Source organism: Ptychodera flava, chromosome 17 (genome assembly GCF_041260155.1).
Source record: "Ptychodera flava strain L36383 chromosome 17, AS_Pfla_20210202, whole genome shotgun sequence".
NCBI lineage: Eukaryota > Metazoa > Hemichordata > Enteropneusta > Ptychoderidae > Ptychodera > Ptychodera flava.
Window position 1 is genome coordinate 38,399,200 of NC_091944.1, and position 72,089 is coordinate 38,471,288.

At 36.0% G+C, this 72,089-nt stretch overlaps 2 protein-coding genes and 1 long non-coding RNA gene across 5 annotated transcripts in view; 1 reads left to right on the forward strand and 2 right to left on the reverse strand.

Moving 5' to 3' along the window:
• Positions 1–10,448: 10,448 nt before the first annotated feature.
• Positions 10,449–45,834, reverse strand: LOC139116283 (probable lysosomal cobalamin transporter). Of its 2 annotated transcripts, XM_070678891.1 has the most exons (16): positions 45,687–45,834; positions 39,238–39,316; positions 37,830–37,927; positions 37,393–37,456; positions 36,225–36,319; positions 33,144–33,211; positions 32,634–32,722; positions 29,359–29,432; positions 26,562–26,687; positions 25,842–26,062; positions 25,335–25,437; positions 24,907–25,011; positions 22,331–22,474; positions 20,824–20,881; positions 12,737–12,840; positions 10,449–11,465 (listed from the first exon to the last, which is right to left on the reverse strand). In XM_070678891.1, exons 1-16 carry the CDS (start codon positions 45,747–45,749, stop codon positions 11,349–11,351), a joined length of 1,608 nt encoding a protein of 535 aa, XP_070534992.1. In that variant the 5' UTR covers positions 45,750–45,834; the 3' UTR covers positions 10,449–11,348. The 2 variants fall into 2 exon arrangements, with proteins under 2 accessions (XP_070534992.1, XP_070534993.1); XM_070678892.1 differs by lacking the exon at positions 39,238–39,316 and having other exon boundaries at positions 45,687–45,819.
• Positions 45,835–48,770: 2,936 nt separating this feature from the next.
• LOC139116284 (uncharacterized) lies at positions 48,771–56,196 on the forward strand. The gene is made up of 2 exons (XR_011548272.1): positions 48,771–48,886; positions 51,247–56,196. It is a non-coding gene; the product is annotated as an uncharacterized lncRNA (long non-coding RNA).
• A 5,204-nt stretch (positions 56,197–61,400) lies between these two features.
• The window catches only part of LOC139116285 (DENN domain-containing protein 3-like), a 66,321-nt gene continuing 55,632 nt past the window's right edge, over positions 61,401–72,089 (reverse strand). For both annotated transcript variants that reach the window (XM_070678894.1, XM_070678893.1), the window contains exons 23-26: positions 65,974–66,110; positions 64,814–64,935; positions 64,336–64,458; positions 61,401–63,974 (exon numbers count right to left, since the gene is read on the reverse strand). In XM_070678894.1, coding sequence (XP_070534995.1) covers positions 63,759–63,974; positions 64,336–64,458; positions 64,814–64,935; positions 65,974–66,110 — 598 coding nt within the window. In that variant the 3' untranslated portion in view covers positions 61,401–63,758. The remainder of the gene's footprint in view (positions 63,975–64,335; positions 64,459–64,813; positions 64,936–65,973; positions 66,111–72,089) is intronic.

Below are 72,089 nucleotides of genomic sequence, written 5' to 3' on the forward strand. Positions count from 1 at the left end.
GCCTCCATGGTGTCAGGTCATTTTGCCTCGATGATGTCAATGAGAACGATGAATTTTAAACGAGAATTCCGAACATTCATTACATATTAAAGCGCGAGATATACCAAGACGATAAAAATTTATCTACATACCCATCATCTGCTGTGAATAACTTGCCGCATGTTTGTGTGTAAATTGTAGGTAACCTTATTTTCAAAATGAATTTATCACATTACAACACCAGTGGGGCATCAATCATCTCACTGCAGAATATTTTCAACAATAGGCCGGGAATGACATCCATGGTGAATGTCAAAGGTCACTGTATCAATGACTCGGATAGCATCTGTCTTTCCTGTAACATGTATTGTCAGTGATATAAATGTTTAAGCAACCTTGAATTTCTGCTCAAATGATCACATTCAAACTAGTACTTGGGTTGTATTTGGAAAACGAGAAACATGACCAACGATTCATTCAGTAACTATTATTGTTGTTTTAAGTCTTAGGAGTGGTCTTGTATTCCCCGTGATCTCAGTTTTATGTCGACTTGACAGTTTCGCAAGAAGAAATTAATTCACACCGAGACGCATGAAATGTGTACATTTAATAACCGCACACCTTATGCCAGGTCCACCTGGGATGACGTACATTGCTACGATTTACAGAGAAACTTTTTAATACCAATACACATTTGGATCCTTAAAACGTGTGCTCTATGTCACACTTATATGACCAAGTTTCTCAAGATATAAAAAAGACATTCCGGGTATTCTTTCAAAGAGCAAGGAAGTCATTGAAGGACAGGCAAGTTGGTATTTTGCCATTACAGTGTCCAAATGCCATCACAGTGTCCAAATGCCATTACAGTGTCCAAATGCCATGCATGCGTTAAATAGATGAACTCATCAGAAACTCTTGTTGCATATCATGTTGACAAGTGCTTGCCTTTGCTTTCCTTAATTCAAGGTCATAGCATTACTAATAGTAACGATCAACGTCCCAAAGATATGTCTAACGGTAGATCGTATCACTAACACACATGGAGAAACACGATTGGTATTTGTAGAGCGTTGACGGGATATGAGTGCAAAGAGGAACTAATGTATGTAGTAATCTTTACATTGGCTTGAGAATATGGAAATTAAACATTTCGGCGAGCGTTTCTACATTTTATTACAAAACCTGTGTCCATGAATACCAAATGAAATGTACACTTGACGGTGTCATACAAATAGTAAAACTTTATTAATATCAGGCCCGTAAAACAAACAGTTTCTGCTTTTGACATTTCTGGCAGGTCCATGTGTCTAAGTGGAAATCGAAGTTGCAGGATTCGGAACTTCTTTCAATCATGTTTTACAAATATGAAAACACATAATGTTGTTGCGATACAATGTCTTCCTTTGCATTGTTACTGAGACTAGTACTCTACTGTGAGGCGAAAACTCGACCTGTTGGCTTTGACGATAAATGTGTGACAAATGCTATCAAGTGTTGTCAGTATGGCGCTCAAAGGGAGGTTAAATGAATTTGACTGATAGAAAGATCTCGTATGATTCTATAATTGTATAAGAGAAGACAAGTACTCTTTGCAAAACACCTTTAATCAAACATTTCACATAATTTAATGGACGGAACTACACAATAGAAGTCTAACGAGTGAACGAAAGTCGTGGATACTTGTCACAACAGTGTAATTGTCCTCCAGTTGATGAGCTATGAATACAGTTTTGCCCTTCTATACGACGACAGGAATTCCGTTTTTTACTTGATGTATGAAGGAGATGTCCATGAAAAACTGCTTAGAGTTTCTTTGATCGTATTTCACTTATCCAAAACATATAATATTAATAAATTGGGAATAATGAATTTTAATCAACATTGCCCTTGTGCGAAGATAAAAGACTCGGGAAAAGACGCATTCGTTTTGGTTGATCGCTTCGATCAGAAATTTGCCCGGGCACAGTTTTCTATATCACATTACATTACAATGTCAACGATTGATTACATTTCATATAGTAACAAAATACAACCTTTTCAACACAAAATTGCTCAATGTAGATTCAAGGCAATAGACGAAATCTCATCACAGACATTCGAATTGATGAATACCATACGCAACACATGTCACATGTCATCACAAAAATCGCGACGTGTTGTTCAAACTTGCAATAATATTGGAGAAATTCAATAACAGCCCAAAGAATGGAGCTTGCAAGCTATAAATTAGATAGAACTATTAACTATGGATTCCAACCCTACAATGTACTTTATGTTAAAAATATTCAACGAAGGAGGTGATTCAAAACATTGTTTGCCTGTATACAATACGCTTTGGTAAACCTATATTTAACTCTTTTATCATCCACTAAATGTAATTTGGAGGGTAGTAAAGAACACACGTCACGTTTTGATAAAGATGTTGTATCGTGCTGAGTTTTCTGCCATAAAATGTATGTAGCAAATTTTCTCCCCCATTAATGCGTTACTTACATCTGCCGGAAGAAAATACAGATTCGAACAATTTGTCAGTTCTACAAAACTTAAAGATGTCAGTGGGAATATTGGCAATTTTGATACAACACATGACACAACGTCATCACAAACAATCACGACGTCTACTATACACATACTGGTGTTGTTCAAACTTGCAATAATATTGGAGAAATTTCAATAACAGCCCAAAGAATGGAGCTTGCAAGCTATAAATTAGATATTATTAACAATATATTCTAAACCTAGAACGTACTCAACAAAGGAAGTGATTTAAAAACGTTGTTTGCATGTATATCAAAACTAACGACAAGGCTTCACCTTTGCTCTATATGCTCTTTGTAATTAAGTTAAAGGAACGATGTTTTAAACTCAGATATTAGCAGTAGAAACACGCACGTTCTGTATTCATCAGGTGACAAATAATACTGGTTAGCGCACTACAGGTGTCTAATCGATTCTGTCAACGTTCAAAATCGATACTCTATTAGTGTGATGAGCAGAAATATAACGCATGTCAGCGTAGAATAATATGTCAGTTCCAAATCATACAACGCAACGAAATGACGAAGTGCATCTTGTTTAGAAGATGACAGTTTTACTTATTTATCATTTGTTTCATCGTTTGTTACGAATTAAGTATGAGCAGCAGTTTTCATGTCAATCGCGTAACGATGACACGTTGTCAACGAGAATCCAACAAGAACTATCATGCTGTGACAATGATAATCCAGCCAGGCTGCTCTAATTTCATCAGACAGTAATCGAAGTCTGGCAAACTATATTTGTTCTAGTTCAGAGTGATATTTACTTAAAATCGTGACTATAAAAGAAAACGACAAAAGATTGTAATAAAAAAAACAACAACACAAAAAAATAGACAATTATATCACCACACCTTAATGGCTACTAAGGTCACTGTTTTATCTTGTCAAAGCAGTAATTGCAGTGACGATACACGTACCACACTTTCACAACTTACATTAACATGGTGGTAGACCATGCATGTACATGTAAAATGTCTCTCATTCTGTTGACTCTACCATTTCCTGTTAAGTTGGATACAGTCGTCGGAACTGAGCTCAAAGGTCGTATGGGACCCATACGACCAATGTAAACACTGAATCCAAGGTACGATGGTGACTGATGAAAGTTAAAACATGTCTGTCATAATCTACATCGTATAATTTAAATGTTGCAGCTATGATGATGAGGTGCATCTAGATATCGTGCACGAAATACATTATTTGTAAACAAGAAACTCGCACAGGGGCAGTATCGACGACTGATTCTCTTAAAACGCTTGCAAATGCAAGCTTTCAAGTACAGTGAGATGAACAAGTAGAACAAACAATATAATTTAGACGATACGTCCAGACTGGTGTCTTGGAAAAACGTAAAAGGGAATAGCAAAGGACGTAACACGACAATGATAATAAATAAACACTGAAAACCATTATCTATAAAACCATAATTGGCATTTCAGACAAATGAAGAACCTTTGCAATCGTCCAAAAATTAGAATAGTAAAATAATAGATCTGTGGATAAATCTATCAAGCAATGAGCAAACATGTCGGACAAACATCGCTAAGAGTCAGAAATGATAAAACTTTAATATCTAAAAGAATATTTGTGTCGAGTACAGGAAACGAATAGTTCTGTTGAATCTAACTGGCCTGTGTCTACAGAGTGAAAACGTGAGTTCAAACTTAACGACACCAATATACACTTAATAAAATTATATTAGCAGTCTATAATTCTACATGCCATCGTAAGATGATGCCAAGAACGTAGTTTCAATAATGATTGATAGGCGTCGTTAACGTGTTCGTTGAACAAGACCAAGTCTAACCAATCTAACCTTTGACTTTTTCTCTCGTTGATGACACATATTTCAAGAGTTGATGCCAATTGTCAATTTTAAACCATAAACCTCCTCGACAATTTTAAACCATAAACCTCCTTGAAAACAAACCATCTCGCCATACGACAGGTATCTATACATTAAACCTCTGTTACTGACTGTTATACTCAAATAATGGACGGCGATGACAGGATCGTGACCAGTGTGTTGGTTTATTAACTGTCATCGCTGGTTCCACCAGAACAGTATGCTGATACGATGATTATAACGGAAAATGTTATTTTTAAAGTCTGAGACAAGATGTCAAAGATGGAACAGGCAACATTATAATTGAAAATGTAAACCATTACGTTTATACAAGCCTAAGTTTGTATTTTAGATCTACAATTGAAATAGATGAACTGAGTGGAGATGAACTGAGTTTAAATACCCCCGGAACTACCACAATCATAGAAGAATACCAAGTAACTGTATCAAATGAACACATTGATCAATTAATCGATCAGTAAGTCAGTAATTAAATTGAATTCACAATGCGATGTTTGATTTCTTAGAAATGAACACCTACACTCTACAATAAAAAAGTTGAAGTATTATACCCTTCAAGGAAGCAGCACTTAAGTCGTATCTTCCTATCAATAGTGTTGAGTTAAATAACCTTACATTAAATTGTAAGTTTCCCTAAAGATTCGTAAACGTTAAATACTAGTAATACTGTCGTGTAGGCACAATCCTGTGGCCCGAATGAGATGCATTTAACTTTAAGGTAGAATGCGCCTCGGGGACAGACATTTGGACTCTCTAACTTTTACAAATCTTTTCTGATCTATCATTTGTTGGGTTCATTTTAAAACTTTTGGCGTAAGAAAACTTTTCACCGTCTTAGTTGTTCGAAAATCGGAAATTTGATTTTTTTTTTCTTTATAAAGTTAACACAGCGATGGTGGCCATTTTAAATTTCAAATATCTGTAAATATTGAGTTGTTTGTTTCGATAGTATCAAAATTTTCCCTGTGACACCCGATTTTTATTTTTTATTTTGAAAGAGGATGGTAGAAATATTCCTTGAGAAAAGTTAGGACAAAAGTTTATCTTTCACTTTCGAGGAGCTCACAGAACTACCTTGAATAACCTATTTACAGAACAGGTTACACATTTACACTGCTTTATCAAATCAAAATTTTCTGTGCGAAGCTTTAAACTATGGAAGCATCGCAGCCACCATCTTTCGCTAAAGCTTTTGAAGACTAAAATAGACAGAGAGTGTGACAGACAGACAAACTTGACGAGAGAGTGTCCCAGAGAATATGAACGCTTCAAAGTCGGCGAAAACAAGGGATGTAAATTGTCGAGAGAATGTCATTTGAACTACCATTTTTGCCTCCGTTGATGTACATAAGCAATGCCGCCGACTTTACGTGTAATAATCTATCCCTTGAGACCATCATTGTTGATAACAGATGTTAACTCTTCACGGGTGGGCGAAGTGGCGAGCTTAGTTCAATGACATTTTGAATGACCTCGTTGGATTTTCTTGCTTCTTTCAACTTATTTCCAGTGAAGATAACAGTCACATTATATATTCTACCTCTTCATTTTTGACATTAAGTATATATAAATAAACTACAGTCCTACATAAACTATAGAAACAAGTTTTTATAAGAAGTCAAAGATGGTTTGCCTTGAAATGCCAAAAAAAAAAAAAATTAAAAATTCGCACATTAATGTCACTTGAAATTTTGAAAATCAGTTATCCCGGTACAAAATGTAACCTTTGATGCAACTTTTATTCCAAAGTTAATTGCCTTACCTATGCCCGACAATTTTTTTTTCGTTTCGCTGTAATTTAATCGTTATTTCATGTTTAGTGGTGCAACGTTGACTCAAACCTTAACTTCGCAGTCGGTAATAATTTTGGGTATATATGTATACCGGTACTGTTATCACAATTTGTCTGTCTTAGGTTAGACTAGGTCTCTTTACGGTATCTGAGTTCGGAATTGGTCTCCTTACGGTATTCGAGTTCAGAATTGGTCTGTTTACGGTTTCTGATGAGTTCAGAATGGTCTACCAAGTTTTAGGTTTACCATTCTTCAATTTTAATGCAATAGAAAGTATTCTCAGTTGATCTATTAATAAACGATGTCACTTTACGTTACTTTTTAAAAAGTTATTCCGATTAAAAGCATACGATATAAATGTACCTATCTTTTAACATTCTCACAGTGTTTATACTACACATCAGAACGATTAAGTCACTGATGAGTTAGCCTAATAGGATAGAAACACCGATCCGTTACTTTTGAATTATAGTTTTCATGTGATACGCAAACAACCAATATTGGTTTACAAAATTACAATTTCTAAGACTAAGTGTTACTATAACAATACAAGTATTGTATGCAATCAAAATCACGCTACTATGTACCTTGATGCAAACATTATGACAATGGTGATCACTATCATCATTTTCATTATCATAATCACGATATTTAGACCTTGGCCCAATCATTACAGCCATCACTGGCTAGTTTTAAATATTCCACGTCTAGAGTAAGAAAAGTGATGACAGATTATACAGCCTATCACTGCCGCTAGCATATCCCTGAAAAGCAAGTCCGTAAATCGTGGTTGAAGTAGGTCTTTTGAAGTATGGTATAGATATGGGGTATTTTGATTCCATTATTTGGGTCAAAATGTTCAAAACTGATTTAAATTCCCTCGAAATTTTCTTTCCTTTAACTACTAGTGTGCTCCTGGAACTTTTAATGTTCTATGCGCGTCGTTATCTCTTTACGTTACACACTTGTTTTAATGACTGATTTGTAATATTGCAACAATAAGCTATATGGCAACTAACACTTTTGAGAAATTTGAAAAATACGAATATCTTAAATTTTATTAGTTCCAATCGTGTTAAGTGTTAACGGAACTTTCTACATCTAAAGATTCCAAAAGAGTCTCCTTCATGTTTTAAACAGAATGGAACACAGAAATTAATAAATCTCACTTGACACAAATCAGACTTGTTTAATACTTAGGCCTACATATATTATGGCACTCCGTCTTTGATTTTCATTCGAGGTGAGTATTTTTTAGTCGTGGGGATGAGGGCTTAAGGAAAGGAGAGATAATGAAAGGACCGAAGCGGTTAAGATTTGAACTGTTGAGAAGTTTCGGCGTCCAAACAAAAATCAGTGTACGAAATTCGAAAGCAAAGAGCATGCGCGAACGGAAAAAAGCATGCATGGTATGCATAGAGTGAGGAGTGGAGCCATCACCTATGTCACCTATCACGTGAGAACTAGTTTGTCACAGCAAACGTTGAGGGCGATCCGCAGAAAATTCTGGGATCTCACAGCACCGTGCACCATGCCTGCCGCCAACATCCTTACAGTTAACGTAAGATAGTTGAAAGCTAAATGAATAGTTTTATTCAAATTATCAACCATGGCTACTGTCTAGCATTTATATTGTATATTAGGATAAAAATTCTGCATTTCAACAAACGCGTTCCTTTATCCATATACCCCAATACTAATCCACATGCAGGCCCTCTAATGCTTTATCCACAGACCCCCTAATGCTTTATCCTTTCAGTTTTCGTGAAAGACTCAGAAATTAGAAATGACGCAGACTTTTGAAGTAAAAATTGACATTCTACATCAAAAATTGCATCTTCTTAATTTCTTAAGTTTCGTAGTTTCCTGTTTGTTGGCTTGTTATAAGCTAATAGGCCAAACCCGGAATTCGAATCGACCACGGTAGAAACAAAGCCATGTGCGCAAACGCGCTTGACCTACGTGTATTTCCATACGCGTTAGTACACATGTGGGTTTGTTTGTACCGGCATCACGTGATTATTTGGGCACTGAGTCTGTAGAACGCATCGCGTCCTTTTTATTCCGGAGTAGAACCATTACGTGAATGTCATAGCATATATCATCACGATGTGAAGGTAAACCAGAGTTCATGTTGGAACAATACTTACATCCCATGCTAACCTTCAGAAACACACACACATTTGTCTTCAGTCCATGTAGGCTCACACAGTACGAAGACAATATATTTTCTAACTCCGTGGAAAATCTGAACACGTTGCGATTTGAAAGGAATGGCAACAAACACGTGACAGCCGATAACACCACAGTTATACACACAGTTAAATGCTGAATGTGATGAATGAACGTAGGACTTCTCTTGTTTGCAAAACTTTATGGTGACAGGATGAACATCATTCAAACACTGAACTTTGGCAGCAGTTGCACTGTCGCCTCTAATAAACTATTCCAGCCATCTGGCAATGTGTATGCTGAATGCAATTGTCATACAGTGAAAGAGGGAAAGTGTATGTAGGGCCGTTTAGATACAATCAACGATTAAATAACAAATCGTGCACTTTACGTCTTCACTGTGATATTAATGCCATCGACAAGGATTTGTCTGTAATGTTTAGTGTTTATCTCACAGCGATGTAAAACATGACTCAACGGCTGTTTTGGAGATAAATTTTGAAACCATTATCGAGATCTACATGCCAAGTTGAACTGGCCACAGCTGTATGTCTCGTATGGTTGTCTATGATTGGCCCATTTCTTTACGTTTCGTTGTCAGGTCATTCAATGAATTTGTTCAACAGGTGCATGAAATATACAACCAATGACATTTCATTTTCCGACAAACGTTGGGTCAGCCGAGTGTAGAGGTCTCGCAAAGTTATGCACTTGTCGCTCTGTATTTCTTTACCAGACCAATCTGAGAAGTCCCGTGACAGATGCGTATCCGAGCTTCGGGTTAATACTGGCGGATGAGTGGCGCCAACGCCTACCCCAATTGAAAAGCCGTAAAAGAAAACTTTTGTATGTAAACACTAACTTCGTTGCTTCTTGAATGAAAAACTTTTTATATGTGGTGAGCCGCATAATATCTGTCAATCTGATCTGAGAAAGACTGATGTGTATTTGATTCAGGTATTGGCTTACTATTCTTGCATTTGATTCCTCAACTCTACAAAAAATCAAACTGACACCAACCACTTCATTTTGTTGAAAATGAAATTACGATGCGTGCACGAGGTTTGTATACAAATCTGTATTAACTGAGTGCCATTTCCTATGCTGGTTTTCTAATCTAGTCTACCTGATTTTGTCACATGCAAATTTCTATGCCAATAATTTAAAGATAATAAATTGTTGAATGTTTTCATCGCGAACATATATTGTTGGTATCGAGCCAGCCCCAGGATATTGGCTACACACGGGCTGGGACTGGGTTACGTTATCTGTTTGCTATTAATGTCAAAGAATTCGAACCATATATTTCTGCTTTTCAAAGTTACAAATCTGAGTCTCCTACTTGGTTCAGTGTTTATGAGCATTGCAGCAAATATTTTAGGTGTCACCATGGTGTCATTTACAGATCATTTGCTTTCTAAGCACTACATACAAGATACAGCAGCCAATAACATATGCATTCTTGGCTACAAAGGGCACTTCTGTGTGGGGCGGCATCAGAACGGTCTCTGTGCATGTTAAACATGCATTAATAACTAAAATAACCACAGACTAGCTTGTTATCGAGTGCTCATCCTAAACATTATCTACGACTTACAGGGCAGACATATATACCCATCAGTGAATGAACTTTTGTGTCAAACTATAATCAAAACACAGGGAAATTATTCTTTCCACGTCTCACACAGGGACATGCATCTAATATTCTGACTCCCATGATAAAATTGGCACTTGATTGTTATCCAAGTTGTAACGATGAAGACAACTGAGTGAAGCAATACCTAAGGACCCACAAATGATACATATGGCATAGCAAATAAAATAACCTTGACCAAAAATTACAATTTTTTTTACAAGGACAGTATTACCAGTTTTGTTATAATATGTAAAAAATCTGACAGAATTCATGGGTACTGGTCAAATATCAAGGTATGAAATCACTGATGATGGTGGCCAAATACCAAGGTATGAAATCACTGATGATGGTGGCCAAATATCAGGGTATGAATTCACTGATGATGGAGACCTACATTAGTGAGTTGCACTTGTTTTAAGTGGGGATGATATTCACTGATATGATAGATTCCAAGGTAATTCGAGAATAGATACTTTATTTAAATACTTACATAAACTTTTAAGTCTTGCTGTGCAATAAAATTTGTAAATATACAGCAACATCAAGCAATCCAGTTAATTTCCGATGAATAAACATGAAGGATAAAATCTTTCATTAATGTCACGAATCTGTCACTAATGAATATTCTTATAACCAGAATTCTAGAACAGACAAAATCACAACATCAACTAAGCAAATAAGTTTCTGATAATTTATGAAGTTTTCAAAGCAGTAAAACTACAGGGCAAAATAATTAAGTGAACAAGAAACTCACTGCTTGAAACAGAATATATATGATTTGTATATCCGTGAACAAGTCTGAAATCTCAAGCACAGCATCTCAACTACACATACACATCATGTGTAGCTCTGTTGTGTGGTTAGTTTACTTTGGATTACTCATCAATGATGATACATAATAGCAATTTTTACAAAGATACACAAATACCAAGACATCACTAAATCATTGCAATAGCTCAGATAAAATTACCAAGTATTGAACACTTCACCATCAGTGAAATCAGACAATCGACGCATGGAAAGACACTAAATTGTTTACAATGTATACAGTAAGAAAATTAATACTACACCGAAAAAGACAGACTCAGATAATTAGAGTATTTTCGGCTGACATTATCAAAGTGGTCATTTAATGCTTATATATATTTAAATTAGAAAAGATTTTAGTTGGTTAATTTGAACAGTGAAGTTAGGATATTAATTTTGGAAAATAGTGACAAATTGTACACATGTTCATCATTTAAGTGTGATTCAAGCTACTCTAATATCCCTCCAATGACATTAAAATCAACTGTCCTTTCAAATGGCAATACAATTCCATCTTGTCTGTCTTCCTCTTCTTCTCAATGTCAGTTTATTTACACAGGCAGTAATTCATCATCGCTGTCATCACTATCATCATCTTTGTCAACCTCTCCATCAATTGCTGATCTTCTTTTCTTGCAAAGCGCCACCAGAAGTCCTAACAGGAATATCTGTAACGGAACAACAAAGCAAGTCCAGTATTGTACATCAGCAAGCTATTGCTATCACTGCTCTACATACCAGCTGGTGATGTGCTCAAGTCAAGTATTGTACATCAGCAAGCTATTGCTATCACTGCTCTACATACCAGCTGGTGATGTGCTCAAGTCAAGTATTGTACATCAGCAAGCTATTGCTATCACTGCTCTACATACATGTACCAGCTGGTGATGTGCTTGCAATCTATAATGCAGTAAAAAGATTGCCACCATTATGTGTTCTGAAGTTTTCACACCTACATGGACCAGTGTGGATCTAAATGTTCAGTAGCTTATGCAACTCTCTGTTCTCATATCCTCCATTTGAAATGCAACTGTGATGGAGACATTCAATGAGGAGTTCAAACTTTGATCATCATTATCGTTCCCATGTGTTAATTGTTCTGTGTGCATTGTGTGTGTCATGTGACATGTAAAGATATCTTTCCAAATAATTGAAACATGTGTGTATATGTAATTATTGGAAATATGCATGTCTCTGGAAAGGCTCAGAAGTTTCATATTACAAAGACTACAACTCTAACTTTACAGCCTGATGTAAGAAAGTAAAATATTGGCATAACAACAGATATATATGTGAGAAATACCAATAAATATGATTGACTGATTTCTATATACAGTGTTGCCAAAGCTGACATGCATGCATACACTTGCCCATTATAGACCTTGCTACTGTGTTGCCAAAGCTGACTTACATGCATACACTTGCCGATTATAGACCTTGCTACTGTGTTGCCAAAGCTGACATGCATACATACACTTGCCCATTATAGACCTTGCTACTGTGTTGTCAAAGCTGACATGCATAAATACACTTGCCCATTATAGACCTTGCTACTGTGTTGCCAAAGCTGACATGCATGCATACACTTGCCCATTATAGACCTTGCTACTGTGTTGCAAGAGCTGACATGCATGCATACACTTGCCCATTATAGACCTTGCGACAGTGTTGCCAAAGCTGACATGCATGCATACACTTGCCCATTATAGACCTTGCAACTGTGTTGCCAAAGCTGACATGCATGTATACACTTGCCCATTATAGACCTTGCTACTGTGTTGCCAAAGCTGACATGCATGCATACACTTGCCCATTATAGACCTTGCTACTGTGTTGCCAAACCTGACAGACAAAGATGTCACTGTTTACTATTGCCACTACCCTGATCAACAACGATATCACTAAGTACTGTATGTTAACACTTCAGATTTGTACTTACCCCCATGAAGGCCCAGTTTGCCCAGTAGTAACAAGCTCCAAAGACCCACATCTGATAGAAATACTTTGTCAATAGTGTTGACATCTGAGTCATCACACATTCATCTGACGTAAAAAATATGGAAAATGAGTTGGTTTCTACAATGCTCTTCCTGGTAGGGTATCATCCATGTTACAATCAAGTGTTAAAATCCAACACAAAGCTTTTTTACAACCTCTTGTATTCGTGCATGAGGTATTAACACCTTAAAAGTATATATGGAAGTTTGTAACACACATTGTGATAAACCAAGTGTACTGTAACAAACTGTCCTATCATTTAGTCTTTCCTACTTGATCATGAAATGTTTAAATACATTTCAATTATTTTCAGTAAACAGAAGGGAACTGAGTCATAATATATACAGTGGTGGATATCAGGTTTTGGTTACATGTCACTACAATGGGGAAAAAGCCATAACTTGCAATGGTGTTTGCTATAAAATTATAAAATACTGCAATTATACGGTGTCGCTCAAATTTGATCAGAATTGGTATATACCAGTATGGTTACCAAAGATCAACAATAAATATTGTTTCTATCTGTTCAGTGCAGGAAAATTCTACGCTGATGTTATGACAATAATTTCTGCACAGTACAACCAGAAAAAAACAACAAGAAATATTTCAACCAGAAAAAAAGAATGACAAAAGTAAATAAGGTCTGAAACTTTAGGTACTGGATGTCAACTTTAGCAACATGCACACTACAGCTAGCCCTTTTTAGTTTGAGCATAGACAGTCTTCCCCCCTCTACTGTCTATGGTTTGAGCAGGTCTGTTAATATGTAACAGTTCATAAACAATGAGAGGAAATGACTCAAGCCTGTTTCAGTCACTGGCATGCCATCACTCCTGCACATTTGCAGGATTTCCCTTTTTCTTACCTCATTTGCACATTTTTGACACTGACGTGTTCATTTGAACAAATTCACATCTCAACCCCTGCATCTACCTGTACACCAAATACTGAGATGGTAGCTTTGGCGGTATGTGAGCCTTTGTGTGTAACAGACATACATGCGCACATACATACCCACATACATACAGACATACATACAGACGCCACCGACTCACTATATAAGCTCTTTTTGGTGTTTATATACATACCAAATATGAGCTAGAAAATCAGCCAGAGAAGGCTTGACAAAAAGAAGAGGTGGGAAAGAAATAATGTACAATGAATCAGGTAAAAAAAAATAATGCTATCTCATCAATTTCCTACATTCCCCCCCCCCCGCCCCCCCATATCAAATTTTCCAGATAATACGGGTCAGTCACAATCAGGGTGCGCTAGATGATTTTCATTTGTTATGGACATATATCTGCTATTCAGACTGATATTATATTGCTTATTTGTTTCTAATAAATAGTAATAGTTGTAACTAACTTGGTCACATAAAGAAATATTGCATATATTGTGCAGGTTTGGTTGTACATCCACAAAATGCCTTTAAAAACTGTAAAAAGTAGCGTTATGCTGTTTCACTTCAAAATGTACTTAATTTCAAAATGTTTTTGGAACACAGTGTTAAAATTGTGGAATTTTTAGCTTACATATGTTATTGCAGAATACCTAACCTTTCTTTCACAAGTTATTTCATGTGATTATGTGCAATGGAACAGAAACTGTGGTATTTTTACTAAAACTGTAACATCGTTATGTTTTTTGTGTTTTATGACCATAAGTACATACACCTTTAGTTTATATGTAGAAAAATGGATAAAATATGGTAATATTGAATTTAATTCCAACCTCAACATCCATGGCAAGCATTTTATACACAAAAATTTAAATAAAATTGCATATTTTATTGTTTTGTGAATAAATGAATATGGAGATCGTTGTGGTCGGAATTTCTTGTAGCGTCCGTGACACACTCATATCTTATGGACAACAGGAGTTACAAAAGATCTGATGTCACAGGCCTAAGTGTCAATAGGTGCCTACCTTAAATAAACAAATTGTATAATTACTGTCCCTTGCGTTCACTATTAATATTCCTAAAATATGGAAATGTAGCATCCGTGACGGTGTAGCGTCCGTGACGGTGTTTACTACATACTCATAATTAATAACTATTTAAAACATTTTAAAGCAGTTAATCCACTGAAACATATAAATACTAGTGTGTATTGTGTGTACATACATGGAATTGGGTTACAAAATGTCTTCAAGGCATAAAATTGTAAATTTGCACAAAATTGATTTTTTAAACAGTAATAAAACACTCAAAAAGTTATGTTGAGCCTCAACTGTAACACTTAGATTGGTGTTTTTTAAGAATGCAGTAATTATATTGAATATGTTATTAGAATTCTAGTGAAAAGAACAATGAATTCTGTCCTGTATATGCATTTATTATTGTGTATTCCATTTCAATTCATTATGTCACGGATGCTACAATAAAATGCAAACATTGTTTTTCAGATTATAAGCCAATCTAAATGTGAAATAATCACCACATTTTATTGATTTGTTATCACATTTTGAATTTTAAAAAATCAAGGAGGTAAGAAATGACATTTGTGTTAACTCGTCTCCACCACTTAACTTTCACATATTTAGAAGGCAGGACGTCCTATTATAAGTGGCTGTTCCGGCCCAACAAATAATATCTCTGAATCTCTAGACTATTTCATCAAACCAATCGTCGAAAGACAATCAACATACGTCAAGGACACAAAAGACTTCATTAACAAACTAGAATCAATAAAAATACCGGAAAATTCTATTCTGGTAACATTGGACGTGGCGAATACTATAAACAAATCCATGGCTGCAGCATGGGGTCGCCTTCGTCTCCTCAGATCGCTGACATCACATTCCATGAAACGGAGAAAACCATTCTAAATCTCCACTCCGATCAAATATTCCTATGGAAACGTTTCAGAGACGACATCTTTATGATTTACACGGGAACAGAAAGTGAACTTCAAACCTTTGTCGGGGAGTGCAACATGCTGCACCCTACGTTCAAATTCACATTTGAATATTCTATCGACAAAGTCTCATACCTTGACTTAACGGTCTTTAAAGGTCAGAGATACAATCGAGAAAGAAGGCTCGACTTCAAAACCAACACAAAACCAACCGACACGTTCCAATACTTATTGAGAAATTCGTGTCACCCGAGCGGCACTTTCAAAGGCTTCATTAAAGGTGAACTTCTCCGATAATGCTCGAACATGCAACAAAGACATGGACTTCATCGAAAAAGTCAACTTTTCACTTGCAACTTCAACAACGAGATTATTGAAAAAAGATATATCTCGTATAAAGAAAGATGTTAATCTCACCAACCGTCAACGATACCTCACCGAATGGCGATAAAGATAAGGGGAATGACATAAGAACAAAACTGGTTTACACAACGACCTTCAGTCCATTCATCAAAACCAGTCAAATCAAACAATGTCTAACAAAAAATTGGAAAATAATAGAAGCCGATCAAACACTGGCCAAAGTTTTTCCAGAAAAACCTATCATAGCATACAAAAGGAATAAAAACATAAAAGACATCCTCGTTCAGGCACAAATCAAGCACGAGGATAAAAATAAACACGAACGGTCTGACCAACAAACCACTCAAAGTTCAGACCACAACATAACCATACTAGCATCTCTATTTGATGAACAATTGCTACTATCAAATTAACATGTGGGATAACAAAACAATTTGAGCGACTGATGAAGGAACCGCACTATGGTTCTGAAACACCGTTAAGATGAATCACTCCAACACATAACCGGTACTTTCCCGGGGACCCAGATCACATGACCAGAGTCAAAGCACTATCAATTCACCGATGTCTCGCCATGTTTCTCCATATCATTAAACCACATTGATCGATTCAATATACCGCATCACTATCAAAGGTAGAAAACGATGTGTAAAGTTGCTCTCATTTTCTTATATATACAATATTACACACTTGGAGATTTTCTTGAGAGTGGAAAGGACATGTAGCTGTGTAGCGTCCATGACAGCACTCACATAATTGAATACTATGAACACTTCTGTTGAAATTTAAACCTTTAGTGTCTTGTTTTATCTTGGTTTTACACTTTAAGGCACAAAAGCACTGTTAACTTCTGTGTTTTTGACATATTGATAGTTTATTACTGGTATAGACATTTTTCACATACTCCAACTGATTTTTGCAGTAGTTGCTATAGCTTTCTTGTTCAATTTAAAGAAATTGTCAATGTTTTGACACAATTTTCACAATTTAATGTTTGATAGAGAAAGGTTTTGGAGAAAAGAGAAAGAAAAAACCAGATTGTTAATTGCTTTTTATATTTCAAATTGACCTAACCTTCAAGTTTGATTTGGTAGCATCCGTGACAAAATTACATGTCATACTAAACAGAAAATATTTTAGAAAGAAGTTCATTTTGATTACACTGAATGGCATTAATATTGTTGCTATAGCATGGTCAATTCATGACAATAAAGCTTTTAAGTACAGCATACCAGCGGAAGGACATAGAGAAGTTGAAAGTCCTATTAAAAAATATGATCAATATTGTTGTATTTCTCACTAAACTTGAGGTTGTGTTTATTCATGGAAAAATTAAGTAAATCATACCAAGTATGGCTTATTTTAATGCCAATATGCATCTTTTATATTGTAATAACATGAGAAAGCATTAACAAATCATTGTTTAAAATTTATTATGACATTTGTGTTTCATGTACAACATTTCTGTAGCGTCCGTGACACTGCGTCGACCATATAAAACAATGTGCACTGTGGTAATACTAATGACGTTTACTTCACCAAATTTTAGGAAGATATGCTCCATACCATAACCTTTCAACATATTATTTAATTGGACAGTTATCATGAACTTGAAATTTTGACCTAAGTGACACACTCTAGCGCACCCTGATTGTGACTGACCCGAATAGGAAATGTCATGTAGGTTAGCTATTTACAACCTTAAGGATTTTTTAAATGCTATCTGTGCTGTCATTTGAATGTAAACAGCAATTAAGTTAGTTACAGATAGTGAAATGCCTTCCACTGGGGGGGGGGGGGGGGGGGGGGGGTGATTATGACATCTGGAATTATCCTGGATCCAAATTTCTTATCAGTTCTTGTGTGTCTTACATGGAAAAGTTACAAAAATTGGTCCGCAATGAAAAAATTAACCACCGACTCATCATATAAGCTCTTTTTGGTATTTATATACAAAACCAAATATGAGCTAAAAATACTGTAACATTCCTCCTTAAAGGGAAACCTAAGTCCAGCAACATTGACCGTTTATCCCTTCCAAAATCACCCTTGAATAAAATGCAGCTCAAATTTGCAACATAATTGCACGCGCTGACGACTACGGCGCGACGAAAAGAGAAGTTGAAGTAGACCACATTTATGAAAATGAGCTCGGAATCCCATGGGCGCGAAAGGGCTCATGGGAGGAGCGTACATGACGTCATTAGTGATACACGAACATGTGTGACCGCTTTACCAAAGCATTGGACTCTATGACTGCAGCAGTGCAGTTCTGCACGTTACGACTCTTTAATGCTCAGTAGCATAAAAAATGATGAACTGTTGTTCAGTTTAGTGCAAAAATCACTCAAGGAAGAACAAACGGAGTCAGCTTTTATCGTCGTCCAACGGAACAGCTTTTTCGAAAACAGAAAGTTGGGTTAAAATCTGTAAAAGATACAAAGTAATGTTCTACTTCTTTCATGATGATTGTTTTATAAGGGATTTCGGGATTCTGATACCGATACAAGACAATACTACACAATGCGGTTCGTATCTTGACATGCTGAATCAGCCTACTATCGCCGGTTTTAACAAGACAAATGTTAATATTGGCGATTTCGGGACTCTAAAATCCGAAGACGAAACTACACAAAGCATCTCTCGTCTCGACAGCCCGGATCTGCGAAATCGCCCTTATATACCCGATAAATATAGGCAATTTCGTGACTATACCTGGTAATATTGATATTACAAGATACTGGAATGACTTCTTGCCTATTCTCGACCGCGGAGAGACGTCAGTAGGTGAAACGCATACGAGCGAGGTGAATGAGAGATCAGACGATACAGAAGAGCGAATGATACATAAATTGTGTGGAAAAAAGCAGAACTAAAAGTTATGTCATTTATATGTATATTGAAACTTTGAATATTTCTTTGGTGGTTGAAAAAATCAAACTTCCAACGGCGCGTCTCTCGTCTCAACAGCCCGGATCTGCGAAATCGCCCTTATATACGCGATAAATATAGGCAATTTCTATACCTGGTAATATTGATATCACAGATATTGGAATGACTTCTTGCTTATTCTCGACCGCGGAGAGACGTCAGTAGGTGAAACGCATACGAGCGAGGTGAATGAGAGATCAGACGATACAGAAGAGCGAATGATACATAATATAAATTGTGTGGAAAAAAGCAGAACTAAAAATTATGTCATTTATGTATATTGAAACTTTGAATATTTCTTTGGTGGTTGAAAAATTCGAACTTCCAACGGCGCTGTGACGCAAAAATGACGTAAGAATCCGCAAGTACCCAGATGGCCCGCGGTCGAGAATGATGTGTCTCGATCGGCACGCCGGGTCTGAGAAATCGCCGATATTATATTTACCCAATAAATATCAATTGCGCCGAGAATCCTAGGCTAATATCGATACCAGACGATACTAGATTTACGTGCACTGTGTGGTGTCGGCACGCCGAGTCTGCGAAATCAAGGATATTTATCCGATAAATATCGGCGACTTAGGACATTAACTCTGATACTAGATGATACTTTGTCAAATTGTGGGTAAATATCCGATGTCGGAGATTCCACCACGTGCCTAACAGATCTGACCACCTGACCACCTCTGTCCGACTCTTAGTTCATAGCATCCGTGGCCGGTAGTCAAGAATACTGTATGTTTTACATTATTACATTTATTCATGCACGAAATACATTTTTTACATGTAAAGCATTTTTTTCATTAAATTTCCACACGAACTTTCATACACTACAATCGGAACTTCGTCGAGAGGGCCGATCGGATATCACCGTGAGTTGGGGAGCGCCTTGCACGAATTACATTCATATTCTTTACATGTAATACATTTTTACTTGGCGATCGGGATTTGAACAGAGGACATATCGGACATCATCGAGAGTTTTGGCTGGTCTTGTATGAAATACATTCTTTACAACAATATAGACAATACTAATTCTTTAAATAGCGGGCAAATATCCATTATATTGGAGATTTCATCACTTTGTAGATCTGAGTAAGCCCGACTTCCTAAGTACGACCAACTTCGAAAAATAGATGACACTATACATTTGTCAAATTGCGAATAAATATTTTCCGATATATATCGAAGATTTCGCAACCTTAAAGATCTGGCCATGCTCGACTTACGTATCATTCACAAACCAAAAATTAATTTTAAGCGACTGATAAAGAAAACTCTGTTTTAGAAACGTAGCGCTGAAGGATCGCAGAGTCACTCAGTGTCTCCAATCCAGTTCGGGGTCTGTACAAGCACAGTGACTCCCTCCGCGGAATTATGAACGATGTGTGGAAATGCTTCCTCATTATTACATATCTTGGTTCAAATTAGTATGGTTTGATTTCAGTCGGGGAAAAGTAATACTCGATGTCAGAAATATCGCTGTCCGAACTCTACAGAGTCGTCTTACGAACGCGCTGAACTGTTCACGGTACTCCTCCAGCTGCAAGCTACAATCGTCTGTATCGCCGATGACGTCATGCACGCTTCTCCCATGAGCCCTTTCGCGCCCATGGGATTCTGAGCTCATTTTCATAAATGTCGTCTACTTCAACTTCTCTTTTCGTTGCGCCGTAGTCGTCAGCGCGTCCAATTATGTTGCAAATTTGAGCTGCATTTTATTCAAGGGTGATTTTGGAAGGGATAAACGGTCAATGTCGCTGGACTTAGGTTTCCCTTTAATGACATATTAAATGTCAGAATATTCCATGAAGATTGCTGAAATGATATCTGCATACAACAATTACATGCACATTCTGTACTGATTACTCACCTCTTGGAGCTCCAGTGTTACACTGTTCAACTGTGACTGTATCATTGTGAGATAGATCCTGCACACAGATGAACAAATCAATGATATCAACGATGTGATGTCATGGAACACACAAAACAAAAGTAGAAATGAGAACTTTGTCAGAAATTCTTCTAAGCAATCTGAGATGACATTCTGTACTAAAGCAAAACATCACCACTGAAAAATACATGTACTTCATTGCTACAAATGATACTAAAATGCCAGGACTGACACTAAAAATCAAGTCATGTTTTTCTGAGGATGCCTATGCAAGATTTGTGTATGCTGACCCATCCAAATCAAAAGTATCATCATCCATACAGAAAGATATAGGATAATTTAGGAATCATGGAAATATTACTTGTGATGAAAGTCACAGACTGACTAACTGAAAACATTTTCAACTCAATGCTTCTTGACATTAATTCTACATTAAAGTATTTTTTTGCAAATTTTGCTGATGTGGGGTGATCAGCTCATGTTTACCTACAAATGCTGGCACAAAATTTGAATAAGGCTGACATATCAGCATAAAGTTTGAATAAGATAGACATAACACTAGTAGAATAAACTACAATGCATGTCATATTCAATGTGGTCGAGGATTTAGTTGCACTGATTTAACTGATTTGACAAAAATCATTAAATTTCAAATCAAGCAAAAATGCACACAGTCATCCAACTGAGGATTGTATCTAGTTGACACAAAAATGAATTGTTTGTATGAAAACAAAATCAGCTATGCTTAGAATGACAGTCTACAACCTGCACTAAGCAGATCAAGATGGGGATAGCACCATGTACTACAATGTTGAACATGCAACATCTGACCACAAGTCTTGACTTCTATAGGCACTTCTTATCTCATATCTGATAGATAAGTATAGATGGTAAAAATGAACTTTTATCACCCAAACCGAACTGGCTTTACTTCTTACTAACAAAAAATGTCTATTTACATAAATTCATTGAATGCAATGTTTCAATTTAATAGATTTTTTTTTCTTCAACTGGCAGTAATAAATTTGATCTGCTACATGGAGCGGGTTGCCCAATCTGCAGCTGTGTGTATCAGGACCATGTAACGGGTCTGTTGCAATACACAAAATATTCAATCAACCTTTGTGCATATTCAAAATTTTAAAATGGTAGCTGCACTTAAACTGGTGACAGCAGTTGAAGCAGCTTCATATAAAAGAAGGAATGAAGCTAAAGTTTGTTTAGCAAAGTCTTGTAATGATTGGCAAGCAACAAAACTGGTGAACATGTATCAAATGCTGAATTTGCTTCACATTTGCTGGGCATTCACCACCAATTTCTGGGAAGTGGCGATGTTTATCAACAAGAAAATCGTGCAGCTGCAAATTGGACAACCCTTCCCTTTCATGGTGTTGTATTATGTCACAACATTTCCTTGAAGTTGTAAAATTTCTTAAATCATACAGAGTTACTTACCCATGAAGGTCAAACACAAAGAGATACTTACGATGTATTTCTGTGATCCAAACGTCACATACTGTGGTACTGTATTATAAAACATGACATTTAGAGCCAAGATAATTAACATCATGATTTCACACATGAACAGAAGTCCTTGTGTCTTTGTCTTATGGGGTCGGATCTTAAACATCTGAAACAAAAAGAGCATATCAAGTATGACATATGCAAGAACAGTTGTGAACATGTGTAATATTCTTTTATTTTATGATCTTTACAGAGAAGAAAAATACCGCCAATGATAGAGTGTTGCTCGCATTTGATCGGAATTGGTACATACTAGATCAAAGATGAATGTTGTTTCTATCTGTTCAGTGCAGAAAAATTCTACGTTGATGTTATGACAATGATTTCTACACAGTGCAACCAGAAAAACAAGAATGACAAAAGCAAAGAAGGTCTGCAACTTCGGCACTGGGGTCAACTTTATAAACATGCATATCAACTTCTATAGCAATGGGACTAGCAGATCCTGCATACATTAGCATGTCCATAAAAAATACCGCCAATGATAAAGTGTTGCTCACATTTGATTGGAATACTAGTATGGGTATCAAAGATCAAAGATGAATGTTGTTTCTATCTGTTCAATGCAGCAAAATTCTACATTGACTTTACGCACACACACACATACATAAATACAAACATACATACAGACGCCACCGACTTCAGCTTATATGATAACCTCACATTGGTATAACCAAATGTGAGCTAAAAACTATTTGTATTAGTATTTCTCAAACGATTTATGTATCTAACAGTGAATATGTTTATTAAGTACCGTACTCGTCCGAGTATAAGCCCCCGGTTCGGCAACACTAAACAGCGGTAAAACTAGGGGAGGGGCTTACACTCGAGCAACCCCATGTTATCTGTCATGGACGCTTAATTTATGCTAATTTTATGACGATTTTTTTCAACACCACTCGATCTTTCTATCGCTTTCAAAATCGACTTACACATCCAAAGAAATTGATTGTACAATCTCTGAATACAGAAGTGACATTTTGGTGAAATTTCAGCGTCGAAAAAAACCCAAACTTGAAACAAAGACGTCATGTATGCTGCTGATCAACAGTAATGTGAACAGGCATGCTTGCCTACACGGAAAGGCAACTCAATATTCCAGTATCACACTGTCTACATCTTGTGAAAACAACAACATAGCAGTGAAAATGGTAATAGTCACCAGGAAAGTCTTCACAAATGAAAGAATAATTGCTTCAAACAAAGAAACTGCATGTTTCAAGCATGAAAACATCGTGGCCTTGAATGAAAATTAACAATGGCGGACGTGAGTGAGACTATTCTATTTAGGCAACGGGGGTGAGTAGGGTCAAAGAATCAAGATAGTACTGGGAAAAACGTGTCATTTTCCTTACGATGTTGTCAAGGGAACTCAAGTTTCCCATTGTTTTAACATCTTTTAATGGTGTCTTTATTATCTAAAATTAATTTTACCAAGTTAAATGACCAAATATACTCTCCTAACCTTTCTGTATTTGAGTTACACTAGGGTAGGGGCTTATACACGAATGTAATGCATTTCTAAAATCCTCTAAAATCAGTAGGGGGGGCTTATACATGAGCAGGGGCTTATACTCGGATGAGTACGGTACTGTTATATAATTTGATTACATCAGTCTTACCCTGTCTTTCAAGGGGAAACAAATGATTTTATATTATAGAAATCCGAGTGTGACTAGATCTGTTTAACACACCTTGAAAAGTAGTTCATACATTTAGATATAATATTTAGTGATATACAGATTTTGGCTGAAGTAAAGGTATTAGTGAACTTGAATAGCATGACAGAGGACCAACTGAATTTAATCTAAGGTTTTAATTAATATTGACCTTATAAAAATACTGTTGGTGTATCTTTCATGAAGAGTTTTCAACTCCAGTTATCTGAACAGAATCCTCATTGCATGTGCTAGTATGCACACTTTTTACTGTGTAGCAAGTCTGCATTGAGTGAATTCAAACTATTGTTTCACATTTCAAAAGAACACATTCTGTTGGATTGTCTCTGCAGAGAGAGTAGAAGTGAGACTCCATTGTGTATGGTCCATGGGATCTGATACCTTTCAATGACGACCCTGGCATGTAAAGGCATTGTAGGTATTCAATGACAACAAGGTTGTAAATTTACATGATCAGGACACAGATACAATCATCAGTTGGTGGAACAACAATGAGGTTAATTATCTAACTCATCAAAAAATGATCACTAACTCTCAAGGATCTTAAAAATGAATATTTGTAAGACAATGATTGACACTTCTGTAAAAATAATGAATTTTGAGTCTTTTAGAATTATAAATCTGCTGGCAATCTGTACACACAGCAGATGAAAACAATAGTGTAATATTGTAATGATTCACCTTTACACTCAAGGTTACAAGTCTGATTTTAACTACATGTACATAATTCTGATTTGTGGATTTTCAAAAACTCTGCACAACTTTCCTTTGGCTCTAGTCTTTGAAATTGATGTCAAGATAAACCTAACAGTAATTTGAGTCTTTATATGAGTAGAGTCAAAACCTTATAACAACTTACCCTCAGGCAAAAGAACCAGATACCAATCTTCCTGATACCTGCCATAGTGGCTACCACAAAATACACAATGATCAAACACATCAACACATAATCCAAGGGGAATATCTGTAGACAATGGATTAGAAAATCTGGTGTAAGATTATACATGTATGTAGTGATGTTTATGTAACAAGGAAAGATCTTGAGCAACAGAACTGTATGATACTTATTTCATGTATGACTTATATGCATGGCTGTTGTACAATGGATTAAATAATTGGGTTTGAACAATACATGATAAAACTCTGCATATGTATGTAATTCTGCAAATAAAAGTCTTACCTCCAATCCATGCTTGGCATACCTGTGCTATGAGTTGATATTTCAAATGGATTGAGTATCTTGTCATTATACTGAAACTTTTAATGTTAGAGATAGTGTGTACTTACTGCCTGGCAATACACCAATGTGATATCTAATGGGTTAGGTAGAGTTTTCTGTGGTAAGATGTAACCTGTCTTGGGTCCTAAGGAATGTAGAAGTTTGTCAATGCTGTGGAGGGAAGCAACATTAATAACAACATTAAATAACAATGCGTTTTCAGAGTATACCATATGAAGTTGTAGTGTTTTCATTGGCAAGTGGTCAAAGAAATTGAATATTATGTATTGCAAACAGCTTTGTTAATATGAAACAGCTACATGCTATTAGAGTCAAATCAACAATGGACTAGTAGGTCTGTAGGATTCAGGAGAAAACAACACAGAATAGAATAATTATAATACAACAACGGATGTGTTTTCACCTCGAATCAGTCAGTTTGCTTTTTGAAATAAAAAATTCAAAAATCTACTTAATTCTCTGATTGAAAAGAACTTCCATTTTACTGTGTTCCTAGAGAAGCATATTCTTTCTTTTCTTTTCATAAACTACCAGAGTAACAGACTGTTACATACCTTGTAAGTAATAAAGAGAGTAGAATGAGCAGGGCCAGCAATGACAGAATGATTCCAGTTAAGATTTCAAATGGACGCCAAAGAATCGAACATTTAGTACACCAGCTTTTGTCAGCTTTCTCGAGATGACGTTCTCTTCTTTTGATCAATTTTTCTTTGTCTTGAAGATCATTCAGTTTTGTTCTGTCCTTTCGTGACATACTGCGCCGTGTATGCTTGTACTGTCATCAAGAGAAAACAGAAATTGTTACAAACTTGCATGAATAAAATGTAACTAGAAAGGATAAATATTGTTACTGGTGTGTCTATTTCACAAACATTAACCCTCTCCTGTATATTTTGGACTCATTGTTGCTTGATGTGTAATGTTGACAGTTTGCTATACAGCTGTGTGGTTTGTGTACCACATCTCTACATCACTGATGTAACAGACAATGTTACTTTGTATGATGTGAATCATAAAATGCAGCAAATTAACGTAAGATGCTTTTACTATAATATCTTCTGTTAATATGACTCCTCAAGTGTTTTCCAAGAGTTTTATGATATTCTAGTAATTTGCCTACAAGAGAATTCTTGACAAATTTCAAAAGACATATTCAGACAAATAGTAGGTCAAGTTATTTTAGCACTGAGAACACCCCAGAAAGCAAACAAAATTTGTTAGAGTGTGAAATTTCATGTAGAAGTACACTATTAAAATTACAGATAAATTCTTACCTTGTGACGGATAGCTGCAATTTCACTCTGAATGTCATCATAGTCACCTTGAACTTCAACAATTTCATCTTTAGCACTCTTTGTTCCAAAGATCATGTCTATTGGGAGAGCGTTCATTCCATATGCCTTCAAAGTATGAACACAGAGAACAATGTCAATATGCATGAAGAAATACATATATTTAGGTAGGGTACAAAGAAGCACTACAGGGTTGGTTCTAAATACCTATCTTACACAATTTACTCGCTTTAATGCAACAAAAGATTTCTGATCTATCAGACTGAGTAAGCTTTGCAGACAAATATGCATTCCTAAATAAATTAGGTTGCCCTATTTTCCACAAATCTTGCACAGCATATGATAGATCACAATCTTAAACTGCATAATCATGTACTGTCTTAAACCACATGTGTTGAAATACATAGCTCCTGTACTACTTATAGACAACAAAATTCTGATCAACAAATCGTTGATGACACAGTCCCTGCTTGTCCATTTTGTTATAATCTTTGGTATCTAGGTAGCTGTGGTCTAGGTAGCTGTGGAATGACATTGATGCAACGGGTGCATCAGGCCTGTGACTTGCATAATAAAGTAATCTGAGGAACGTTCAATAAAATTGACCCATCTCTGCTAGTAATGACCATTGAAGGAACTTTTAATTACATCACTCATAACAATGCCCTCAGTACCTCTAATGGTTTGGTGGAATTTTAGAAATGGTATGGGATCGGGTATGTTGTTGTAATCAGCCATTTCGGATCATATGATGAAACAAATTAATGGGCACAAGAATGCAGCCATATCACGTTTAAACAAAATAAGTCCATCGAAGGACAGTGACCTATGTTTATGTTTCAAAGACATAAAAAAATCACACCAAAATTGAAATCAAATGGCTGTCTATTGACCATATGGATCATAGCACAAAATTAGTAGACATGCATATATGTGCCATAGTGCTTTATCTTTGTACCAAGTCTCAACAACATTGGATAAGGAATATTTGCATATGATTAAGCCTCAAAGACATGAAGAAATCCAAAAATGACCATCTGGCAGCGATATTGGGGAAAAATGACAATCTGGCAACCATATTAGAACATGTCACGAAGTACATTGAAATGTATATGTATGCCATAGTGCATGATCTTTGTGCCAAGTTTGGACAAAATCGGTGTAATGACCGTTGAATTAAGCTTCAAAGACATGCAAAATTCCAACAAAATGGCAGTTCTGCAGCCATATTGGCTCCTATCGCAAGGTTAATTGATACATGCATATGTATGCCATAGTGCTTTGCCTTTGTGCCATGTTTGAACAAAATCGGTTCAAGGATGTTTGAGTTATGGTTCAAAGACATGAAAAAATCGCAACAAAATGGCCGCCTCACGCCCATATTGGATCGTATCGCAATATAATGCGACATGCATATGTAGGCCATAGTGTTATGCCTTTGTGCCAAGTTTGAACAAAATCGGTTCAAGGATGTTTGAGTTAATGGTTCAAAGACACGAAAAATCGCAAACAAAATGGCCGTCTCACGCCCATTTTGGATCGTATCGCAATATAATGAAACATGCATATGTAGGCCATAGTGTTATGCCTTTGTGCCAAGTTTGAACAAAATCGGTTCAAGGATGTTAGAGTTATGGTTCAAAGACACGAAAAATCGCAAAAATATGGCCACCTTGCGACCATATTGGATCGTATTGCAAAATAAATCGATGTGCATCTGTAGGTCATAGTGCTATGCCTTTGTGCCAAGTTTGAACAGAATCGGTTCAAGGATGTTTGAGTTATGGTTCAAAGACATGAAAAATCGCAAAAATATGGCCATCTTGCGGCCATATTGAATCGTATCACAAAATAAATTGATGTGCGTCTGTAGGTCATAGTGCTATGCCTTTGTGCCAAGTTTGAACAAAATTGGTTCAGCAGTGTCTGAGAAACGGCTGAGGACGGATGGACGGACGGACGCACGGGACCCAATCTGTAAGTCCCCGCCGGACTTCGTCCAAGGGGACTAAAAAGCATGCAACTTACAGTCTGGGTTCTTAACATGACAAGATATCAACTAGACTAAGCAATCTCTCATGTTGAAAAGTGATTTCATGGAAATCCAAAACATACCAATACACACACTGCAACTAAAAATGTCTAAAAACTTACTGTGTAGATGGACCAATAGCAGCATACCAATCAAAGTAAGAATACTTACCATATAAATAACCAATAGCAGCATACCAATCAATGTAAGAATACTTACTGTATAAATAACCAATAGCAGCATACCAATCAATGTAAGAATACTTACTGTATAAATAACCAATAGCAGCATACCAATCAATGTAAGAATACTTACTGTATAAATAACCAATAGCAGCATACCAATCAATGTAAGAATACTTACTGTATAAATAACCAATAGCAGCATACCAATCAATGTAAGAATACTTACTGTATAAATAACCAATAGCAGCATACCAATCAATGTGAGAATACTTACTGTATAAATAACCAATAGCAGCATACCAATCAATGTAAGAATACTTACTGTATAAATAACCAATAGCAGCATACCAATCAATGTAAGAATACTTACTGTATAAATAACCAATAGCAGCATACCAATCAATGTAAGAATACTTACTGTATAAATAACCAATAGCAGCATACCAATCAATGTAAGAATACTTACTGTATAAATAACCAATAGCAGCATACCAATCAATGTAAGAATACTTACTGTATAAATAACCAATAGCAGCATACCAATCAATGTAAGAATACTTACTGTATAAATAACCAATAGCAGCATACCAATCAATGTAAGAATACTGATACAAAATGACAGAGCATTCTCTCCACCTAAACAAGATAAACAAAATAACATTGTATTTGTCAAGTTGCCATTGTTTTATATCACGGAACATAAATATTTTGGAGGATGTTGTTTCCATGCATTAATGGATAATGAGTGATGTTTGTTTTCATTTCCCTGTCAGAGAGATGCTATATGTTTGGAAAAATAGTTCATGGAATGTAGCAAACCCATTTGTATTCTATCTTGGATTTCTCTTGGTATTTATGACATGACAATTAAAGCCCCTTTTATCAAAACACTGATGAAGTGACAGTAATTAAAATGTCCATCCATGGGTACTGTTTGATCAAAGGACTGTAACTTTTATGCTTTCTTTTCAACATTTTTGTTTTTGCCATTTTTTTCCATGTTGACAAATTTTGTTGTCAAAATTTTCTGATATTTCAAAGTATATGGAAGGTATGAACTAATATTTGCACACAATCACCAGATATGAACTGAAAATGCTCACGTGTTTCATTATATATTGCAGTTATGTGTAAATTTGAACCTTTGCCACATGTTTGCAACTTCATTGAAAGTATTATGATCAACATAATAAACAATATTGACCACAGATTACATCAACTATATACCTGTATACTTTAAGAACCAGTCTGTACCTATTCTGTCATATCAATACACCAAGACAATCTCCAATAAAATATTCAATTACAATGAGGCATTGCAACACTTAAAAATTGATGAATTCCTTCAAACACCAGCATCCTGTGACTGCTCTACATCTCCCTTCAAATATATTCCAGTTGGCCATGTCATCACTGGTGATTGTGATTATCTTAAAGGTCATTAAGTATACAAATATGTATTATATGTAAGTATACAAATATATAATTAGCTGAAATAAAAATACTTAATTTCTTTGACTGCTGTCATTGTATCACCACTTATATAGCAAGTGTAATTGCCTTTGGTCAAGTCTTTCAAGCTATATATGCCGAACTGTGAAAGCTCATTGGATATGCAAATTATAAATTAGTTGGCATGAAAATGCGAAATGATTTTCAATATTGTTTTAACCTGGTATCATCAATGTACATAGCATGTTTTGCCAACTTTGAAGTAAACCCCGGTATATATCCCTAATTAGGAAAGTTCATTAAATATGCAAATTAGGAATTGCCTGAAGTAAAAATGTTCAATGACTTTCAATATTGTTGTATTATTGTATCTTTAATGTGCATAGTAAGTTTCGTCAACTTTGGTCAAGTCAATTCAGATAAATATCCCTAATTAGGAAAGTTCATTAAATATGCAAACGAGGAATTGGCTAAAGTAAAAATGCTTAATGACTTTCAATAATGTTGTATCATAGTATCTTCAATGTACATATTGAGTTTCATCACTGAACTTTGGTCAAGTTAATTCAGCTATATATCCCTAATTAGGAAAGTTTATAAAATACGCAAATTAGGAAGTGGCTTCAGTGAAAATGCTTAATGACTTTCAATAATATTGTATCATGGTATCTTTAATGTACATAGCAAGTTTCATAAACCTTGATCAAGTCAATTCAGATATATATCCCTAATAAGGAAAAGTCATTAAATATGCAAAATAAGGAATTGGCTGTAGTAAAAATGCCTATTGACTTTCAATAATGTTATATCATAGTATCTTTGATGTACATAGCAAGTTTCATCAACCTTGGTCAAGTCAATTCAAATATATATCTCTAATTTCAAAAGTTCATTAAATATGAAAATGAGGCATTGGCTGAAATGAAAATTCTTAATGACTTTCAAGAATGTCGTATAATAGTATCTTCAATATATGTAGCAAGTTTCGTCAACTTCGCTCCAGTCAATTCAGATATATATCCCTAATTAGGAAAGTTCATTAAATATGCAAATTAGGAATTGGCTGAAGTTAAAATGCTTAATGACTTTCAATAATGACAAATTATAGTATCTTCAATATACATGCCAAGTTTTGTCAATTTTGATAAGTCAAATCAGATATATATCCCTTACAAGGAAAGTTCATTAAATATGCAAATCAGCAACTTTCTTTCATGTTTTCCTTAATGCTTCTCACAGCTGATATAATTTGGTGTGATCAACATTTGTAGCACATCTCATCAACCTGTGTGCAGTCATTCTCAATTTATATCCGTTTTATCTAAAATCATTAATTATGCAAATGAGCAAAAAGTAAGCAAGCAACACCCACCAAAAACTAATCAGTTCTTGCCATTTGCAAACTGAATCTATATACCAGATTTAATTCTGATCTGATGAGCTGTTTTTGAGATATTGGGTACACAGACAGACAGAACGACAGACAGACAAACAACAGACACACAGACAGACAGACATCGCTGCGACATTAGCCCAGGTGTGTGAACATGTGAGCAAAAAATGGGTTGCAAGGGTATCTAATTCAAGATTAAATATTCTTCTCCAATTGTTTAGAGTCAATGGAAGATAAACTGCTCAAAGTTCAAGATTATAAACCAAACAAGAAAGATTTGAAGGGGTGGGCACTTTTGGTTATTGGTTTTTATCTCTAAACACACTGATTAAGTCGGACACAATTTCCAAAGGAGAACAAAGACTACTGTACAATCACATAAACAGTCAATATAAACATGCACAAATGCAAAAACTAGGGATTGAAGACTAACAATACTGTGACTCATGCAACTTGTGATTTTAGTACATTACAAATAATTTTTCATAGTGCACAATGGAATAAAATACAATGCACAATTGCATGGTTGACAGAAAACTCTAGTTAGTTGTATATATTATTGCCTGCAAATTGTCTCCTGCTACGAGGGCACATAAACCCATGTATTCAGGCAATGATATTTTTATCACATGCCTCTTAACAGTTAATGCTATATGGCATTTAGTTACATGCAGGGCATTTTCAAACAATTTTACCATTATCGACCAGCATGAAACAGATTTTAACGGAAGTCAAAATAGGAGTGCACACATGGATATTTTACATCTAGCATTAATTTTCTACTCTGACGTTGGAAACGTCGAAGGGCCTCACTGGACTGGGTAACCATGGAAACCAGTCAGTACATCGTTCACGGGCCCACTAACCCTTGGATGTTCCTATTCAAATCAATGCATCGATTTGCACTCACATCAAGGCAAGTAATAATGTGTGTGATTATTTGTGTGGTGTGTTACCTGTGATGACAAGCAAATACATTGACTTGTACTTACGGTTCTTTCCAAGACCTTCAAACAAATCTTGTAGTTTTTCCCACTCTGTTTCATTCATACTGGGTGTTGCTTGCGTCGGAATAAAGGCACTGAAAATATCCAAGTGTGCAGTCAACATTTAATAATCATGAGTATTAAATTTAAGTAAACTTATATACATACATCAGACTAAACACAATACAGATAACATACATCAGACTAAACCCTAATATGAACAGACGTTTTATTCAGCAGTACAAATCTTCTCTTACATGTGTAATAGTACTCAAAACAAGTTTTTTTGTTTTAGTTGCAAATTATCAGTTTTCCTAAACTCAGAAATCTCCAATAAATGATTACAGCTTTTCTAATGTCAAAGGTAACATTTCCTATAGACAGCAAAGCTGTATCAATAATTACTAGTCAGATGATAGCAATGTAAACAATACAATTGGATTAAAGACTATATCTGACAAAAATCCAATGAGTTTGTTTACGCATAGCAAACACAAGGTCACAAATCATACTCACCCAACTAGCAACAGAACTCCAGCAACGAACACAAAGACAATAGTAAACTTCAGACCAGCACATATCCTCTGAGAAAGCAAATCAGAAAAGTAATCATATTCAAATTAACATATAACTGTACATTTGTCTGTTGCAGGCAAATATTTATCCTTGCCAGCAGAAATTGCCGAGATATTTGGAATTCTCTCGGAAGCTGTACATGCATTTACTACTGATCTATTGATACCAATTGAGTAGTTTTTAAGTATTCCAACCAAGTGTCGCATTATCAAAGATGATTACTTTGTTGACAGTGTTTATATCACGCTATGCAGTCAGCAAGCAGTTGTTAAGGATTTATTGACTCTTCATGTATACCAAATGAATGTTGTTTATCCAACTGTTACATTCAGATAGCAACACAAAACAACTTGTGTTGCTAAACAAAACAATTGATAAGGGTTTATGATATGTATCCTGACATTTCACCATAACTTCTTCTTGATATATCAATAGTCACAGTAATATAGAGGTGAGTAAACTATTCAATAGTTTTGTGGTCCTGGAGGCAAAAACAAATCCAAGCAATTGGCAATCTAGACTGAGTGCTGAGTGAGTTCTGGTCCTGGACCTTATGAAGCACTGGATTTTGCCTATTAATCTCAGAGATCAATATGTATTTGCCATGATGACATTGTAATTTTGTTAGTAACATGGTCAAGTTACATAACTGCTGAGCATGTAAAATGTTTATTGGACATCTATTTCAAGCTATTGAACCAGTAAACTTATAGCATTTGATTTCAAATACACTTGTCTCACTTCATGCTGTCAATAAATAGTCAATACTACATGTTGTGTATCTCTTTACTTGGTTGAATTCAAGATCTACCACTGTACATAGTATTCAATTTTAGGTCCAACCATGTATTTTTGTTAACATCAGTGTTTTCCACAGATTTGGACTTTTTCAGAAAAGATCAGCATATTAGTATCAATTTATATATTTCCAGGTTCAAAAATTGTTTCTGTCGTCTGTTCAGTAACATGTAACTACCTGAAACACAGTAACCAACATAAAGGATTACCAAATCCCCTTGTAGCAAACCTTTGTCATCATAGTTACAGCTACAAATTTATGATAAATTGCGCACTTGCATTGAACTTATAGTAATTTTCAGTTTTACTCTCACACTGACGTTTTGTTGTCATCCTGTGTTCAATAAGTCATTGACAATGACATAGTCCCCACTTGTAATAGGAGTATTAGTCTTGATGGGGCAGGGAAATGTGGTCATTAAGAAGTATCACTGGAGTGTATATGTTCAGATCTATGGACACATAGGTCTATGTCATTGCTCCCAATTTGAAACAAGAGGCATGTCTAAGTTATGGTTCTAAATCGGGAAAAAAGATCAGACCTCTAGCTGTATTGCCAGACAAGAAATACATATGTGCATAATAAATGAGGTACAAGATGTGACATTTTAAGGTCTAATATCCTATCAAAATTGAAGCGTATAGAACTTGTGGTTACTGAGTTATGCATATATATGTATAATCAAGGTCAAAGGTCATCAAGGTAATGTGACATTTTGAAAAAAAAATTGTATTGCTAATTAATCCCTATATGCCAAAATTCAGACCTCCAGCTCTATTGGCTTGCCCAGAATTAGATATGGGCATAATTAACGAGGTAAAGCATGTGTTGTCATAAGGTCTCCCATCCTACTAAATATAAAGGACATAGCACTTGTGGTTACTTATTTATTGACATAATCGTGTATTTTAGGTAAAAGGTTATCGAGGTCACACGACATTTTGTCAAAAACTTTCTATCCTATAGTCTATCCCTATATACCAAAAATTATACATCTAGCTCTACTGGCTCGCTCAAAATTAGATATGCACATAATTAATGAGGTACAATATGTGGCGTCATAAGGTGTCCATTCATACAAAATATGAAGGGTGTAGCACTTGTGGTTCCTGAGTTATGGACAAATATGTAAATTTGAGGGCAAAGGTCACCGAGGTCACGTGACATTTTGTCAAAAAAATTGTCTTGATAAGTTATCCCTATATACCAAAAATCAGACCTCTAGCTCTATTGGCTCGCTAAAAATTAGATATGTGCATAATTAATGAGGTACAATATGTGGCGTCATAGGGTGTCCCATCATACCATATATGAAAGGTTTAGCACTTGTGGTTACTGAGTTATGGACAAATATGTATATTTGAGGTCAAAGGTCACCAAGGTCACATGACATTTTGTCAAAGTGTCTGAGATATCTGCGTGAACGGATGGACTCACGGATGGACTCACGGACGGACATGACCCAATCTATAAGCCCCCTGGACTTTATCTGTGGGGACTAAAAACTGTGTCACTGCATCCTTTTCGCAATATGAATAAGATGAGAAACTAAATGTTTATTTTTCTTGGCCTTATACATGGGAGTCTATGGACTGCCTTATACATGGGAGTCTATGGACTGCCTTAATTATACATGGGAGTCTATGGACTGCCTTATACATGGGAGTCTACGGAGGTGAAAACTAAAAAGTCCTCTAACACGGCCAAATTTGATCCCATTGTGAAACAAATTGACGTGCATCTGTATGAGGTAGGGTACTATCCTTGTACCAAGTTTGAACGAAATGGCTCCAGGCATCTCTGAGATATCTGTGTGAACGGACGCACGCACGGACGCACGCACGCACGGACATGACCAAACCTATAAGTCCCCCCGGACGGTGTCCATGGGGACTAAAAAGTATCAAGGACTGTGCTGGTAGCTTGTGATAACATAGCCCTAACAATGAATCAAAAGAAACATAACTAAACAACTAAAGCAGTTGTGAGCTTTTCAGTAATTCTAAAAAGATCTCAAAATTTCCTGTGAAATAACAAAGAAAGTTGACAAATAGGAACAAGTACATTTACTGAATGATGTTTGGAACTTCTGACCATAACTATGTTAGATGTAATGAAAATCTCTGAGTTACAACTTCACTGATGGTGTGACATTGAATAACAGTAAATATGTGGACCTAGACCAGTGTATGCATGAGAGACAGATGGAGACGTTAACTTACACTTCTTGTAGTGGAATCTTCATCATATTCTTCATAGTAAAAATACATAAATGGTAAAACCAGGAACATGAAGACAATCTCCAATGCATACATTGCTATGGTTAGAAAAACAGAAATATACTGGGTTACTTATTATGCACTAACAATAACATTGTACTGCACATGAATTGATGGTGTCTAGGTACATTTTAAAAATATCCTGCAATGATTTTGGAAGACAAACTCCAAATTCATCTAAGGAACTATTCCAAGCTATTTGAGTAGTCAGTAGAGCCGTTACTGTAAAGTATATGGCAAATACTAGCGATACACAAAAAATACAATTCTGTTTTTGGAAAATATTCATCATATCTTCATCATTTTGTAAAGGATAATTTATTGATCATAAACTTTTAAAAGGTTTTACATTCTTACTTCTACCTGCACATCATTTCTAAACAAATTTGTAAGATGTCAAATGTTGTAGATTTAGTCTGAGTCAAAATCTAGATTTACAAGTCATCGCTGATGACACAGTCCCAGCTGGATTATGGTGTTTGAATTACGGTGATTGAATTACATGTTTGGTAGCTTCATTACAGGGGAGAGGTGTGAATTTGTTAAATGTTGGGAAATCACATGATAATGGTCTGTGGGGGTCATCTTTGTATACTTGGGACAGTAAAGTTATGACTGTTGGTGTTTTCCATGGCAAGATCAAAAGTCTGAGTGCCAAGTTTGAACGAAATCTGTTCAGGGATAGTTGAGTTACGGTTCAAAAACATGAAAAAGTAGCATCAATGATGACACTGTTGCTCCTCAGTGCATTTAACGCCAGGGATGCAAGAAGAGAGGTTTTTGGATTATTGCTGAGAAAACTGCAAAGAAAGGGTTGAAATGTAAAACTGTAATAAAACTTATAGTTTTTTTCAGCATTGAGCGTCCAGCTTGCAATCTCGTACATGAAGGCAAAATACATAATTTTCACACATGTCCATCAAACTTGGAATTTTCATAGATCAACAACATCATCAAAATTGATTGATCTGCAATAGTTTGTACATTCCTTGCTACCAAATTCTGACTCGATTGAATCATAACAGGAAAAAATGCATGCTGATGGACGGACGGACAGGACCCCCGCCGGACTGCGTCTGCCAAGATTAAAAACTCAGGGAGATTAACTTACTATAGTAAGCATACAGCATCATGTTTTCAATGGCATCACGGGTGTCGCTGTCATTGGCCCATTCCTGTGAAGGAGAAAACAGATTCAAAAGCATGTTGATATTTGAAGTTAGAATTCATACACCTTAAATCTGTGCCATGTATCACACATAAGCAAGATGTACATCTTCACATGTGTTTCCTGTTTTTATCATCTTTTATTTTAAGAAAAAGTTATTTGATCCTAGCACGAACTGTAGATATTACTATACACATACTGAGAAACATAAATAAAATCAGCATGAAAAATTACATCATAACATGTGCATGTGTTTTGTTGTACTGACATCAAACCCATGGTCAATCCTGTCACCATATATGTGTGTAATGCTGAGCAATAACTACATCTCTGTTTCATTTTTCCAGACATACAGACTAATATCAAAGAGAGACACTTACCTTAAAGGTGCCATCTTGTTCTTTCATGTAAGATACCAGAAAGATATCAACTGGAACAAGGGCAACTGTTAATAGTGCAACAGTCAATGCTAATACGGCTGAAAAGATTAAGATAAATGTGAATTTTTAATATTCTGATTTAAGCTAATTTTAAATAATTTTGACACAGTAAATAGTTAATGTCAGAATCACGTAAATTGGCAACTACAATAATTTCTTTCATCACAAAGGACCAAAGAAACAATCCTGACTTTGTACTTTTTCTCAGCACTTTTGATAAATAGATCGCAGTGACTGAGCATCTGGGCATTGTTTTGTCAGTTCAACAATCAGCTGGTTTCTTCATACAATCTCAAAGTCATTTGTACATGAACATTTTAGAAATCCACTGAGTACAATGAAAAGAATTAGCAATGCTTCACACTTCAGTGTGAGTTCCAATATTTTTGTCATAAAGCAATGAGAACAGCATAAAATCAATGAGTATGCTTTATTTCAGAACAATGGATTTCAAAAAGGAAACTATGAACACTCCTTTTTCTTATCATGTTATGTATCTTATCCACCACCGCTGTATACAATACTGCATATGTAATTATCAAGAAATTGAAAATATTTGACTTCAAGGCGATACTGAAGGATTCAAAGCGTGCATTGGTTGCTATCGCTAGCAACGTTCCAAATGCGCATGTTTGCACGTGCAAAGTCATACCGTTCCATTGTTTTCTATGTATTTTCGACACCTGGTATTTTGAAAATGTCCAAATCTTTAAACTCTCCCAATTGTAAACCAATTTAGCTGATTTTTTGTAGGATTATTGAAGTCATAGATGAGAATATAGATAAGCATGCGTTTCTAAAAATTCCAGACCGTTATAAGATATCGCCGTAAAACCCATAAAAATTTCACAAAATGACGCCTTAGATATTTTCCTGTTCAAAATCGTTTGTACTCAAACAGATAACCTAATCCATGCTAGGGGCTCTAAACAGGTATCTCATGTGTTACATTCTGAAATTTTGGAAGATTTGGTGCAAATTTGTAGGAGCTGAAACGTTTTAAAATAGAGCTGTGAAAATTTGTATGTGTGTGACGTCACTGACCAATCGCACGACAAACATGCGTTTTTTGGAATTGTATGATTCTGTTAATCTTTATTATGCAAAGGAAACCATGAAAACTTTGCATTTTGATTGATTTTGGAAATTACCCTTAGCAACCGTTGCTTAGCAATTTGAATCCTTCAGTATCACCTAAACGTAGTAGTCTATTTCAGAATAACTCTACAGTCAGACAATGTTGATAGTTGCTCAACTGTCAACATGACAGAATACATCTATACTTTAAAACTTAAACAAAATACCAGTACATTTCAAGTTTTCATTTATTGAAAACACAGTAACATACCTGTCACAGTGGTGCTGGTTTCGCTGTCTCTTTTGCATCGGAAATATCTTACATAGAATAGTGTAAACAGAATGATCAGCTAGAAACAAGAAAACATTAAATTTATTTTAAATTGTAGTAGTGATCCATACAAAGAACAAGCGACCTAGCGGCCGATATAGCTCCGCTGTGTTTATGTACAGAATAACTATTTTTGACACATGTTGATGAAGAAGGTGGAAATCTTTGATAACTCAATGCAGTGGCCAGAAAAAAGTGGCTAAAATAAGCTGCAAAAATACAAAATTGAAGATTTCATCATACTTTGAATATATCACATCCGATCATCCCTAAGAACATGTCAACCAAAGCTATCTGATGAGTAGTTTTTTGAGAATAAAATATTCTGACCAAAAATGGCAACAATTGCCCCCAAAAATAAATATTGCAGATTTCATCATAATTTCAAAATATCACACTTAGTTCATATATAGAAACCTGTATACCAAATTTCAAAGCTGTTAGACCAGTACTTTTGAGAAATACATTTTTTGACCAAAAATGGGAAAAATTGCCCCAAAAATTCAAAATTGCAGACGTCATCATTATTTCAATAAATATCATTTAGTTCATCTATGGAAACCTGTATACCAAATTTCAAAGCTATCAGATAAGTAGTTTTGGAAATACACATTTTTTGACCAAAAATGGCAAAAATTGCCCCAAAAATACAAAATTACAGATTTCATCAGAAATTCAATATATATTACTAAGCTTATCTGTAGAAACCTGTATACCAAATTTCAAAGCTATCAGATGAGTAGTTTTGGAAATACACATTTTTTGACCAAAAATGGCAAAAATTGCCCCAAAAATACAAAATTACAGATTTCATCAGAAATTCAATATATATTACTTAGTTCATCTATAGAAAACTGTATACCAAATTTCAAAACTATCAGACCAGTACTTTTTGAGAAATACATTTTTTGACCAAAAATGGCAAAAATTGCCTTAAATATGCAAATTTGCATATTTCTGCACAATTTAAAAAATCTGAAATAGATCATCCCTAGGGACATATGTACCAAATATAAAAGCTATCTGACCAGTAGTTTTGAAGAAGAAGATTTTTAAAGATTTTTTTACCAAAAATGACAAAAATTGCCTTAAAAATACAAATATGCCAATTTCACCACCATTTGAACAAATCTGATTTAAGTCACCCTAAGCAAACTGTATATCAAATTTCAAAGCAATCGGACGAGCGGTTTCAGAGAAGAAGATTTTTTTACCAAAAACACCAAAAAATTCCCCAAAAATACAAATATGCAAATTTCACCATGATTTGAAGAAACTGAAGTGAGGTCGCCCCAAGTGAACTGCATATAAAATTTCAAAGCAATTGGACTTATGGTTTCAGAGAAGAAGGCAATTGTTGACGGACGACGCCGGACGCCGGACGCCAGACGCCGGACGACGACGGATAATCAACCTATTTGATAAGCTCCGCGTCGCTGACAGCGGAGCTAACAAATATCATGTTCAATAAAGAATCAATATTATCTGTGTGTCAAATAAAGCTTTTACCAAGTTAAAGCATAGACCCTCGAGAAAAACGGGACAGGCAACTGCTGTTGTTTCTTTGTACGATCTCACTTGGAATATATTAAGTTTATTTGCCAAGCGGTCCCCAACAACAATACTTTGTATGTACATTTAATCTCTTTAACGATCAAACTGACATTGTGCATATGTACACTTTGCTCTTGCATGGCACGTTCCAAGTAATGACATAGAGATTTTTGAGGGTTTTTTGATAAAAGTCATGGTGAAAGTGATAACAATGAAAATCATGTTTTGGATTCTAGCCCAAGCTACATGAAAACACCAGATGATAAAAACAGTGTACATTTAGCCACAGACACTACAGAAAACTCTTGCTAGGTATCAACATCTTAAGTTTACATTCCCTAACAGAAAAATCTCCAATAAAAGGTAGACAAGTCTACACTTCCCCAGTCCTGAGAAACGAAGATCTGACCTTTATTTCATCTGTCACCAAAAATTTGATGAAAATCAGGGTATACAGATGATGTCTCCTCCATCGGAGCTCAAGTACATTACCTCTAACGTTTTGGTGCTGTTTTAGCCTCGAGAAACACCAAAATTCAGATATGCTATACATTTTTACACTCGCACAGTACTAGAAAAAACATTTTGAAAACTGTCTTTCACTGTCAGGCGAAACCTTGCGATAAATTGGGACTTAACAATGGTTGGTGGAGTCAGAAGCGGTAAGATAGACAATCATTTACAAAAAGCTAAACGCCGTCCTCGCAAATTTGGCCATTCAGAGTTTTCAAACAAAATTTCAGTAGTTTAACATTACCGAATCATGGAGCACTGCTCACACAGAAAATATTCCAACGGTTAAAAGACTGTGCAAATACGAGGGAAAATTTGGAGATACACGGATGATTGCTGAATGAAAACAACTCTGTGAAGTCAACTGCTGTTAAGTCTGGAACTGCAGTGACATGGGTTTCGGATTTGTATTCGAAACTTTGTCACTTTACGCAACATACTGACTCCCTGTAGACTTCTATTTGCATCAAATCTCGCTGCTAATAAGTAAAAAAACTTTGAAACCATTTTTGACGAATTCTTCTCAAATAGTTGTAACACTTTCCTTTCTAAAAATGGACTTGCGGGTAATCCGAAACAACTTGTAATCTGAAAACATTATCACCGTATACCCGCATGCAGTGTCTATGAACCGGACGTCGTGCAGTTGATTGCGTCCAGCTTCATTCCATCCCCGACCCATTAACACATCTTAATTATTCCAAGTAGGATCGTACTCTGCTAATCCAAAATCTCTTTGATCTTTACCAAAGTTGCCTGTCCTGTTTTTCTCGAGGGTCTATGGTTAAAGCGTACAGAAGAAGCAATAAATGATTTGATGTTCATGGCCTTCAAAATGGTGACCCCAAAGCAGTATATACCGTAAATACAAACTGCAACTAAGTTTTGATGGCTTGATAGACACATATTCTGAACTTTGTGCATGGAAAGTTGGGTGCTCAGTTTAACAGTACAGTATATCATAGGTCCTTTAAATTTTGAAGAAGCAAGCTCTGTAACTTTTGATAATATTGCCATTAATTTTGTTCTATAAAACAAGTACATTGTCTTGTATATCCTAGTCCTAACAAGAACTCTGTGGTTAGATGATAATATTGCACATTATAAACGTACATTCTGACAGTCTGTATTGATACATTCAAGTCAACACAAAAACTGGAAATTACATCAACAGTTACACCATCTAATTGAGCTTTTAAGTTGGAACAACTTCTTGTAAGCCACTGAGTCATTGGTAAGTGATTATGACTCAGCCATACTTCATGAATATTTCATACTGACACTCAGATCTGAACAGAATTGTTTTCTGTATGATATGATTAAAGATGTCTGTCATGACTGATGAGATAAAAATCCCAAAATTTTGATGGGTGGTCAATGACTTATGTTAACATTCACTGGGCACTCTATTCTGACAGAGTGTGGTTATCAGTACAGTATATCATAGGTCCTTTAATTTTTGAAGAAGCAACTCTATTCTGACAGAGTGTGGTTATCACAGTAGAGAAAATGATTTATACTTCATTTTTAGTATGATATAAGACAAATGTTTGAAATTTGCATAATATAGGATGAATATTACAAATTCAAGTTTAGTAAATAAGTTCACTACATATAAAAATTAGTTCCTTCAATTCCATTCATTATATTAAAATTTAAGTACCATTTTTAGTAAAAATGAAACTAAGGGGAAATAAAAGCTCAGTAGACATGAATAGGAACTGTGCTTAGAGTTAGTAACTAGAGTAAGTTTTGTCTTGCACTAGATATGTCATCTGATGAACAATTCCGGAATATTTATTTGGATTACCAAATCTATGGAATACCTAGTTATATTTATTGTATGTTTATATACATATGGTTTTTCAATATATGCAAAATGTGAGCTTATTTCTATACATTTATTGCTACAAATATCATAGGCAATAACCATCATAATTACTATATTGTTATTAAACAAATTGCATGTATACAGAGCTATATCAGGTCTATACCATCTCCTTTGCTCAATATTAGACTGTCAGAGACAATTTGTTAAGCTGTACATATTATGAGGTTATCCCTCGATATCACCTCTTGGTGGGGTCGTATTGCTGCGAGTGCGGTTGTGGGCCGTATCACACGAGTTGAAGACGAGTGTGATGCGGCCCACAACCGCACGAGCAGCAATACGACCCTACCAAGAGGTGATATCGAGGGATAACCTCTTTATCATATACCTATGCCCACATTATTGAATGAATAAATCTCGTGTATTAAAATATGATACGTTTCACTGTGGTTTTTCTTGATGGACTACATTTGTTTGCATCATCTTGCTTAGGCGGATTGATATACTAGCGTCTGACGTAATCTATCAACTGGCTCATTGACAATTATTTTACGGTCGAGCAGAGAAATGCTTGAACTCTGTCATCAAACATGTAGGATATCTACCGAATCCGTACGGTACATGCAAGTGTTGTGTTTGGTATTATTTTCCAGAACGCATTTACCATGAATACATGATATTTTTGAAAGTTGTGCTTTTGTGTTTGCCGGTCCTCCGACATGTCCGATAGCACTTTTGCTTGTCATCTGCGCGTCTGTGCTTAGCATGGGACGGAACAGCTGGTCTGTCATCGATCTGTCAGTGCCTGTACGGTGTGATGCTCTGCTCTTTAATTTGTTCAAATTGGTAGCACTACTAGCAGGTTAATCTGATATCGACACGTGTATTATTTAGTTACCCCGCATTTCCCTATGCTTCAAAACCCTGCCACTTTTGGAGATCAGACATGATGTCGTAGTCAAAGTCAAAATCATAGACGGGCACCATGGTTTGTTTTGATTAGGGCGCTACCATGTAAGTAGTCCGGTATGCAAATCAACAGGCCGTATCAGGCTTTGGTATGTAAATCAACAGGTCGTATCACTTTTTCATATGCAAATATTCAATTGAATGAAAGAAAGACGCGCTGATCATTCCTTTCATATGCAAATCAACAAGGCGTATCACTTTATTGACATGCAAATCAACATGATAAATCATGTCACTGAACTCAGTACAGACACAAGACAGGGCATAGGTATATGATAAATTAACAATATCAGGTTGCAAACATCATTGCTGATGATTGACCAATGTGTATATGATGACAGCCTGACGGTGCATTCACCTATAAATTATGATTCCCCTATAAGGTATTAATAGCTTATTAATAGTACATATTTTCCTCCCTCAGAATTAATTGTAGCATTTAACAATGTGGAAAGAGTAGTCCTCATGACACACACAATTTAGGTACACTAAGCTACAATAAATGTAGAGTAGGTTGATCTGATTTTTATCTACAAAACCATACCAACTGACCCTGATAAAAACCACAGTCACTCCACCAAGTCCTTGAATAAACCATATGTTTTTTATCCCATTTGTTTGATGAATTTAACCTGATCATGATGTTGTAACACAAACAATTTTAACAAACACTACCAAATGAGGCGCATACATAAACAAATCCTGGAGTCTTCAGTTTTGTTTTGAAACTTGGCATTATGCTTTACAACAAATTATTGTAAAGAATGATTATGAAACCTTCCTACACAGAATGAAGTATTTGCATTACCAAAGTTTTTTTTTCTCTTCGATGAATGGAGTTTGTATTGAATATATCGCAAGAGAAGAGTTTATGAATATTGAGTGCATTCAGATATTGTTTTACAGGACTATATTGGTGAACATTAATTTTATGAAATCGGTAAATTGAAAAAATCTTTTCAATCTGTTTACATACTGTACAACGTCACACTGTGCATTAGTATCTTTTACAGATTGAGTTGATGGTACTATACTTTGGGCGAAGTGGTTTTAGTACGATGTGGTACTTGGGGCGAAGTGGCGTTGGACGAGGTGGTTTTGGTACGAAATGGTTTTGGGAGGAAGTTGTGTGGGGCCAACTGGTTTTGGTGCGAAGTGTCTTGGCCCCGACTAACAACGGCCAACTCTATCCCTTTGGCTACGAAAACAACAATCATCAAACCTGTGTGGGCAGGGATCCTGTTGGCTACCATGGCAAGGCTAAGTCCCATTCGATCGTTTCTTAGCAAAATAGCGACATATAACTGCCAGAGTGTAACAATAAGTACATGGGTCGAGCAAGCACATTTTCACCATCGTTGAGTCGTCATAAATGCGGAACTTGTGTGCGAGTTGGGGTGTGTGCCAGTTCGGTCAGGTTTTGCCGTTAAGTGTCAGCGTACAAACACAAGCAAAGCCACGTACTTCAAACATCTATAAACAATTCGGTGAAATTGTCTCGAACAAACTGTGATGAACCTACCAAAACAACAACAGTGAAGGGTATCCAACCCACTGCCAGCACCGAGTGTGGAATGGTCGCCATCTTTCCGTTGATTGGTGTTTTGTGAGGGCGCTCTAGTCATCAACTTCTGGTTCATTTCAAAGAGGCCCGTTACGTGACAGGGAACTCTGACTGAATAACAGAAAGCGGTAAACAAAAAATAAAAAAAAAAATAGGAAAATACGGTCTAAAAAATAAATACAATAAACCAAAATAAACAAGTAAACAAAACAAAGAAGTAAACAAACAAGCAAACAAATAAACAACTAAGGATCAATATTGTGAGACTAAGAACGGCCAAAGAAGAAAAAATAGACAGAATACACAAAACCAACAAATAAACAAAACCAAAAAGTAACCAAGCAAAGAGACAAACGACTGACGGATCAATTGTGAGACTTTCATGAAACAGACTAGATTTTACCTTGCTATGGTATGCATGGTCCTCCTCTCTATATAAAAACATGACAGGCACCTCTCCTGAACATGGGCATGAAAATTTGACAATATGAAATTTGAAAAAGCACATTATGTGAGACCCCACCTCGGGGATGTTAAAAAGACAATACTGCAGAGTTCTGTCAACATTGCCTGTATATGTAATGCTTCTATTTAGTCTAATGTTGTGTGCAGTTTGTAAAATGTCGACTACATGTCATCAGTAACATCGCTTAACGTGACTGTGGGAGATTATGCTGCTTCGTAAAATATCTGAACTTAAAACAACAAAAAATTCACTCGTGTAGCTTTGCCGAAAATAATCAGAGAATACTATTTTCCGATGTTGCCTGACATTTAACTTTGCAAAATTCCAGTAAAATTCATCGATTCATTCCCGAGAGGAATGTAGAAAAGAAATCTCACATGAAACTTAGGCTCCTACCAAGTTATCACTTCTGCGGGGTTTTTGGGTGAAATTTAAAGCATTTTTTAAAAATGTGTATACTCTGACAGGTGTGAGTTTTTGTAGTATGTTTTTATGTTGATAACAATAATTGTCACCTACTGGATATCTTTTTTTCATCATAACCTAAAGTCATGCAAACACATGCATTGGTTGAAACCTAAAATACTCTTTGTGTAATGAACTTTTGAACTTTAGGAAGTGTTCAGAATTTTCTTCCGGGGGTGGGGGGATTTTCTGTTTTCCTGGTGATTTTTTTCCATAGCCCCCCCCCCTGGAAAATTATGGAGAAAATCTATGGCCCCTATCATATTTCCTGTTTTTTTTGCATGCCCCCTCGATATATACATGCATGCTTACATACTAAGACATATGCAATCTGACAAGTTTATCACACTTTGCAGGAACAATATAGTGGTCATTTAATGAATGATAGAAGAAAACATTTCAGAGTTACAATAAAGTGGCCATAAAAAGCTTGTTTGCCCTGTATATCATGAAATGAGAACGAAATTTTTACCGTCCTTTTATTGTGATTTACCGGCAATGGCCAAATTTACATTACTCGTGAATACGTCCAAAAAATCATGATACTCTGTTAAGTCTGACAAAAGTCCTGTTTTAAAAAGTGAGAATTTGTTACAAATATGCAATGAATGTCCCTTTTGTGTATTTGAGATGTACTGTAAATAGCCTGCAATTATACTTCCTTTCCCAAATGTTGTCTGTTATCACTATTTATTTTCATGAATTGTATAAAGGGACGGTGGCCCATAATATCTATATCTATCTATCTATCTATCTATCTATCTATCTATCTATCTATATATATATATATATATATATTTATATATATATATAATTTCATAAGAAAAGTTAATTATTAAACATGAATACTTCTTTCATTATGTCCACTATAAATGATCATTTTATAGCCCTTTTCTTGATTATTTTGTCAATTACTTTGCCCCCCAGATGTTGTTATATCAGTGGTCTATATCAAACACTTTGGTTGTAAGCAAGTAGCAAGTACTCAGAGGAAGAAATAATATACTTATGATATACAAATTTAAGCAGAGTGTTTTCACTGACTAGACAAGTTGTCTCACTTTTTTCAGAAATATACTCTCCCATAGGTGGAAATGAATTGAAAAACTTGGCAAATGTTTGACTGTGGCAGGTACAGAATTTTCAACCAGGGTACTACCCAATACCAAGAATTGTCATTTTCTAGAAATCATATATGTTGTAGCTTGTAAAATGGCTGTTCCCAATCTACTTTTTGAGATAATTTACATTCAGTTATCCATTACCCAGTGATTTTGAGCTCTACACATGATGTTATTGCAAATTTGACCTGTTTAAGAAAACAATAGCCATGGTGGATAAAAATATACTGTTATTTCATTACACTCTTGATCCTTAGGTATCGTCTACATGTACCAATAGAAATATCATGTATGAAGTACGTTACACATCTAATAACAAAGATGATACCTTATTTAATGTAATGAAAATTGTGTAAAAGATGCTGAGTCAGCACTTTTGTATCAGTGATTTTACAAAGTAAAAACATACAATTATGATTCTCTTTAAAAACCAAGCACATTTACATGGTATTTGTTTTATGTTTTTCAATAAAGCACCTTTCAGTGGATCATTTGTGAAAGTTCTGTGAAATTTACAATATTCCTGGTATGTTTTCTCATATTTCTACATATATGCAATCCTATGCAATGATTAATTTTGCATAGCCCTTGGGTAGTCTTCTATCTTATGCCAAGAAAAATTGCTGTTTGCATCAAACCTAGAATTATTTATCTCATTGCAAGGCAAAATCAGTCATTTTATACTTTCATTCTCGGGTACCATGCAAATCCTCTCTGTACTTTTGACAGTGCAATTTGTGTAAATACAACCAGTTTCAGTATTAGACAGCGAAGCTACTGCAGTGAACTACAATAAAACTGCTTACACTAATTAGTTTCATGTAAACATGACTACAATGTAAGTTTTCTCACTGAGTACACATCTGACACATGATACACACAAAGACAAGCTCTGCGTTCATTACCTGCCCATTACCTAAACCCAACCTCACCCCTGACCTCACCAACCTTGTCCCGGTGCGCCCTCTAGAGAAAGCTATGCAAATATGTAGGCGACAAGTGCTATCTCTGTGACAACCAACGCTGCTGTGCGTTAGCTTTGGGGCATACCGTCGGACATATTTTTCGGAGTATTTTCGACACATACGCACTACAACTGGTACAAGGTGAGTTCTTGATAAACATAATTTAATATTAGCGATGAAACAAGCGTCATCAAATTTCAATATTCTCAATCCAGGGAACACCGATGAATGTACCGATAGTTCCAGTTCGGAGTGGTGGATGTCATGTCAATCGACGTTCCCTGCCCAGGCCCAGGCCCGGTCGTGTCGCGGCCGTCCTTGACGAGTACGATATACGAGGTTCTACTCGTATCGTGTGGGCATGTCCCGGGGGCATGTACATGTATCTGTTAACTGTTCTGTTTTAATTTTGAGACATATGCTGGCTTCGTTAACTCTGTTGAGAAACTGGATGAGGTCAGTGTTGCATTAACGTTTTATCCTGTTGATCTGCTACAATCTTTATGGAAGTACGCGCGGATTACAGTACGCCGAGGTTAAAATCCAAAAATCGTGAACAACTCCTGCCAATATACTGCAGCAACAGTTACGGCATATTGTGTGCAATATTCTAACTCTTTTAATATATTTTGATTTCATAAGTTACATTTTTTACACATGTAGCTTTCCATTAAAAATATTTAGTCAGGCCACGGTTACTTCAGGCCCCGGGCTTCAGGCGTTCATGTCAACCACGGCGCTATGTGTTAGGTGGCCGTAGCTGAAAACACTACAGCTATGGACCCACAGCTAGGGTATGACCGTCACAAACGGTAGAGTTGAGTCATAGGGGATTCGATCTCCGATGGTGACGATGATGATGATTAAATATTTAAAAACGAAGAAAAATAAAAATATATTTGGACTCAGTAAATTTGTTGTTGTTGTTGTTATTGTTGTTGTCGTTGTTGATAGTATTTGCAGAAAAGAACAAAGTATGCGCTGCAAAATTCGACACAGCCTAACTATATATGTGCGTTGCAAATTCAACACAGCCTAACTATACATGTGCGTTGCAAATTCAATACAGCCTATAACTATACATGTGCGTTGCAGCCTCGAACTATACATGTATGTTGCAGCCTAACTATACATGTGCGTTGCAAATTCAATACAGCCTAACATTACCCAAGGGATGTCACTTCATTGCCACACACTTTTTTTCAATCGCCAAAAATGCACCTAGCAAGCATCGAAATCAGTAAAATTCGACATAGGGTCAAAGCACATTTAAATTAGTCTTTCTCAATAATACTCCAACAGTTTTACCTCTTACCGATAAAAAGTCGAGAAATCAGAAGGTTTTTCAGCGTATCTGGACGTCTCTTACATTTCAGATTTAAAAGACCCGGCGTTGGATTGAGTCACGTGGGCACATTTCAAATGGAACCAATAGCAGAGCTAAATGGGCCCAGCATGAAAACCCGGAAGTAACGTAAGTTTCACACGTCTTTGGAAGACTATGGGTGACACTGTCTGCGTGCGTTTGTATACGAAATTCTGGTAACTTTAACAGTTCCAGTTCACCCATAGCAAGAGAACATTCTTTCCAAAGACGTGAGAAACTTACATTACTTCCGGGTTTTCACGCTGGGCCCATTCAGCTCTGCTATTGGATGGATTTGAAATGTGCCCACGTTACTTTTACAATTTGACTTGTTTTGTTACAATTTTTTCATGTCCTTAGCCATAACTCAGGCATGTCTCAACTGATTTTATTCAAAGTTGGTACAAGGACATTGACCTATGTCATGCATATGCACATTGATTTGTTTTATGATAAGATTTAATGTGGTTGCGTGGCGACCATTTTACTACAAATTTTTCATGTCAGGAACCTTAGCTCAGACATATATCAACCAATTTTATTCAAAGTTGGTACAAGGACATTGACTTATGTTATGGCATATGTACATCAATTTGTTAATGATATGATCCAATATGGCCACATGGCGGCCATTTTGTTATGGTGTTTTTCATGTCCAGAGCCAAAGCTCTGGCAAGTCTCAACCGATTTTATTCAAAGTTGGAAAAGGACATTGACCTATGTCATGCATATGCACATTGATTTGTTTTACGATAAGATTGAATATGGTTGCATGGCAACCATTTTGATATGGTTTTTTTTGATTTCCGGAACCATAGCTCAGACATGTATCAACCGATTTTATTCAAAGTTGGTACATGGACATTGACTTATGTCATACATATGCATGTTGATTTAGACGGTATGATCAAATATGACTGAGTGGCAGCCATTTTGTTATGATTTTTTCATGTACAGAGCTATACCTCTGTTCTTTGCATTTTACAATGAAGCTAAAATCTGAGGAGTCAGTCAGCAAAAATTATTGTCAAAATTAATGCCACCAACTAACTAAAGCATTTATCTATAAATCAAAGCTTTCTGCTATTTCTACCGTTCTACACTAATAATTATAATTCATATGTTTTTTTCATAGGATTCCAGTCAATGTTATGCTTCAAAATTATCTGTGATGCAATTGACATGAGAAGAATGCACTTGGAATTGTAAGAATACTGTTTACAAATTATTGTCACTGAAAATGACCTCTTCATCCAGAGTCATTGGTCATGGTAGGCACTCAGATCTAAGTGTAACTGGAACACGACATGTTGGTGTGACTGGAACCCGACCTCAGAGTTCAGGTGGTACACGAGATCCCTATCACAAAGTATCAAAGGAATCCTATGTGGATGAGACATTGTTTGGAAAACAATTACATGAGGCGACTTTTGACCCTCCATGGGAGGATGATGTCAAAAAACCCAAACAAAGAGCACAGAAACCATTGCTATGGACTCCACCTGATTATGGTAATAATAACACTCATGTAAGGACTCCAACATCTGCATCAAGACGTCGTCCGATGACACCATCACAAATCTATGGCAATAGATATAGACTGAAGAAACACACACCTACCTATGTAGATGAATCCCTATTTGGACCTAAGTTACAGGAAGCTGATTTTGACCCTCCCTGGGTGAAAAAATCTGATAAATCACCAACCAAACCATACTTATGGGGTCCACCAGTGTGTGGTAATCATATTGAATTGAGTAGCAGACCAAACTCTGCAATGTCTGTGACCAGATACAATACTAGCAGTCGACCATCATCAGCTAGAAGTACTGCCAGAACTGCATCTAACAGTAAACCACCATGGCGATAAATATTACTGTGACCTTTGACCAATAGGAGGAAGCTGTCTTCTTTTAATGTTTAATTTCAAATTGGAGGTCATGTATACCACTTAGCTTTCATAGATATTTCCTGTTTTTATCATTTCATTGCTGCTTTCAATGTGTCAGTATCACTGAGATAAAACTTTCATTCTTTGAAAAAGGGATACCTACACATACTAGATATCAATGAATGGATAATACATACTGAGTAGATTATAACTAGTGGCACAACAAGTGACAAGTCCATCCATTAGCATGCAAAATACCGTTAGATAACAGTTTGTCATCATCTCATGTGAAATAATAACAAAAACATGAAGGAATGGCTGTTTAATTAATTTTGTGGTTCTGTTTTATTTCTAGAATTATCATCTGTTGACTTGTCAAGTTTCAGTCAATTTAAAGGCACAATGAATTTTTGCCAAAGACTAGAAATCGATTGAATGCACAGAAAAGCTCTTTCCACTAAAAATCATGATACTTAGACATGACACTTAGTGTCAAATACAAGTTCAGTACACTGTGTGCCAGGGTTTAGAGTCCTATGTATGTCAACGTGTAGAGTACTGTATGTCAGGGTTTAGAATACTGTATGCCAGGGTTATCAGTACTTTCGTAGGGTTAACAGTACTCTATGCATTGGTTTACAGAACCATTTGCCATGATTTAGAGTTTGTAGTTTGTAGAAAAATTCTTTACTCGTTAATGCTTGATAATAGCAATATCTGTTTTTAAGTAAGTATGGTTGAAGGTACACAAAATATGTGCTTTGTCAAACCTATTGCAAAGTGTTTTACTGTAATATGCCATACATACAATGGAGCAGTCACACAAACTGAAAAAATTATGCAAAGAGACATGCTTTGTACCTTTAAAGGTATACAGTCACCTGTAATCTAAATATGCCCATATATGGTCAGAGGGGCGTTCCTTGGTATTCAAAATGCCCATCTGAGGGCGCAGTTTTTAAAATGTGGCCACCCGCTTAAAATCCTTGATTGGTTAGATTTTCTCTTTCCATGGTAACTGTGACAAAATTGGAACAGGGGACAGTATACCTTTAACCTGTCAACCTATGAGATTCATTTGTTTATGTGGTACAAAGTGTAGCCTAGGAACCACTGAAGCACATAGTATTTCCATCGTCAGGCAGAGCATTATGGGAATTCTATTTAAACAATATCAACTGTGTTATTATCATGTATTGATTTCAAATGCATTCAACCCTGTGGTTGACAACTAGTTGTTACAATGACAATGATTGTAAACAATTTTTCAGCAGGAATAATTGGAGAAAAGTATAGTAAATTGACAGCAGAATGAAATATCAATACATGATGTATGGGTGATTGCCTCTACTTTTGTTATTGAATTTAACATTCCATTTGTATTTTAAGCTTTGTGGTGGCAGAGTCATATTTTAGAATACAAAACTTTTATTTTAATAAGTTATTTTAATAACTCAAAAGGAATATACGTATTAATGATTTTCATATCGCACATAAAGTGTTTTCTTATGAGATAGGAGTAGTCAATATTTTTGCTGACAGTGTTTACAGGGGCACTGACATGGTACTCTGCTGACAGTGTTTCTAGGGGCACTGACATGGTACTCTGCTGATAGTGTTTATAGGGGCACTGGCATTGTACTCTGCTGACAGTGTTTATAGGGGCACTGGCATTGTACTCTGCTGACAGTGTTTATAGGGGCACTGGCATGGTACTCTGCTGACAGTGTTTATAGGGGCACTGGCATGGTACTCTGCTGACAGTGTTTATAGGGGCACTGGCATGGTACTCTGCTGACAGTTTATAAGGCACTGGCATGGTACTCTATAGATCTAGATGTGTGAGGGAAGGAAAAAGATGTGGTGAAAGATATTATATTAAGAATAAGTTTTACAAAATTTTGAAAGTACATGCAAATTTTAAAATTTCACTGATATGTAAGAGATGTATGTGAATTTTTTCACAAGAGGTCCTTTCCCAGGGGATCATGGGAAATGTATTTTTTTGTGAGTTACATTTATGGTTCATTTAGTCGTGGCAAAAGTACAAATGACACTAATTAACTAATTCTGACTGAAAACTACTAATTTGAAATTAGATTTACATATACTGTGTGAGCCATGATTTGAAGTACTTTCAGTTTTGTTGGCTTCCGTTTGCAATACATATATGGCAACTGGGAGGTTATATTTGTATGTTGCTGTTTAAGCACATGTCTCTGGCTGCTTCTCACATATTTGCAGTGTCCCCTTGATCTATAAAAGCAATTTGAAATTGGAAATCAAAAGTACTTTCAAATTTAAGGGAAATAGCTGTAACTTTTCATAATATCTTCATTATTTCTTATTCTCTGTAAGAATGTTGAAATACAAAGTATACGCCATGCAAACATACCACATTGTATGACGTGCATTGTAATTCCAGTCAGTATTGAAACTCAGTTGTCAGCAATAACACAGGACATGACGCATATACAGAGGATGTTTGCAAGTTGAAGACTTACTATTCGGACATGATTTTGAGAATAGAACAAGAAATTGTGAAATACAAACAGAACAATAATACTTGAAAATACTTGAAAATACATCAAAAGTCACAGCAATGGGGCTTTAACTCAAATACACGTGATGAAATACATGTGATTCCAAGATGTCTTTTATGATGTTCATATAATTGGTATATCCATGCACAGACAATTTCTCCTTGTCTGTAATCCATGTTAGGGGTACAAAATAATAATGTTATACATGTTCTCTAAGCAATTACATTGATGTTATCCGTGTTTATTTTTATGTAGGGTGATGGTATTTTCTGAAGATCAACCATTCAATATCTTTCCATGTAAAAACATTAGCATTTTATAAATGCATCTGTAGAACCAAATTAAAGGGATTCAGTCATCAGAACTTAGCTCAAAGGTCACATCCATACAACCAATGTAAATACTGTATCTAAGGTATGACGGTGATTGATGAAAGTTAAAACATGTCTGTCATTATCTACATCGATGCAGCTATGATGATGGTGCACCTAGATATATATTGTTTGCAAACAAGAAACTTGCACAAACGCAGTTCCAACCACTGTTTCCCTTTTAACAATGTCTAAATATGATAACAAAAATAGTAATTTCCCTTCAATCAACCAATTAAATATGTAAGATAGTATTATTGATCACTGTTGTCTGTCAAGACAGCATGAAGTGACCTTTGGCTGTAGTATTTCATACATTAAATAATAAACTATAATACAGTTCATTTTTGCTGTAAATGTGATAGATGTTTGTAAAACAAATGTAGTAAGTATTTAAGGAAAAGCTGTGCTTTTTAAATATTTTTATCTTCATAAATATTATGTAAGATTTGAAAAGTTCAAAGAGATATCCTAGACAGACAGAAGGCAGTTGTTTGCATTATCAAGTATTTTGGTTTTTTCAGTATATGACAATGAGCAAACTACAGTATAAATTTATAAACAAGTGGACAAAGTGCCCTCATGTAGATATATCTTTGCAAATGCACTGTAGTCATACCTAGCTTCAGAAAAACCTGATATTTCTTTCATCTACCGTTCAAGTTTATAGAATTTTCAAATAATGGATTTTATCAAATACTTTATCAAATTTTGTTGATCAGCTTTGTACGTATGTATTAGCGATTGTCATACAGTAAGATTTTTACTAGAATGTGTGTAAATACTCTATATCAACTTGACATTGGTCAATTTATTTGTAGTAATTATCAATTCTTGTTTGTAATATTGGTCAATTTATCTATCATAATTATCTTGCCACATTTGTAATCCTAACACAACTCTAACCTACCAAGACAATCTGTGATTTTAACCGTTTTGTGGAATGTGACTTCATTCAAAGTAGAATGCATTTTATTCTAACAAAATGTGTCAAGTGTGTACTGTATGTTTAATATTTTGAAGTAAGACAAGTCATGTGGGATTAACTTGCTGTTTGATGTCAGGACAGTCAAATTCTTATGGTAACTGTTCTCACAGTGCTTTTTGTAATAGTTGTATATTTTCACAAAAATAATCACCCATATTATAGCAGATAGATTAGAAGATTTATTGGATCATGCAGTTGCTTCAGCAGTCCATTGTCAACATCACTTATTTTTCAGTTTTTGAAATTGTGGTAATTTGCTGATTTACATAATAAACTTACAAATTGATTGTCATTATGTGCTACTCGATGCTCATTTGTTGTTGCTTGGACACCAAAATAGCTGCCAAATGGGGGATCCCAATGAAAATATGGATACTTGTAAGAGATTTGCTTTGTAGGTATAATTATCAGGATGATATCAAATACTGGGTAATGCACCACTTCATTTATGCAAGTTAATGAATACAAATCATATACTGGATAGTACACTTAGGACAGTGACTTAGCCCAACGGTTTTGCAGTTTTTCAAGTATTCTGGACAATGTTTCATGAGCGATCACCAACAAGTTTGACAATGTTATCAAATCAAGCATGCATATGAAAATATTTGTCATCAATGGCAGTACTGAATAGCAGAGGAATTTTTATTTCTACATTGAGTAAGATACAGTACATTGACCATATTCACCATTCCTTGTACACAAGAATTGGCATAATGGACTTACTTGGATTGCTGCGTAAGATCAAGCGGCGAAAGTGTTGTCGTTTGAGGGGGGGAGGAGGAGGGAGGGGATAGATGTTTAACCTCAGTCCAATTAGTGAACTTTGTTATTTTGATGACTGCATTTTATAATACATGTGTACTTTACACCAAAAACACTAATAACAACGAATTTTACAAGTGTTTTAAAACGCAGTTTCCCAATAGGCCAAACCCGGAATTCGAATTGACCACGGTACAAACAAAGCATGTGCGCAAACGCGCATAGACATACTTGTATTTCCATACGCGTTAGTACACATGTGGGTTTGTTTGTACCGGCATCACGTGATTATTTGGGCGTACCGAGTCTGTAGAACGCATCGCGTCCTTTTTATTCCGGAGTTTCCCAATTGCCTGTTTCACTCATCAACAAAAGCTTATCATGAATCCTATGGTAATCTAAATTTCCCATGGAATGATGAAGAAAAAGCAACAATATTTATTGATTACATTGTGAAGCTAAAGAAAGGAGCACCTCTGTAGTTATTAGTCCCCACGGACACCGTCCGGGGGGATATAGTTTTGGTCATGTCCGTGCGTGTGTCCGTGCGTGCGTGGGTCTGTTCACGCAGATATCTCAGAGACGTCTGGAGCGATTTCATTAAAACTTGGTACAAGGATTACTCCTTATGTCAGGCATATGCACATAAAATTGTTTTGCGACCTGACCAAATATGGCTGTGTGCGGTCATTTTATTGAAAAAGCGGGGACTACAGTATGTCATTGACAATGACTTCTTGAAAAAGAGCTTTATTTCTAAAGCGACTGCACTAAATTTGCTGAAACTTTGTAAAGATGTTTGTCACACAGAGCTTTGATAGCAAACAGTCAGTATTGCATCAATTAATTGCAAATTTGCATATTTGATGAACTTTTGTAATTAGGGTGATATGTATAAAAATACTGCAGCAAATTTGATGAAACTTGGTATAGATCTTTAGCACACAGTGTCATATAAGTTTGCAGAGACACTTAGTGGTGTCATACGAATTAAGTACTAATTTGCATATTTAATGAACTTTCTGAATTAGTGGGCTATGTCCAGAACCACTGCATCAAATTTGATGAAACATGTTACAGATGTTGATCTTGCAGTACTGTAATACTGTGTGGAGACATTAAGCAGTGTCATGTAAATTAATCGCTGATTTGCATATTTGACCATTTTTTGTAATTAGTGTGATATGCCTAGAAATGTTGATCAAATTTGATGAAACGTGGCACTGAGTTGATCTTTTGATGGTGTAATGGCATGCATTGATATGTAGTAGTATCATGTCAATTAACTGCTGATTTGCATATTTAATGAATTTTCGTAATTAGGCTGATATGTCAAGAAATTATGCATCAAATTTCTTGAAACTTGGTATAGATGTTGAGCTTACATTGCTTTAACATTTGAATTAAGATATTTATCAGTGTTATTCAAATTAAATGCTATTCTGCATATTTAATGAACTTTCCTAATTAGGGGGCTATGTCCAGAAATACTGCATCAAATTTGATGAAACATGGTACAGATGTTGATTTTTCAGTACTGTAATACTGTGAGAAGACATTAAGCAGTGTCAAGTCAATTTATTACTATGTTGCATATTTAATGAACTTTCATAATTAGTATGATATGTCTCGAAATGCTGTATCAAATTCATGTGTTACAGATGTCGATCTTCCAGTAGTGTTATGGCATGCAAAGATATGTAGCATCATATCAATTATTTGCATATGGAATAAATTTTCGTAATTAGGCTGATATGGTGGGAAATGGTCCATCAAATTTCATGACACTTGATACAGATGTTGAGCTCACATTACTTCAACATTGAATAAAGACACTATGTAGTGTTATGTTAATTAATATTTAATTTACATATGTAATGAACTTTCCTAATTAGAATGATATGTCCAGAAACACTTCATCAAATTTGATGAAACTGTAAAGATGTTGATCTCACAGTGATGTAATACAATTCATTGACACTTGGTGGTATAGTGTATGAAATGTGGTACACGTGATAATCTGTCAGTGTTATAATAGAATGCAAAAATATTTGGCAACATCCTGTTGATTAATTACTAATGGACTTATTTAATGACCCTATGCAATTAGGGTGGCAGTCCACATTGGTTTTATGTTTTCATCTTTAATCACATACCCAATTAATGAACAGGACTCTATCCTCTCCAAGGACTTGTAATCAAAGTACCCATTAACACGTGGGGACTGTGTCATCAACGATGACTTGTTCAAGTTACATGAACTTTCTTGAGAACTATTGCAAAGTGTTACATTTTATTCTGTAGATAACATCAACACCTTGTACGTCAGGTTTTTTTAGAGGGATTAGGATCTATAAAAGGAAAACATTCTGTTAATATTTTGCAACAATTTACCCTAAGCTTGTTTATGTGTGGTTCTTGTCTTTATAAAATTTCTTTGAGAGTGCTATAGACAGACTGTCCCCTTACAAAATTATGGTGTGCCATTTTCCTGGGGGCTGGTCACCTTTTTAAACTTTTCTTCAGAAAAACACCAGGAGTATGCACTGCATGTACTGTGCTGGTCATTTTGTGATTCAAACTGGAAATATGAGACATCTGACAGAGGTCTTACTATAGTGACTTAAATTCAGACTGGAATTTCAGAAAGGAATCCACATTCTATGCTAATCACTGACCACTTCTCATTGTGACTTCTTTCTGTGCATTGCATGCTTGATTTAGATTGTAAAATGGTCAAACACTAACTTCAATCATGGATAACTCTGCTTTAGCTGAGGAAGTTCATGTATGAAATAGTTTAGGCTGGTCAACTGGAGGGCGGGATGACAGTTTTCATGGTGAAATTTGCAACCAACAGTGGGTATTGTAGGATCCCTTTCAGCTAGTTTATTGAGGAGTCCAATACATATGGAAGTGTGCTTGGAATTGATGAAGAATCCACCAGATAACTGTTATTTGATTAGTTACATTTTGTTTTGTCATGATCAGTAAACTTTACCAATCAATTAGGCAATCTGAGGCCCCTGGCAGCAAAAAAAATCAAACTTGTAATGTATGGTATAAATGAAAATGAAGACTTCATCATGACACTCTAGCCATTATTGCTTCCTAGATCTTGTAATTTGGATTGAAATAAAAGATGCCATCTATGGTGATATACTGCAGGATATCACACAATCTTTACTAAAAGCAACAACACCTGTACCATTCTATCATTGTACAACTTGTTACTGAGGAAGACATTACACAAACACAGCTATGTCCCAATGACATAGACTGATTGTGTCATTCTGAGTCTTCAGGGATGCCCTACTTGAACCAAATCTCATGTACATCGATAGATATTATATTTACAAGTGTGTTGATATCATCACGAACTGAATTTTTTCTGTTTTTTCAAATACAGATTTTTTATACAGATTGTCTCATTCCTACACTCCATATTTGTTCATACTTTGTTACCATTGTAACATATTCCGTAGCGTGTATTTTAACTTGGTTTCTTAACATTTCATATGAATTGCAATATAGGCCCTAACTAATTGCAGTCATGGTATCATTTTCTATTTCACCATATATTTCATATCATATTTTCATCATCAATATTATTGATTCTTGAATAACTATAGTTGCTATAGTGTGAGGAATGCTATGTTTGACATGTTTTGTTGGAACTTCTTCAATAGCCTTTGTCTAAATATGAGCAAATCCAATATCTTAGGCTGATACCATGGTTTCTTTGAAGAAGTATATTATATAAAGTGACTTGTATAAACAACTTCTTGTTTCTATTGAGTTACCCCATCACAAAAACATTAAATGCTGCCTGTCATTCAACTTAGACTGATTGAATATGGGTGTGAGTGAATGAGAGAATAGCCAACACGACAGGTTTGTTTTCCATGGTCACCAGTGCAAAATTCCTTTCAATTTCCGTATTTTAAACTTTATAACCAGATCATAAACAATCAACAGATTTCTGGAACATTGCACCTTTCGACATCTTCCTTAAATTCTACATCCCCAACATTTCATGACCAATGCATACAAAACACAGTTTATACCATTTATTTCTCAAGCATCAACTTTCAGTACCTATTTAAATTAAAAAAAAAAATTTAACTTCATTGATCACATGCATTGCATGGCCAACAGCTGTCAAAATGTTCTCTGTTGGTACATTATCAGTACATTATTGTTCAAATGTGACAGAAATAGTATTTATTTGTGTATTTCTTTTCTAATATAAGAGCAATATGACAGCAATGCAAAGGTAAGAAAAGATAAATATGACGCTGTTCAACTCAGAAACTAACCAGTTCCAATAAGACATGGCTGTCCATCTTTTTGACTACTGTAGGTTTACAGAGACAAAGCAACTGATTTTGGAAAAAATTTCTATGTCACGAGAAATTCCTGCTTGAAATTCATCATGCATTTCAAATAAATGTTGATGTATGCTGTAATATGAGTATAACAATAACCTTTCTGAATTGTTTTCACTATGCTGCAGCAACCGTAAATTCATTGACAGATGTCTCTGGGTGGAACCACAAAATATTTCAGGTTTCTTTAAATATCTGTCCTGTCTTGGAACATCACTGTTTGTTAAATACTGTTGTAGCGTGTGTGAAAATGCATTAAACATCAATTTCAAGTCGTGAAAACTTGATATAAGGATTGTCAAAAGATGATGACTTTGTCTCGTCAGCAGAACATGACTAGAGGTTAATCCAAATCATTTACATCAATTTACTTTTATTTTCTATTGATATAAATGAGCTTCAAAATTGCTACACAGTCCATGATAAACTTAACAGTTTTCTGATACATACGCAGGACCTAAAGCTACTGACATTGTAACTTGCAAATTTAGGCATGAAAGAGCCCCATCAATGTCCCACTGCAATCTAGCAAGTAAATCTCTCTTGAATAATATCAGGGTTCAACCTGTAAAACTGCTTTAAAAACTATGAAAGACATTCTGTTTAATTTGCTTTTAGCTTGATGTATCTTGATGTATCTTGATGTATCTTGGACATCAAAAGAAAAGATATAATGATTCAAAATAGTAGATCCAAATTGTAAAATTGTAAAATGTCACATGACTATAGATATAAACACATGACACCAGCAAACTGTCTCTTGACACATTGAATATTCAGCCTGCCATGTGCTGAAAGCCTCCACTTGAAAACTGCCCTCTGTGGTGAAGATGCCAACATCAGCATAAGCCAACGTGAGAACAGACTTGGTATCTTGTTGTGATTAATTTCATTAGGGTTTGAAGACTGCAGAATGCAAAATTTTTAGAGTGACCATGCCAATTGTAAACCTCTTTAATCTCAATTAACATCCTATCAAATCACGTTTTTGTTTGAAAGGAACAGCATTTCACAGACATTCAAATATTTACTGCTCAAAATACAGGAAACATCCAAACCAGCTTTACTGTTCAGTAGATGGAACTGACCAAACTTCTGAAGACTCTCATAATAATGTGGTATGTCATTTTGCACAATCAGAAATTACTGTAAAAAGCGTTTGACACAAATATGATACATTAATAGTGGTTAAATTTGCTGAGAGTGGAAGGACAAACACATACCAGTATACAGGATTGGTGAAAAAGTTAGCTGTACTCTGAATTACAACATTACAAATACAAGACTCAGTCTATTCTGAAATACCAACATTTGTGAAAAGCTAGTCACAAAAAAGGCTTAGAAAAACTTAAGAAACTGAAATTCAGTACTTTGTAGAAGAGGAACAGCACTATCCTTCCAATCAAATAATCATCCTGGGGTCACAAACAACATACAACATTATCCCAAATCATGACAACACTGTCATCTGCCCCTGTACCTTGACCTGCTTACTTTGTAGTTCAGGTCCGCGTGTTGCTCATTGTGCCATTGGATAATATTTTTGCGTGTGGAACGAATGGCCGTTTATCATCCAATCGGAGCTTGTGTAATATATACTGCAGAGTGTGGGACGATTTCTGAGAGTGTGGGATCGATCCCACATTCCCAATGGCCAGGAATGTGAGAAATGAAACATCCACTAAGCTACATGCTACATTGTTTGATATGTTTTCAGCCAGTCTAATTAACATGCAATATTCTGATTTTAAATCATAAACAGATGCACTCTCCTACTATTGTTCTTCACAAACATAAATGCTTATTTTTTCTGTTTGACACAGGATATGCCTATTTTTCAGCAAAAATAATTTCCATATTAATAAAAGATAAAATTATATATAACTACAGACATGAAAAATAGTAATATGGCAATGACAATAGCATTATATACCAGTATATATATACACATACATTCTCAAATGATATAATCACCATGGATGCAAACTTCATATTATAGTGATGAGACAGTAATATCTCAATATCATAAATCATACCAGTATATGATCAGCGTGTGTGTATATGTGTGTGTGTGTGATGAATCACAAAGGGAAAGTCATCAATTACATGGCAACAGAATCTTCAGTTGCTAGAATATCACAACACATGGAGATATTTCAGCAGCTGATATTAAAGGCACAGCTATTGTAATCTCCTGATAACATTGACATAATCAATATCGGCATACTAAGGACAGCAGCAGAATTCTAATCTACCATACAAAACATACCATCCATGTAGTTTCATAAGTTTTCTTCAATTTCCTGTTTGTACAAAATGGCAGCCAAAAATGACATTGTAAACTAATCTTAATTTTACTTTCCCTAGAATAACATTTTTTCCAACTCTGAAGTAAAATTTGTGAAAACTTTTAACAAGTTTCCAATGTTCTCTAAGACTCTGATTATAAACTCAATGAACAAATATATCAAGATCAAATGTGGAAATTCTACCATTATATTATAATGACAACTAAAGCCTGTGATAAAATTTAATGGAAAGAAAAATTTTAACAGAAACATCAGCATGAGAGATAACCAAGTTAATTTGTAGTGAAAATAAAAACTGTTCTATGTATGTACTGTCATGACCACTTTACCGTAAACTACTGGATTGATTCAAATGTCATTGTTCCATTATATGTTGCGATATGCTGAAAAGCTTATATCTGTGTCAGAAACTTTGCTCTCCATATTGCTATTTTGCCATCTCTGCCTTCAGACCCTGTCATGACATATCTGTCTTCAGCAGTACACATTGACCGTACCGCAGCAGAGTGGGCCACTAACTCTTTCTCGTGTGAACACTTGACTGTGTTAAAGATGTGAATCATTCCTCCTTTGCTGCCCTTGCTGCCATCTTTGCTTCCCGCCCAGATCTGTGTCAGGAACAGAGGTAAAACAGATTTCAGAACACTGACATTGACCTCTACACATAATTTTTTTTGACAAGATACTCTAATCTTTCAAATATGATTATATCATGGCAAAGTCTTTCCAAATGTGAAAGTCTGATTCTTTTTGGGTCAATTTTCAATATTATATTTGTAAATCACTGTTGAAACTGACCAAACTGACAGTCAGTCTTGTGAATAGTAAAATTTCTCCATCTAATGCTGGTACCACACAATAGTTTTAAATATGTGGAGTAATTTCTCTCAAAGTGCTCATATATATATTACATTTTTAAATATGATTTTCAACTTGATGATGTCTCTCATGTATTTGAGATAAACTCACCTTTTCCTGTGTATAGACCATTTGACTGAATCCATTGCAATTAACCTCCAGGGTTCCAATTCTTTCAAATGTCTCTGCATTCCAGCAGACCAACTGTCCTTTCCTTGAACATGCAGTCCATAACTACAGATGAAAAGAAAACATTACAAAATCTTCAGTACCTTCTCAATGTATTTCATTCAAAGTTTATCATCTTATTCTTAGCACTGAACATGGTGTTAAGCTGTGCCAGGAAACTTTTCCACATGTCAAAGGAGAAAGTAATAACATGAAATATCGGATCAGGGCTACCTTGAAACCATTCACAGGATTTCAAACTGTCTATTTAATAGAGTTTGATAGTTTGTGAATTCTAGTAACATTTGTAGTTTAAATGAATGACTAATGCATATACTGGGTATAATGATGTGCTATATCAAGAAAATATCAGACTTCAGTGAAGGCTAGCATAGCAACGTATAAATGTAATGTGAATCACCTTGTTGTCCGGAGTAACAAGGAAAGATTCCATTGAAATGGGATAACCTGAACCATCAGGAATTTCAAGTTTCCTAAGGATTTGACCTTCAGAATCTAACACTCTCAAATCCTTCTTGGTGCCTAGGGAATGAAAAGAGAAATTGGAAATGATGAACGGTGATCTTCTCTTTTATTTTTGTTGTCAGAGAAAGAACTTAAAGGCTCGATAGCTGTATCTTTTAGCATTATTTTTTGTGATTTTACTTCCAAACTAAAACAAGTTCATGGGAATGTACTCATTGAGGGGTGTTTATAAAAGTATAAGAAACTGTCCACTGGGACTGCATATGCAGTTTGAGCAAGATAAATAATAAATGTTTGCCCAAACGAAAAATAGCACCCTCATGCAAATACAGCAAAAATACTGTACGTCGTGCATATATGCATTGGAATCTTCACAGAAACAACAGAGTAGTCCAATACGATACATAGTGCTGAATGTTTTCCACTGACACATCATATGCTTTGTTTTCTTTGTAATATTACCAGTTTTTTAAAATGGCGGGAAATCAAAATAACGATTAAAATTTAAATTTGCTTGTCCAATTTTCAGTTGTAAAAGACTGTATCTTTTAAATTTGTAGAATTTAAAGAAAACAAGAGAAAATAGAAAGCTGTTTTCAGGTCAACAAATTTCACGAGTTACAGCTACAGGGGTTTAATGCTGAAGGCATTTTTCTCTACTATCAACAAATAAATATATTTCTTAGATAGATGCATCTAACTTTCAAATGTAACATCTCACAGATATACACAAGCTTACATGTAACTCATAGATGTACAGGTACATGTATATGTTTCCTCTCTGAAGTATCTTTCCAAGGGAAAAGCTATTAGACCATAATGAGCTATAAAAAGTGATAGATTCACAAGCAGGATCAATGAGTACTCCTTTGCTGTCAGTATATCATATTCTTGACATAAAAGGCGGCCTTACAGTTGGATCTGCAAATTTGATATAAGTAAGGGCTCTCATGCCTGACTAAACTGAAATAAGAAAGTTTTTTGAAAATTTCGTGGAGGTGCTAATTCAGTATTTGAAATAATTGTACTGCATACATTGCAAATTGATCTGTGTTTCTTAATCTGAGTAACTCAGTAGATTCCAGAGATACTTACAGCACCATAAATTGCCAGCCAGCCATTTAATTCCAATCAATGTTTTGACATCCTGCAGATCTATCATATTTATCTTCTGAAGAGTGGCTGTATTCCAAGATATGATCTGACCATTCAAACCAGTCGAGTATGCAATACTGATGAATATAAATAACATAAAGTCACCTATAACATTTGTCTGGTATGATGTAATTGAGACTCTCTGAGAGCCCTTTGTGGCACTCTCCTGTCCTTAACAAGCGACCTAGCGGCCGATATAGCTCCGCTGTGTTTATGTAGAGAATAACTATTTTTGACACATGTTGATGAAGGAGGAGGAAATCTTTGATAGCTCAATGCAGTGGCCAGAAAAAGTGGCTAAATAAGCTGCAAAAATACACAATTGAAGATTTCATCATACTTTGAATATATCACATCGGATCATCCCTAGGAACATGTCAACCAAAGCTATCTGATGAGTAGTGTTTTGAGAATAAAATTTTCTGACCAAAAATGGCAACAATTGCCCCCCCAAAATAAAAATTGCAGATTTCATCATAATTTCAAAAGATCAAATTGAGTTCATCTATAGAAACCTGTATACCAAATTTCAAAGCTGTTAGACCAGTACTTTTTGAGAAACACATATTTTGACCAAAAATGGGAAAAATTGCCACAAAATTCAAAATTGCAGATTTCATCATTATTTCAATAAATATCATGTAGTTCATCTATGGAAACCTGTATACCAAATTTCAAAGCTATCAGATGAGCAGTTGTTGAAATACACATTTTTTGACCTAAAATTGCAAAAATTGCCCCAAAAATACAAAATTACAGATTTCAGGAGAAATTAAATATATATTACTTAGCTCATCTGTAGGAACCTGTATACCAAATTTCAAAGCTATCAGACCAGTACTTTTTGAGAAACACGTTTTTTGACCAAAAATAGCAAAAATTGCCCCAAAATTACAAAATCGCAGATTTCATCATAATTTCTACAAATATCATTAAGGTGATCTGTAGGAACCTGTATACTAAATTGCAAAGCTATCAGATGAGTACTTTTGGAAATACACATTTTTTGACCAAAAATGGCAAAAATTGCCCCAAAAATACAAAATTGCAGATTTCATCATAATTTCAATACATATCATTTAGTTCATGTGTAGGAACCTCTATACCAAATTTCAAAGCTATCAGATGAGTAGTTTTGGCAATACACATTTTTTGACCAAAAATGGCAAAAATTGCCCAAAAATACAAAATTACAGATTTCATCAGAAATTCAATATATATTACTAAGTGCATCTATAGAAACCTGTATACCAAATTTCAAAACTATCAGACCAGTACTTTTTGAGAAATACATTTTTGACCAAAAATGGCAAAAATTGCCTTAAAAATGCAAATTTGCATATTTCTTCACAATTTGAACAAATCTTAAATAGATCATCCCTAGGGACATATGTACCAAATTTCAAAGCTATCTGACCGTAGTTTTGAAGAAGAAGATTTTTTAAAGATTTTTTTACCAAAAATGACAAAAATTGCCTTAAAATACAAATATGCAAATTTCACCACGATTTGAAGAAATCTGACTGAAGTCACCATAAGTAAACTGCATATTAAATTTCAAAGCAATCGGACAAGCGGTTTGAGAAAAGAAGATTTTTTTACCAAAAACACCAAAAAATGCCCCAAAAATACAAATATGCAAATTTCACCACGATTTGAACAAACTTAAGTGAGGTCACCCCAAGTGAACCGCATATAAAATTTCAAAGCAATTGGACTTGCGGTTTCAGAGGAGAAGGCAATTGTTGACGGACGACGACGACGACGACGACGACGGACGACGGACGACGACGGAAAATCAACCTATTTGATAAGCTCCGCGTCGCTGACAGCGGAGCTAACAATGTCAACTAGGTAGCTATGTAATGCCCATCACCCTCACAACTAGACTGTTGAAGATACACTTAGCAATGTCAGCTAGGTAGCTACATGTATGTAATGTCCATCACCCTCACAGCTAGACTGTTGAAGATACACTTAGCAATGTCAGCTAGGTAGCTATGTAATGCCCATCACCCTCACAGCTAGACTGTTGAAGATACACTTAGCAATGTCAGCTAGGTAGCTACATGTATGTAATGCCCATCACCCTCACAGCTAGACTGTTGAAGATACACTTAGCAATGTCAGCTAGGTAGCTATGTAATGCCCATCACCCTCACAGCTAGACTGTTGAAGATACACTTAGCAATGTCAGCTAGGTAGCTATGTAATGCCCATCACCCTCACAGCTAGACTGTTGAAGATACACTTAGCAATGTCAGCTAGGTAGCTATGTAATGCCCATCACCCTCACAGAAAGACTGTTGAAGATACACATAGCAATGTCAGCTAGGTAGCTATGTAATGCCCATCAACCTCACAGCTAGACTGTTGAAGATACACTTAGCAATGTCAGCTAGGTAGCTATGTAATGCCCATCACCCTCACAGCTAGACTGTTGAAGATACACTTAGCAATGTCAGCTAGGTAGCTATGTAATGCCCATCACCCTCACAGCTAGACTGTTGAAGATACACTTAGCAATGTCAGCTAGGTAGCTATGTAATGCCCATCACCCTCACAGCTAGACTGTTGAAGATACACTTAGCAATGTCAGCTAGGTAGCTATTTATGCCCACCACCCTCACAGCTAAACTGTTGAAGGTACACTTAGCAATGTCAGCTAGGTAGCTATGTAATGCCCATCACCCTCACAGCTAGACTGTTGAAGATACACTTAGCAATGTCAGCTAGGTAGCTATGTAATGCCCATCACCCTCACAGCTAGACTGTTGAAGATACACTTAGCAATGTCAGCTAGGTAGCTATGTAATGCCCACCACCCTCACAGCTAGACTGTTGAAGATACACTTAGCAATGTCAGCTAGGTAGCTATGTAATGCCCATCACCCTCACAGCTAGACTGTTGAAGATACACTTAGCAATGTCAGCTAGGTAGCTATGTAATGCCCATCACCCTCACAGCTAGACTGTTGAAGGTACACTTAGCAATGTCAGCTAGGTAGCTATGTAATGCCCATCACCCTCACAGCTAGACTGTTGAAGATACACTTAGCAATGTCAGCTAGGTAGCTATGTAATGCCCACCACCCTCACAGCTAGACTGTTGAAGATACACTTAGCAATGTCAGCTAGGTAGCTATGTAATGCCCATCACCCTCACAGCTAGACTGTTGAAGATACACTTAGCAATGTCAGCTAGGTAGCTATGTAATGCCCATCACCCTCACAGCTAGACTGTTGAAGATACACTTAGCAATGTCAGCTAGGTAGCTATGTAATGCCCATCACCCTCACAGCTAGACTGTTGAAGATACACTTAGCAATGTCAGCTAGGTAGCTATGTAATGCCCATCACCCTCACAGCTAGACTGTTGAAGATACACTTAGCAATGTCAGCTAGGTAGCTATGTAATGCCTATCACCCTCACAGCTAGACTGTTGAAGATACACTTAGCAATGTCAGCTAGTATAGGGGTAGCTACATGTATGTAATGCCCATCACCCTCACAGCTAGACTGTTAAAGGTACTATTAGAAATGTCAGCTAGGTAGCTATGTAATGCCCATCACCCTCACAGCTAGACTGTTGAAGATACACTTAGCAACGTCAGCTAGTATAGGTAGCTACATGTATGTAATGCCCATCACCCTCACAGCTAGACTGTTGAAGATACACTTAGCAATGTCAGCTAGGTAGCTATGTAATGCCCATCACCCTCACAGCTAGACAGTTGAAGATACACTTAGCAATGTCAGCTAGGTAGCTATGTAATGCCCATCACCCTCACAGCTAGACTGTTGAAGATACACTTAGCAACGTCAGCTAGTATAGGTAGCTACATGTATGTAATGCCCATCACCCTCAAAGCTAGACTGTTGAAGATACACTTAGCAATGTCAGCTAGGTAGCTATGTAATGCCCATCACCCTCACAGCTAGACTGTTGAAGATACACTTAGCAATGTCAGCTAGGTAGCTATGTAATGCCCATCACCCTCACAGCTAGACAGTTGAAGATACACTTAGCAATGTCAGCTAGGTAGCTATGTAATGCCCATCACCCTCACAGCTAGACTGTGAAGATACACTTAGCAACGTCAGCTAGTATAGGTAGCTACATGTATGTAATGCCCATCACCCTCACAGCTAGACTGTTGAAGGTACACTTAGCAATGTCAGCTAGGTAGCTATGTAATGCCCATCACCCTCACAGCTAGACTGTTGAAGATACACTTAGCAATGTCAGCTAGGTAGCTATGTAATGCCCATCACCCTCACAGCTAGACTGTTGAAGATACACTTAGCAATGTCAGCTAGGTAGCTATGTAATGCCCATCACCCTCACAGCTAGACTGTTGAAGATACACTTAGCAATGTCAGCTAGGTAGCTATGTAATGCCCATCACCCTCACAGCTAGACTGTTGAAGATACACTTAGCAATGTCAGCTAGGTAGCTATGTAATGCCCACCACCCTCACAGACAGACTGTTGAAGGTACACTTAGCAATGTCAGCTAGGTAGCTATGTAATGCCCATCACCCTCACAGCTAGACTGTTGAAGGTACACTTAGCAATGTCAGCTAGGTAGCTATGTAATGCCCATCACCCTCACAGCTAGACTGTTGAAGGTACACTTAGCAATGTCAGCTAGGTAGCTATGTAATGCCCATCACCCTCACAGCTAGACTGTTGAAGGTACACTTAGCAATGTCAGCTAGGTAGCTATGTAATGCCCATCACCCTCACAGCTAGACTGTTGAAGATACACTTAGCAATGTCAGCTAGGTAGCTATGTAATGCCCACCACCCTCACAGCTAGACTGTTGAAGATACACTTAGCAATGTCAGCTAGGTAGCTATGTAATGCCCATCACCCTCACAGCTAGACTGTTGAAGATACACTTAGCAATGTCAGCTAGGTAGCTATGTAATGCCCATCACCCTCACAGCTAGACTGTTGAAGATACACTTAGCAATGTCAGCTAGGTAGCTACATGTATGTAATGCCCATCACCCTCACAGCTAGACTGTTGAAGGTACACTTAGCAATGTCAGCTAGGTAGCTATGTAATGCCCATCACCCTCACAGCTAGACTGTTGAAGATACACTTAGCAATGTCAGCTAGGTAGCTATGTAATGCCCATCACCCTCACAGCTAGACTGTTGAAGATACACTTAGCAATGTCAGCTAGGTAGCTATGTAATGCCCACCACCCTCACAGATAGACTGTTGAAGATAAACTTAGCAATGTCAGCTAGGTAGCTATGTAATGCCCATCACCCTCACAGCTAGACTGTTGAAGGTACACTTAGCAATGTCAGCTAGGTAGCTATGTAATGCCCATCACCCTCACAGCTAGACTGTTGAAGGTACACTTAGCAATGTCAGCTAGGTAGCTATGTAATGCCCATCACCCTCACAGCTAGACTGTTGAAGGTACACTTAGCAATGTCAGCTAGGTAGCTATGTAATGCCCATCACCCTCACAGCTAGACTGTTGAAGGTACACTTAGCAATGTCAGCTAGGTAGCTATGTAATGCCCATCACCCTCACAGCTAGACTGTTGAAGGTACACTTAGCAATGTCAGCTAGGTAGCTATGTAATGCCCATCACCCTCACAGCTAGACTGTTGAAGGTACACTTAGCAATGTCAGCTAGGTAGCTATGTAATGCCCATCACCCTCACAGCTAGACTGTTGAAGATACACTTAGCAATGTCAGCTAGGTAGCTATGTAATGCCCATCACCCTCACAGCTAGACTGTTGAAGATACACTTAGCAATGTCAGCTAGGTAGCTATGTAATGCCCATCACCCTCACAGCTAGACTGTTGAAGGTACACTTAGCAATGTCAGCTATGTAGCTATGTAATGCCCATCACCCTCACAGCTAGACTGTTGAAGGTACACTTAGCAATGTCAGCTAGGTAGCTATGTAATGCCCATCACCCTCACAGCTAGACTGTTGAAGGTACACTTAGCAATGTCAGCTAGGTAGCTATGTAATGCCCATCACCCTCACAGCTAGACTGTTGAAGATACACTTA

Bases quoted from the DNA above. Each gene is read 5' to 3' on its own strand.
- LOC139116283 (XM_070678891.1), bottom strand. From the start codon at position 45,749: ATGGCGACCATTCCACACTCGGTGCTGGCAGTGGGTTGGATACCCTTC. The intron at 25,438-25,841 runs GTATGTAACAGT...TTCCCTCCACAG, and splicing joins CTCTCTTTATTACTTACAAG to CATTGACAAACTTCTACATT. The intron at 22,475-24,906 runs GTAAGTTGTTAT...TTTTTGTTTCAG, and splicing joins TCTGGTTCTTTTGCCTGAGG to ATGTTTAAGATCCGACCCCA.